Below are 72,089 nucleotides of genomic sequence, written 5' to 3'. Positions count from 1 at the left end.
TCTTAATCCATAGAAATAAATAGAGCTCCTAACCTTAACCGGGGAAGTTTAGTGGCTCATGCTTCAAAGAGAAAACAAGGGTTTTAGAAATTGTGAAAGTGCGGAAGTGAGAGGAGAGATCCTCTAAAGAGTGAATCTTCTCCCTTTTATCTCTACCCTAATTTGATTTGAAACTAAAAATAAAATATTAAATTCTAAACCTAAAAGATTTGGTTTGTAAATAAAAATTACAAAAATAAAATACGAGTAAATAAAAAAACTAAATCCACTAAAGATGCTCCAAGAGTGATTGAGATCTGGCTTGATTGGCGCTAAACGCCAAGATTAGCGTTTAGCGCCCTTGAGGGCAGAGAGCGTGCTGAGTTGCTGGCACTAAACGCCAACTTGGCATTTAGCGCCCAAAGGGGTAGTTTCATTTCTTCTCGTTTCTTTCTCAAAACTCTTCCAAATTGATCCAAATTTCACCTGAAATCATCTAACACCAAAACAACTCAAAGTAGCATCAAAGAGGATTTTGTTACTAAAATATAATAAAACTTAATAAATTCTAACTTAAAATAGGCAGAAAATAAGGGGAAATAGGGTAAAAGATGCTCATGCATCAGCCAACGCAAACCTCCATAGAACCCTTGTGGATCAAGGCAGTTCGGCAGATATATTATTTAAATCAGCCTTTAACAAACTCAGGCTGGAAGAGAAGAATCTAAAGACATACCCAGATAACCTCTTCGGACTGAGGGACACGCCGATCCATCCTATTGGGTTATCTCTCTATACACTCCTTTTGGAAAAGGAACGAAGTCAAGGATGTTAATTATTGACTATATTGTGGTTGATGTCACGTCAGCCTACAATGTCCTCATAGGTCGGACCATTCTAAACCGACTTATAGCGGTTGTCTCTACATCACACTTGTGCATGAAGTTTTCCACTACATAAGAAATTGCCACAATAAAAGAAGATCAAAATCTAGCACGTAAGTGCTACAATGAAAGCCATAATCTAAAAGGCATCCCAGACGGAAAAGAACTCAACACTATCGAGCTCGCTGGTGTTCGAACTCGGAAAGAACTACGCCCTCAACCTGGAGGAAAGACAGAAGAAGTAAAAATCGTAGATCATCCCAAAATGAAAACTAATATAGGGGCTAACCTAGAAAAGGGACTGAAAGCACAGCTTGTAGACCTCCTACAGAGAAACTCTGACCTCTTCGTTTGAAAAGCCTCCGACATGCCTGGCATAGATCCCGACTTGATGTCCCACAAGCTCACTGTATACCCGAGTCCTAGACTTATCTAGCAAAAGCGTCGGAAACTCAGGCTTGAGAGGACGCAGGTCGTGGAAGAATAGGTGCAAGCATTGCTGGAAGCCGGATTCATAAGAGAGGTAAAATATCCATTGTGGCTAGCTAACGTGGTTCTAGTAAAGAAGCACGCAGAACGAAAAGTGGAGGATGTGTGTAGACTATACAGACCTCAACAAAGCTTGTCCCAAGGATCCATACACTCTCAGGAGCATCGATTCTTTGGTTGACTCAGCCTCAGGTTATCGGTACCTGTCCTTTATGGACGCATATTCGGGATACAATCAAATCCTGATGTATAAGCTGGACCAAGAGAAAACCTCTTTCATAACTCCTAAAGCTAACTATTGTTACATAGTAATGCCTTTTGGATTAAAAAATGCTAGAGCCATATACCAGTGACTGATGAACAAGGTGTTTTCCTCTCACCTAGGAAAACTCATGAAAGTTTATGTGGATGACATGTTCGTCAAAACTAAAGATGACCTAGCCCTATTGTCCGACGTCTCCAAGGTATTTCCCACAATAAGGAAGCATGAGATGAAACTAAACCCCTCAAAATACACCTTTGCAGTAGAGGTAGAAAAATTCTTAGGCTTCATACTAACTCAAAGAGGCATAGAAGCAAACCCGAATAAGTGTAAAACCATATTAGACATGAATAGCCTAACCTATCTCAAAGAAGTACAACAACTAAATGGAAGACTAGCGGTGCTATCCAGATTCTTGGTAAGATCAGCATTAAAATCCCTACCATTATATTCAATCCTCAGAAAGGAAAAGCAATTTGAATGGACCCAGGAGTGCGAACATGTCTTTCAAGACTTTAAAGCATTCTTGGGACAACGCCCCATATTTATCTGATGTATTGCGGGAGAAGAGTTCGTCCTCTATCTAGTGGTGGCAACCCGAGCTATAGCCTCAGCCTTGATCCGAGAATATGTGAACAGGTAGCAACCTATCTACTTTGTCAGCAAAGCTTTACAAGGAGCTGAGTTGAACTATCAAAAGATAGAAAAATTCGCGTATGCTCTTATCTCCCAAAGGCTTTGACCTTACTTCAAATCTCACACTATAAATGTTCGTACTAATAAACCAATAAAACACATTCTACAAAAGACGGACCTAGCAAGAAGGATGATACAATGGGCTGTAGAACTGTCCGAGTTCGATTTGAAGTATGATGCCCGGACAAAAATCAAATCCCAGTATCTCGTTGACTTTGTAGCTAAATACACTAAAAATTGGGGAAGTCCGACAACTTGGAGCTTATACATAGATGGATCATCAAATAAAGCCAGCAGTGGAGTAGGTGTCATCTTGGAAAGTGAGCAAGGAACTCGGATAGAACTCTATCTAAGGTTCGAGTTTCCTGCTTCTAATAACCAAGCAGAGTATGAAGCCTTCCTTGCTGGCTTGAAGCTGGCTAAAGAAGTAAGGGCACAAAGGTTGATAGTGTTTAGTGATTTACAAGTAGTAACTTCATAAATTAATGACACTTATCAAGCCAAAGACCCTAACATGAAGAAATATCTAGACGAGGCCCGGGAACAACTATCAGAGTTTTTGGAAAGGGAGGTCCGACACATAACTCGAGAATCAAATGCCCGTGCAGATGCCTCTCCAAGCTAGCCAGTACCAAGCCAGGGGTCAACAATAGAAGCCTCATCTAGAAAACTCTCCACACACCATCAATATCAAAGGGAGATGACAACTCAGAATAATGGCCATATCTAATCAAAACCTAAGATGGGTGACCCCCATAGTTAACTATCTTAATTTTGATGTCCTTCCTGAAAATGAAAAGGAAGCTCGAAGACTCGTAAGGGAAGCACAAAATTACACATTGGTCCACAATGTTCTATACAAAAGAGGGGTATCAACATCTCTCCTAAAGTGCATCCTGACCTCCAATACAAAGGAGGTCCTGGAGGAAGTACACAATGGCATATGTGGGAACTATTTGGGATCCCAATCACTAGCCAAGAAAGTGATCCAGGACGACTTCTTTTGGCCGACCTTACAAAGAGAAGCATGACAACTTTCATTTTGCGCCTCCCGAAGAGCTTATTAGCGTCACCTCACCATGGCTATTTGCAAAATGGGGTCTCGATCTCCTCGGACCATTTCTTCAAGCTCTAGGACAAGTAAAACATCTCATAGTAGGATTGGCTATTTTACTAAGTGGATTAAGGCGAAACCACTAGCAACCATTACTGCCCAGAGAAGTTGAAAGTTTCTCTATAAAAACATTGTCATAAGGTTTAGAGTTTCCCAACTCCATCACCATGGACAATGGGACTCAATTCACCAACTCAACCTTCAGAAATTTGGTGGCCGATCTCAAGATAAAGCATCAATTCACATCGATGGAATATCCTCATGCTAATGGACAAGCTGAAGTTGTAAATAAAGTCATATTAGCCGGGTTGAAGCGCCGACTACAAGACGCAAAGGGAGCATGAGCAAACGAGCTCCCTCAAGTCTTATGGGCATATCAGACAACTCCTCACTCTACAACAGGGGAGTCACCTTTTCGACTTGCTTACATAATGGAAGCTATGATTCCTGTAGAAGTCAATGAAGAATCACCAAGAGTTATTTTCTACAATAAAGAAGCCAATACTCGAACACAAAAGGAAGAGCTCGACCTCCTCCCAGAAGTCTGGGAACAAGCTCGGGTCAAAGAAGAAGCACTAAAGCAGAGGATGGCCTTAAGGTATAATCAAAAGATGATTAAAAGAACCTTCACTGCAAACGACTTAATACTGATCCGAAATGACATCGAAATCCAGAAATCGGGTGAAGAAAAGCTATCTGTCAACTGGAAAGGACCCTACAAGATTGTTGAAGTCTTAGAAAAATGTTACTATAAAGTGTCTGACTTATAAGGAAGGGAATTCCTAAGGTCGTGGCATGCGTGTAACCTAAAGAAATACCACAGTTAGATAGCGCACCTTATTTCCTAGTGTATTCTTTTTCCCGACCTGAAAGAACTTTTCCCAACAAGGGTTTTTTCTTAAGGGAATTTTAACGAAACACCATAACAAGGTCTAAGGGTAGTCAAAATCCTTAGTAGCAAATTTATGTGAAGGAATTTTTTATTTATCAATGATAACTCCATTTTTCCTTTAAAGTTTCCTATAAAAACGCATTAATTTAAGCTTGACAAACCGCAAAAATCATTGCCCGACCTAAAATGGTCGGCAAGATGAAGGGACAAGGTACAAATTAATGTAGAAATTTATATAAATAACTCGTGAAAACCGACCTCAAAATCAAGGTGGAACAAAAATGAAGTGTAAAAGTAACTTAACAAAGTCCGACTACACGAAGTTGGAACTTAACAAAGGAAATTAATATAACAACAAACTCACCGATGTCACCTCTTAAGCTTAGCAACAAAGAAACATTAAAAGTTGCTAAGACACGATCTTCAACTAAATGGTTGCACGGGCTAAGATCTAACTCGAAGCAATTACTTAAAACCTATAATCATTAAAATGAGAAAAGATTTTTTGATAGAAAAAGCTGTCCAAAAAAGCACAACCAATCATATGGAAGTGTTAAAAAAAGCTACCAACTATTACAAATAAAAATTTTTTCATAAAGACCCACACATCGGGCCATCAAAATATTAAAGACAAAGAAAAAACTACAAAGAAGTGCCCAGTAAAGGATTAAGATCGTCCCTAGTAACAACGTCCTTAGCACGGACAGAAGAGGTCGGGTCATATTTCGGAGACTGGCACAGCTGGGATAGCACCAGGTGGCAAAGGAGGAAGCTCGATGCTAACAACCTTGGGATTCTGAGAAGCTTGACCGATCTCTGCACCCAAGACTTTGGGTCAGACAAGGGAACTTCCTCATCATCCTTAGGAGTCAGAATGATCTTCCCATCTACTACAATGTTATCTTGACTGAACAAGGAAAGATTCGCCTTGGGAGCAATAATTTGAATCTGAGCTTTCAGGTTATCAAACATTTCATCCATTCCCTCAGCTACAGACTCCTCAAGTGTAGCATACCTCTCCCGCGCCTTGTCCAACTCCTCCTCAAGGTCGATCTTCTCCCCAAAAACTCGGGTGTAGCTCTCCTTGGCCCTTTTTTTAGTCCCTCCACCATGCCCAAGGTTTCCTCTACCTTCTTCACTTTAGCCCGAGCTTTCTCCAAGTTAGATGTCAGCCTATCTCTATCCTCCTTCAGTTCCTTCTTGATTACCTTCATCTAAAAAGAAAGGTCAGGCACCTTCTACAACTCAGATTTTGAAAAAATAATTTTTAAAGTAATGGAAGGACTCGTCAAAAATGGGGAAAACCTTCCTACCCTGGACGACATAAAAGAAAAGCCAAGCTAGCTTTTTTGAACCAAAGAGTTTGGTTAGAACAAAAAGGTAAAAGGAAACTTTGAGGGAAGGTCAGACATCAAACTTCCGACATAGAAGTTGATAAATTTTCAAAAAGGCCCAAGAGTTATGGTGAAGTTGGAAAGGAGCGACATTGCAAGTCCAAAGGATATTTATCTCAAAATCGGAAAAAGGAAGTTTAATGTCTAACTTTATAAAAATGCAATTGTAAGCGTAAAAGAAGGGGCATTCCGAATTGTCTAAAGGGAGAATCCTCAGGATCAGCCACTAATTTTGCTCATCTTCCTGATTCTCACACAGCCTCTGATGCCTACGAAAAGTCTCAGCATATTCTTTATCAACTATTGGATCAAGAGTAAGGACAGAAGTATCTACCCAAGCTAAAAGAGAATAAGGGACTTTTGTTGAGATGTCAAGAATAACAGAATGAGACATAAAACTATACCTACAAATGCAACAAAAGAAATTGTCACTAAAAAACTCGGGCATCAAGCAAAACAAGTTGGGTTCTCAACAAACAAATTGACAAATACGATTTGAAAAAGGTTTCTTTCTCCATTCAAATCCAAGAATTGGAAATGGCGCCACTTCAAAAAAAAAGGAAAACGACGCCATTTGGGGGCAACACAATCATAATCCGTAATAACAAAACAGCAACAGTCAACAGTTTTTTCAAAGAAGTTTCAAGACACAAATATCGACGATGTAAGAATCTCCACTAACATTTCCATAACTACTACTCAAAGTATCATTCAGAGCAAGCAAATATAACTATTCAAAATAATTGAAAGACAAGAAACAAAAAAGGTACCAACCTTAAAGAGATGCGAAACGGAAGGGCATGTCAAGCAGCAAGAAAGCTCGCATGTTTCTCTTCAAAGTGCCAAGAAATCTTCAAAGGAATCAAGATAGAAAAATCTCGAAGCCAAGAAATGGTTACAAAGCAAGAACAAAGAAATAATGGAAAGAAAGGAAAAGTGTTTAAGAAACGGAAAAGAGAGAAGAAGGAAGAGAAGAAGCTTTTATAAGAGAAAAGGGGCAAAGGGGACATTTTGCACCCCTCTTTAAAGCCACTTGCAAATTCCTAGGAAACTATCGCGTAACGTTTGCCCCTTCATTAAAAGCAGAAATGTTTCAAAATTTTAAAAAACACGTCGAGTACCGGACCTCTTGAAGGCGGTGTACCCAACAAGGAAGACAGAAGCCACAAATGCTTGAGCCCGGCCTTATGAAAGCTCGAACTCAAGCAAGGGCACTATTCATACCATGGCCCAGAAATAAAGGCAAACCCAATAAGGATAAAAGGGCCAGCCAAAAAGGATGACCTCTACCACTTACCCGACCTCTTTAAAAGGTCAGACACGACAAGAGAGACTAGCTTTACTTGTCCAAAATAAGTAACTGTCTCCCCAAATCTCTCCTACTATTTCTATCTCTAGTAAAAGATAGATTTCAACAAACTCCCAAGATAAAGGGAATGGTCATTTACCAACAAAGGTGGAACTACTCCAAAAAAGGTGGTTATCAGCTCTACTATAAATACACTAACACCCCTTAGGTATATTCACGTTCTAAGTGCTCCAATCTTGTGGTTGAGATGACTGGAACTGGCGGTTATTGAAATTATTCTGCTGAAAACCACCCTGAGGATTATTAAAATTCTGTGGCCTCTGAGGTTGCTCTTTCCACCCAAAATTTGGGTAATTTCTGCATCCCTGATTAAAGGTCTTAGCATATGGATCATTGTTGGGGTTTCTAGGAGCATTCTGATGCGGCGAAAATTGGTCGATTAAGAAATTAATAATAAAAATGCGTTGCAAGTACAGTTCTTAACCAGCAAAAATTCGTTTGTCAATTTAGAATAATTATCACAGATTTAAGAATAAGATTACTGGGAGTATCAATCTCAGGTCGTCTCCCAACGAGTTGCCAAAAGAGTGCAGCTTATTGGTTAGAGGTTTTTCCAGCAATTTTGAGTTTGAGAAACAGGAAAATAAATAATTGTAAAATTAAACAATGGAAATTAACGAGAGAATTTATATAATTAAATTAAAAACCTTGATCGGGAGAAGATTAATTAGAATTTCTATCCTTGTTGAAATTTTCCAAGTTTAATAATAAAAGGTTGTTGCTCTACCTGGTCATCCCTTAATTAATAAGAAAAAGTCAAGTAACTAACTAACCAACTATGTCACAGGTCCTAATCCTTTCCTAAGAAGGGATTAGAGTAAGAGTTGTTAGTCATCAACTACCCATTAGAATTAACACGTGAGTATCCCAACTCAAGGTTCTCCTTTCAATCAACTCCCAATCAAGTTAGGGAACTACTCCATTATCATGAATATAAACTTCACAGAATTAAAAGGGGGATAAAAGGAAAACATGATAGACAATTAAAAATCAATTAAAAGTAAAAAGGTTATTGTATTAATAAATCCCAAAATGCAACATACTTATCCAAACAGGGTCAACGGGCAGTAAAAAGAAAGGGAATTAAGAAAACAAACTAGAATAATAAAACTTTCACGGAGGTAATGATCCTTCTCAGTATCCAAAAGCAAAAGTATGAAACTCTAAAACTATGAATGTGAAGAACCCTAGAGGAAGGAGTAGAATTTTTCTCTAAGATTCGAAAACTCAACTAAAAACTATGCGTAATGTGAATGTCTAAATGTGTCTTGAGTCTCTGCATGTTCCCTGGCTCTATTCTGTATTTCTGGGCCAAAAATTGGGTCAAAACTCGGCCCGAAATTGCCCCCAGCATTTTCTGTTATTTCTGCAGATCGCGCATGTCACGCGTACGCGTCAGTCACGCGTGCGCGTCATTTGGCGAATTTCCTTGTCACGCGTACGCGTCAGGCACGCGCACGCGTGATAAACCCCCTTTGTAGGGTTTATCTTGTGTTGCATTTAGAGCATTTTGATAACTTTTCCTCACATTTATCCAATGAAATAGCATGGTTTTGTGATTGTCTCCATACTTGTGCTTAGATGTGAAAATATGCTTTTTAGACCTTTAATTTGATAATTTTGATTTGCCTTTGATTCCACTAGATGCCTTAATGTGTTTGCTAGTGATTTCAGGTTGAAAAGGGCTAGGAAGAGATCAAAGGAGTGAAAGGAAAGCATACAAAATGGAAAAATCATGAAAAGCCAAAAGTTTGGAAAATCCCATGGGCGCGCACGCGCACTATGCGCTCACGCGCAGATCGCGAAATTCTCCAGGGGCGCGTACGCGCCGATGACCACACATGATTTTTAAAGAGGAAAACGTGCCTGGTGATTTTGGAGGGTTTCCAGCCCCATTTGGAGCTGGGCTTTTGGCGGGAAAGAGACTAAAAAGACCAAGGAATGAAGGGGGAGGGGTATTATCTATCACAAGAGACATTAGGCTAGTTTAGTTTTAGTTTTAGAGAGAGAAACTCTCACTTCTCTCTAGGATTAGAATTAGGATTAGGTTTAGTTCAATAATTTAGATCTAGGTTTCAATCCATGCTTTCTTCTTCTTCTACCTTTCAATTCTATGTTGTTACATTCATCATTCTTCTCTTGTTGTTATTTCTTTCTTCTATTTTGTTTGTAGAGCTACTCTTGTTCATTCTATTTTATTTTAATACAATTTGAGGTAATTCATGTAGATCTTGTTTTCTTTGATTGTTGTTATTAATTCCTTGCAATAAGTAGTTGTTAGATTTCATTGTTGTTATCAATTTACTATGCTTTACTTTTATGCCTTCCAAGTGTTTGATAAAATGCTTGGTTGGATTTTAGAGTAGATTTTGTTCCTCTTAGCTTTGATAGAGTAATTAGTGACGCTTGAGTTATCTAATTCCTTTGTTAATTGATAATTAGAAGTTGCTAATTGATTTGGATACCATTAAAGCTAGTCTTTCCCTTGGGAGTTGGCTAGGACTTGTGGAATCAAGTTAATTCATCCACTTGACTTTCCTCCATGGTTAGAGGTTAACTAAGTGGTAGAAATGGACAATTTGTGGTCACAATTGAGGAGGATAACTAGGATAGGACTTCTAGTTCTCATACCTTGCCAAGAGTTTTGTTAGTTGCTAGTTTATTTTCATTGCATTTTACATTTCTTGTCTAAAATCTCAATACCCTAAACATACTCTACAACCAATAACAAGAACACTTTATTGCCATTCCTAGGGAGAACGACCCGAGGTTCAATACTTCGGTTTATAGATTTTAGGGGTTTGTTTTAGTGACAAACCAATTTTTGCATGAAAGGACTATTGTTGGTTTAGGAACTATATTGTAACGAGAATTTATTGTGAATTCTAGACCACACAAAAGTCCAATCATCAACACGTCATCTTGCAGAACTCCAATCCACGCGTACGCGTCAGGCACGTGCACGCGTCGCTACAAATTTCTTCATATCGCGCGCTCGCGTGAGCCATGCATGTGCGTCGATGCTCGCTGGTTATCTCCTTAGTTTCTTGTGTTCCTTCCATTTTTTCAAGCTTCCTCTCCATTCTCTAAGCCATTCCTGCCCTATAAAGCCCGAAACACTTAACACACGAATCACGGCATTGAATGGTATAAAGAAGAATTAAAATATACTAATAAAAGATCTCTAGGAAGTAAGTTTTCAACCATAAAACAAAACTAGGAAGGAATTGCAAAATCATGCAAATCATATGAATAAGTGGGTAAAAGCTTGATAAAACCATTCAATTGAACACAAGATAAACCATAAAATAGTGGTTTATCATATTCCCCATAAAGTTGACCTGTTCAAGATAAAATTGAGCATATTCATAATTTTCACCTTGAGTGAAGCCACCATTCATGTCATATGGAGCCTCTTGAGGGGCATTCTGAGCACTAATAGCTGAAACCTTGATAAACCACTATTTTATGGTTTATATTGTGTTTAATTATGTGGTTTTATCATGATCCTTACCCACTTATTCATTAAATTAGCATACATATTAGATTTCTTTCCGGAATTTATTACATGTTTGAAAACTGCTTCCTAGAGACTTTAATTATTTAATTTTAATTCTCCTTTATTCCATTCGATGCCGTGATCTGTGTGTTAAGTGTTTCAGATTTTATAGGGCATGAATGAGTTGGAGATTGGAAAGGAAGCTAGTAAAAATGGAAGAAACACAAGAATTTGAGGAGATAACCAGCGAGAAGTGACGCGGTCGCATGGCTCACGCGACCGCACGAAGAAGAGCAAATCGCAGCGACGCGGCCGCATGGCTCACGCAGCCGCGCGGATTGGAAAGCCCAAGCGATGCGGTAGCGTGGACGACGCGAACGCGTGGCGAGGAAAAGCGCAAGTGACGCGTCCGCATGGATGACGCGATCGCGTCACATATGCGATATGCATAATCTACAGAATTCGCTGGGGGCGATTTTGGACCCTATTTCGACCCAGTTCTCGGTCCGGAACAGCAGACTAGAGTTAGAGAATATGCAGAAACAAATAACACATTCATTGAGAGACAGTTTTAGATCTAGTTTTACTCTCTTAGGTTTTTCTCTCTAGGTTTTAGAATTTTTAATTTTCAATTGATCTTTGCATTGGAACATTGAGAAGAGTTATTTCCTCATCAAGACTTCGTTATTCTAGTTCGTTTTCTTAACTTGGTTTCATTCTTCCATGTTCTCTGTTTTGTTCAATTTTGTTATTTGAATACTTTTATGATTAATTAATGCAAGGATTATTTCTTTTTAATTCAATTTCAATTCCAATAATCATGTCTTCTTTTAATTCCCTTTCATGTGCTATGGATTTATTATTTACAATGCGTGAGTAGTTTTTTTACTTGATGGGGAGTTGATTAAAAGGAACTCTTGAGTTGGAAGGATTGAAGGAAAAATTTGTAATTGGGTTAAATGTTGGATTGCTATCCTGTCACCAATGCCAATCCCTTTAAACTAAGTGGGTTGCAACTTGTGCACAGATCTGGCATTCCAACTTGTTTGACTTTCCCTTACCTAGTAAAGGATAACCAAACAGAACAACCGGTAATTATAAATTAATCTTACAATCACTCCATCAATAGTAGCAATTCCAACCAATCAACTCCCAGTCAAGGCTTTTATTCATATTAATTAAATTTCCTCAATTTAAATTCCAATTTACTTAACTCAACTTCTTTGAACATCTGATTAATAAGATAGCACACTTTTCTGCAACTCGTTGGGAGACGACCTGGGACTTAAAACTCCCAGTAATTTTTAATTTAATTCTCTGTGACATATTTCTAAATTGATAGGCAGATTTTCGGTGAATTAAGAACTATACTTGCAACGTAACCATTTTAATAATTTTTAATTCACCAGCTTCTGCATCTCATCAAACCTGCATCCCACTCAAGTGTTGAGTAAGCATATTGATCTGTTGAGATATAACCTTGTTCTAAGCAAGAATAGCATCCAAGGTATCCACTTCCAAGACTCCTTTCTTCCGAGGAGCCCCAGAGTTCATAGGATTCCTATCAAATGAGTAAAGATATTGGTTGTTAGCAACTAACTCAATAAGCTCAGCAGTCTCTTCAGGCGTCTTCTTCATGTGCAATGAACCACCTGCAGAGTTGTCTAAACACATTTTGGCCATTTCAAAGAGGCCATCATAAAAGAACTCCATCTTGGTCCATTCGAAAAACATGTCAAGAGGGCATTTCCTGGTCATTAGCTTGTACCTCTCCCAGACTTCATAGAGGGTCTCACCATCTCTCTGTCTGAAGGTTTGAACATGACAAAAATTCATTGACTACCTTATCCCAAGTGTCCAGGCTCTCCTTAGGATGAGAATCAAGCCACTGCTTTGCTCTATCCCTCACAGCAAATGGAAAGAGTATGAGCTTGTAAACCTCAGGATTCACTCCATTTGATTTCACAGTGTCACAAATCTACAAGAAGTTAGAGATGAATTGGTTTGGATCTTCCTGTGGGAGTCCATGATACTGACAGTTTTGCTGCACCAGAGTGACTAACTGAGGCTTCAACTCAAAGTTGTTTGCAGCTATAGGAGGCACCACAATACTGTTCCCATAGAAATTAGGACTGGGAGCAGTGTATGAGTCAAGCATCCTTCTAGGTTGTTCATTCTCATTCTGATTTACCATATTAGGGTTGACAACATGATTAGGATCCATAGTAGACTCTGCAGCTTCCTTTTTAAAGGTCTCACTGAGATTTTCACTAGCTTTGTAGAGTCTAGATTGTTGCAAACGCCGTCTGAAGGTCCTCTTAGGTTCAGAATCAAAATAAAAAAGGCGCTCTTTATCCCTATTCCTGCTCATAAACAAACAGAAAACAAAGAAAAGTGAGAACCTCTACGTCAGAGTGCAGAAAATTCCCAGTGAGGTAACCTGTGTAAAAGAAATAAAATAAAACAACTAAATAATTAAAGCAGTAGAATTTCGAAAATTATAAGCGAAATGGGAATGAAAATTTTGAAATTTATATAAAAAATAAAAAGAAAAATTAAAATAAAAATAACTAGGTGACACCGAACTTAAATTCATAAATTGAGAAAAAAAATAATTGAGCAAAAATTCAAGAATTAAAGCTAAAATTTAAATAAAACTAATAAAATAGAAAAATAAAAATAAATAAAAATAAAGAAGGAAAACGAAAATGAAATAAAAACAAAAGAACGAAAGACAGTTTAAACAAATTCAAAGTTGAAGTTAAAGGAATAAAATGAAAAGAAGACGGGGGAGCAAGGAACGAAACGAAATAAAAAAAATAGAAAAAGAAAGAAAAAAGATGAAATTAAAATTTATTAATAAAAGAAAATTAATTGAAAAAGAAAAATTATCTTATCTAGGCAATCAAACAACTAGTAGTTGTCAATCACAGTCAATTCCCCGCAACAGCGCCAAAAATTTGGTGCAGAATTTATAACTCACAAACTAATCGGCAAGTACACCGGGTCGTATCAAGTAATACCTCAGGTGAGTGAGGGTCAATTCCATGAGGATTGATGGACTAAGCAACAATGATTAAGTGATTTACTTAGTTAGACAAGCAGGAAAGAGTGTTTAGGTCTCAATTGCATTAAACAGTAGCTTTAGAAAATCAGAAAGCAATGAGTAAACGGGATGTGAAATATATGAGTAAAACAGTTAAGGTTTCAAAGATGTTTATTTTTCAGATTTCTATTTCTTACCAACTATTTTAATCATGCAAGATTCAAGATTCAATTCATGGCAAACTATATATAACTAAATCCTAATTCCTTAGACTTTTTTAGTCTCCTCTAACCTTCATCAACTGCCAATTCCTTGGTCACTTGATTCCGATTAGAGGATTAAGTTCAAAAACTAGTTTATGTGCCACAGAAACCCTAATTATCCAAGTATAAGAGGATTATATGTCACGTATCCCGTTAAGTCTAGATAGTTAGTGATTTAGGAGAATTTGTTTTCAAGCTGTTGTTCATGTAAATTACTTTTCCAAGGTTTACAGGAACTCAATTAGAATAAGGGTCATACTTCCATTCTACCCACATTCATAAGATGAAGAACGAAAACAAATTCTTGAAATTGAAAACAATACATGAATTAAAATAGAATAGTAATAGTATCAATCCATACAATAGACAAAGCTCCTAACCTTAACAGTGGAGGTTTAGTTGCTCATGGTTCAGAGAAAAAATAAGGATTTTGAAAACTTGTAAATTGCGGAATGAGGTCCGTCAAAGAGAAGAGTGAGCCCAAAGGGCTGAATCTTTTCCTTTTATATCTAATCCTAATTAATATAAAATATATTTTCTAAAACTAAATAATATCTTTTCCTATTTGTAATTAAAATAAAAGTTTTAATCAAAATCTAAAATAATCTTCAAATACTTCTTATCTTGCGTGGGGACCATGGTTTCTATTTGAACTGGCACCTAACTTCAGGAAAATGAAGTTAGGCGCTGCCTTGGCCTAATGGGACTCCCAACTTCTTCTTTCATATGGCGCCTAACTTGGAAAATTCTAAGTTAGGTGCCACCTTGGCAGCATGCATTGTGGAAGGCTTTGTGATCCTGGCGCCTAACTTGGAAAATTCCAAGTTAGGCACCATCTTGACCGTATATAATGGAGAGAAAGGGTATACTATTATATATTATTGGAAAGATATGAAAGTTAGCTTTCTAATGCCACTAGAACCGCATCAATTGAACCTCTAAGTTCAAGTTATGTCCGTTAGAGTGAAAGGAGGTCATGGTTGACAGCATCATCCACTTTCTTCCTCTTCTTCTATAAAACTCCGTCAAATCCATCTGAATGCTACCTGAAATAAACAGAATTGCACACAACTCAAAAGTAGCATTCATAGTGGCTAAAAAGTATTTAAATCTTGATTAAACTTAACAATTCAAATGCAAATTCACTAGGTAAAGATAGGAAAGATGCTCATGCATCACCTGCTTAAAACTCTTGCTGACTTAAGTATCGGAGTCTCCTGCAGGTACTTCGCCCCACCTCCTCATGAGAAACTTGAACGGCAGCACCTCGGCACAAGAACAAGTCAGACGCTGCCTCGTCAGGAGTCCAGAGCAAGTGGGACAATCTCACCCCTTGCCTCTTACCTACGCGGTGTTACAATTCTCAATCCGGAGCAAGAGTGACAAAACTCAACCCTTACATCTTACCCAGCGTCTCGAACCTTTACCTAGAGTAAGTGGACAACGCCACTACCTCTTACCTAGTGTCTCAACTTTTATCCAGAGCAAGTGGACAACGGCACTGCATCTTACCCGGTCACATATATCTTAATCAGATTCAATTTTATTTTCAAGTCCATCCTCCACCTTACTCCACTTCCTTCATAGTCAATAACATCATTAATCATCATCACCTCTTAATATCATAGTCATCCTCAATGCACCTCAATCATAATTAATCATCATCATCTTAATTTATCATCACTCGTCATTATTCCTCTTATTACATTTAATACATCTCACCTCAATATCAAACTAACTTCTTTAATGGGTTTGCTCTTCTTCTACAACCTAACACTAGCTATCGGACCTTAAATAGGAGTGACGGATGTTCACAAACTTGCCAGAAAGGTCAAACAGTTAAAATCAGGATTTTAGTGCAAAAACAGGACATCGTGCATACGCATCATACTGTGCGTACGCACGCACCAAACAACTTTCCCAGCGTGTGCGTACTCATCATAGTGTGTGTACGCACAACTTGTAAAACTTTCAGGGTGTGCGTGTGCACACCCATCGTGCGTAAGCATGAGTCTCAAGACATGCTCTGATTTGTGTGTGCGCACAATAGTGTGCGTGGACACACATACCAGAATTTCTGGTTTTTCAACAACTTCTGTGAAATTCTATTTTTAAACCTAAATTTCAAACGCGCATAGCTTTTTTCATTAAAAATTATTTTTCGTATGTTCTTCGAGCGTTGTAAACTTTTCTGACCCAACTTTCATTCAAAATAAGTTTCACAAGATTTAGGAGTCTGGAAGCCAAGTTATGACCCGTCGAAGTTAGTCAAAAATTCAATTTTTGCCAAGGATTCAAAACCTCAAGTTTTCCAAAATTCCAAATACAATACCAACCAAAACATAATCAATTCGACACCAAATATTCTTGCACACTATCACATACCCATTTATCCAATTCACAATTATTATAAAACATAATTCCACCAATTCCTTCAAACCATTTTTACACACAATTCCGCCAACTTCACCAATCAATATCAATATCACATTTCTACATATTTAATTCAATATATCACAATTCAGAGCATTTAAGCCTATCTTATGGCAACTAGCCTAAGTTTTCACATATCATTATAGATTAGCTACAGAAAATCAAAACCATACATTGACCGATTTTCTCCCAAACCACAAAGCATCACAAAAACTTATTTTCAAAAATTTTCAAGCCTCCAAAGTCCACTTGACCAGCTTCCAAGGGTTCCAAATCAATTCAACAAACTCCAATCACCACAACTTTATTCCAATTCACCAATTTGACATCAATTTCACATATATTCAACCTAATTTCACTATAATCAATACAAGGGTTCACTAATTCACTAATTAACAAAGGTTTAGTGGTTTCTTATCTTATCCACTCGAAAATTGGGGTGAAACTCGTTTATAATCCATGCTAGAGTATCCCTACACAATTAAAATCACAATAATTCAATATCCCAAAAATAAAAAATGCAAATTTATAGGAAAGGGAGATTTGGGCATGAATTTCGAGATTCCTTACCAAATTAATCAGATAGAATTGAAGAGGACTCTGAGATGAATGCATGGCCATAAACGGGTCGTCAATCGGAACTTCGAATTGAAAGTCATGGAAGATTGAAATTTGGATTGAAATTTGGGGTTAGGGTTGATGCTTCTTCCCTCTCTTCAACGTGAATTTCAAAAATGAATGGGGAAGATGATGAATTTCAGCTTATATACGTTGGGTCTTGGGCCCAGTATGAGTCCAGTTCAACCGGTTTGATTTATTGGTCTAATTTTAGGTCAAAATTTTTAAAATTAGTATTTTAATTCGTATTTTAAATGTTTTTACTTCTTCAAACTATAAAATTTAATTTTCATCATTTTTTTGACTCATAACTAATTGTCTCAGTTGTAGTGCTGGACAAACTTAAGTCGGTACTGCCGATTAAATTATCAGTACACGTCTTTACGCATTTTCTGAAATAAATTACATTCTCTCGGTCAGAAAAATCTGCTGAGTCCAAATATCACCATTAATTTTTCAAATTATAAAACCTAAATTTTTCAATCCTTTTAGTCTATATTTAATTAATTACTTATTTAATTACCGTTTAACCGGTTTACACTATTCACCGCAAAAGTTAGACCAGGTCGAGTTAGTGTTAAATATTGTAGATCACCAACAATAGATCTATAGAGTTTGGGATCTATAAATAGTTCTCAGTCATCTACAAACAATTTAGTGCTAGACATTATTAGTGTAGGCATAGGTTTTGATGTGTCCATAACTGATCTTTTTAATAATTCAATAGTATACTTGGATTGTGTAATGAACAAATTGCCCTGAGGCATATATATTGCCTCAAGTCCAAGAAAATAGCTAAACTGTCCCATATCCTTCAAAAGAAAAACTTTTAATTGAGTTGTTGAATAAGAATTTCAATATCCATCGAATTACTATCTGTGACAATTGTCATCAACATACACTATTAAATAGATCACATTAGCATCATAGAACTTGACAAAGGGAGATATATCATATTTGGTTTCTTGAAAACTAAATTTTGTTAAAGCTTCTGTCAAAGTTTGATACCATGCTCTAGGTGCTTGTTTAAGGCCATAAATGGCTTTATTAACCTTACACACTAGAGTTTCATCACCTTGAACATAGCCTTGGAACTAGGACATGTATATAGTCTCATTGAGTTGGCCATTTAAAAGGCATTATCAAAATCAAAGTGTCTTAATGTCCAACCTAATGAGAATGCAATGTTTAAGATTACCCTCATAGTAGTTGGCCTTACCACAGGGCTATAGATTTGATCATAATCTACACCTTCAATTTGATGAAATCCTTGTCCAACCAACCTTATTTTATATATCAAAATTTCACCTCTTTGATTTCTTTTTATTTCAAAAATCCACTACCTTCTTATATATGACAATTGCATTTAATGTAGGTTCTGCTAAGGTTTAAGTGTTACACTTCTCTAAAGCTTGTTATTCCTTATCCATAACCTCTCTCCAGTGATTAGATTGCAAGGCTTCTTTCACATTTCTTGGTACACTATGAACCAGATCATAAGTCAGTGCAATTAAAATATTTGGTTTAGCAGCACCAGACTTTGATCTGGTGGTCGTTGGGTGATCATTGGTTTTAGGTAGTGGTGGTAAACAAATCTCAATACCACTGATAGGTATTGGTTCATTCTGTGTCATTTATGGAGAAGGGTGATTGCTTTCTAGTTAAGTGTCTAAAATAGAGGAGGAAGCAATGATAGGATATTGTTAAGTGTCTCTAGATGAAGCTAAGTTTGGTACAGGACTATAAGTATTTATTGGTAATGGAGGTGTTGTGTTGGTGAGCTATTTATGTCTAATTGAGTAGTGGGGTTAGGAATGTGAATCTGGAACATTTTGTAGCAGCATCTTCCAAAGATGGATTTCTACTAATAGCTTCTAATTCAAATAGTTTCTGATATAGAAAAGTATTTTCATAAAAAATCACATGTCTAGCTAAATATATTTTGTTATTTTTTACCATATATTTGTACCTTTTATAGTTGGAGTCATATTCTAAAAACAAACATGGTTTTGACTTATAATTGAACTTAGTTTTACTATAAGGTCTCAGAAAAAGAAAGCACACGCATCCAAAGATTTTAAAAACTGATAATCTAATAAATGATAAAATAGAACCTGAAAAGGACATTTATTGTCCAGAATTGGTGTTGGCAAATGTTTTATAATATAGACTTCACTTGTGAAGGCATCCTCCCAAAAACTCATTGGTAAAGATGTTGTGGCCAACAACGAGAGGCTCATTTCAGTAATTTTCTTGTGTATTCTTTCTATACTACCTTGTTGGTGATGAGTATAGATACAAAACCTTCTATATTGTATTCCTTCAGAGGCAAGAAAGTTAGTAAGAGCCCTGGACATAAATTCCATTTCTTGGTCTGGCCGTAAAGTCTTAATGTAGTGACCAGTTTATTTTTCAATGAAAGATTTATAATTTTGAAAGGCAATTAAAGGTTGAGATTTGTTAGCAAGTAAGTATAAACACATGAACTTAGAATATGCATCAACAAAGAAAATGTAATATTTAAATTCATTTTTGGAAACCATAGGGGCAAGACCCCATATATCAACAAAAACAAGTTGTAACAGTTGAGTATATTCAGTTTTACTTTATTGAAAGTGTAATCTATGCATCTTGACTAAGGAACAAATTTCACATACATTCTTTAATGTAGAAACAGAACCAATATTTATTGAACATTTCTTTAGAATTTCAGTTACAGCTTTCGTAGAACTATAACCTAATCTTTTATGCCATAGTTTCACTGTAGGATTAGGATTACATCTAGAATCATCATGATTAACTAAACTACTGGCAACATTGAGAGATTTATAAGAGCTAACTTTAGAACTAGGTACATCATTTAGATTATTGAAAGAATCTGTAAAATTGAAAAATAATCTAGGGACTCTTAAGATTATCAAAAGAATATGTCCACTTCCTAGGTACACCTTGGGGAAGAAGCAATATGAAATTGAAATTTTCTTCTCTCTTTTTATTTTTTACCCTTTTACTGCTTAGGAGGCTTCTTATGAATATTTTCTGTTTTCGAGCTGCAAGAGCGAAGAAGGTGAAGGAGGGTATGATGCTGAGAGTGGCGGTGCGATGGAGCTGCTGGAAGCCAATGGCTTCTCTTCCTCTCCCAACAATTCGATTCCCTCGCCGCCCACGTCTCCTCCGCTTCCCCACCTCAAACCTCCTCTCTCCTCTGTCCGCCTCCGCGGCACTTGCTCCCAGTGACTCTTTCTCCTCCTCCTCTTCCTCCTCCTTCCATGTTGATCTCCAACCTTATCTCCGTTGCTCCATGCCTCACAAGCGCCTCCGAGTCGCAGTACTTCTCAGCGGCGGTGTCGACAGCAGCGTCGCCCTCCGGCTCCTCCACGCCGCCGGCCATTCCTGCACCGCCTTCTACCTCAAGATTTGGTTCCAAGTACTGCTCCCTTCGAACTCTAATCCCTCATTAAATTCTCACAACTGAGTGTTTATAACATGATTTGACCTAGTATATGCTTGCATGTAGTTAGTTAACAAAACTGCACCTTAATCGAACCATTCCCAACACACTTGTTTAGATTGGTTCTGACGCGTGGCTTTTATCTTTAGGAAGATTTTGAGAACTTTTGGTCAGAGTGCCCCTGGGAAGAGGATTTGAAGTATGCCAAAGCTGTTTGTAATCAGGTTAATTTCTTTCCTTGTTCACTACTCAAAAGAAAGAGCTCATTGTTGCTTATGTATAATGCAAACTGAGTTTTATTACAGGTTGATGTGCCATTAGAAGTTGTGCATTTGACCGATGAATACTGGAACAATGTGGTATGATGAAATGAACTCCTCTCTTGAACTTGTTTTTGTCTATTCTTTACTCAGTTTCACCCAAGCTGTCAAACATCAAATTATAGCACATTCGTGTAATTAGACTATTAAAATAATTGAGTACTTCTAATTAAGATGCACACATGCTACATATCAGGTTTCTTACATCATTGAAGAGTATCGTTGTGGCCGAACTCCTAATCCGGATGTTCTCTGTAACACAAGAATAAAATTTGGTGCGCATTGAATTACATGTGATGAACGAATCCACTGCCATGGTTTATTCTGTGTACTCTTTCGTTAATCAAACATTAGTTTTTCAGGTGCATTTTTAGATGCAATAAGTGGTATGGGATTTGACTATGTTGCCTCCGGACATTATGCAAATGTTATCCACCCATGTGCAGATCAAATGGAGGAACCTTCTGTTCTAGAGCTGTCACAAGACATGGTACCCATATGAGATGTATATACTATTATCATTAACTGATCGGTTATATACATAGTCAACTTTCTGTGAAGAATTTAGACAGATTAACTTAAATTTTTTTAGAAGTCCTATTAAGTGTTTGCTTTCTCGTTTATTACTCAGATAAATATTTTTGTTAGCAGTTGGTTTCTTATGTGGTTTTAAAATTTTAGGTGAAAGATCAAACGTATTTCCTTTCACACCTCTCACAGTCCCAACTGAAGCAGCTTCTTTTTCCTCTTGGGCGTATTTCCAAGGTTTGTTGTGACTGACTTGTACCAGTTACAATGCTTTATTTTTGTGCGTTATGTTGTCACTTTTATGATGGTCTAGCATGACTAATCGGCTGTATGCATTCAGAAAATACTTGTTATTTTTGTAGTGCCCTGAATTGTAATTTGAGTTTGAAAATTATATGCTGTTTTGCACTAACCACTTATGAAAGGCCCAAGAAGTTATTTTGTCCTGTTTAGTTAACATTTTTTATCATTTCGGGCATGCTAATATTTTTTTGTAAATGAAAAGATTAAAAACAATTATAGCACTGCATTGTGAAAAATAAATTTTGAAGTCTAACTTTTGTCTCCTGCCACAAATTTTGTAGGACGAAGTCCGCAGACTGGCAACAGAATTTGATCTTCCAAATAAGGATAGAAAGGATTCACAAGGTATATGCTTTTTGGGCAAGGTATGCAAAGTAAACAGCTCCATTACACTATATCTATGTCAAAGTTTTGAGAAATAGATTCTTCTACATATCACCAATGATTCTTTTGAATTGATTTGAATGTGGACGATGTTGATTCTGAAATTTTATTCATGTTAATTTACATTTTGAATAATTTACTTTTATGTTGTCAGTTAGTTCACATTTTAGTATTTTGAAACAAATCTCAAAATAGTTTTCTTATTCAAAATCATGTCCTTATCTTCTGGGTAACAGATAAGGTTCAGTGAATTTGTTGCAAGACATATTGGGGAGAGGGAAGGTATCATACTAGAAGCTGAGACAGGAGATTTCCTTGGCAAACATCGGGGATTCTGGTTTTATACTATTGGCCAGCGCCAGGGTTTACGTCTACCTGGGGGCCCATGGTTTGTTCCCTCTATGTTTCTTTTTGGCATCAACTGTATTATCTATCTAATGAAGTTTAAACCATATAATTATAGATTCCATTTTATCCTGAAGATAGATCCCACATATTGTAGGTGAAGAAGTATGAAAGTCTGAACTATATAGTTCACACTGAGAGGTTTTTAAACTTTTGATAATTTTCTTGAAAGGGATCAAGCTTTTACTCTTCAACAAGTTTCTCCACCTAGATTCATTTTAAAATTTGCTTTCATTGTATATTTATCCTAGTCTAAAGTATTAATTTTGGCCTCCTTCTAAAGTTTCTTATCCCATATTTCTTCTCGCACAGGTATGTTGTTGAAAAGGATATTAAAAACAATGTAGTCTTTGTGTCAAGAAATTACTTTTCCTTTGACAAAAGAAGGCGCCTATTTCGTGTAAGCTCTTTAAAATGGTTGAGTGGGCTGCCTGCAACCCAGATAAGTAAGCTTCAATGCAAGGTGAGAAGTTCTCGAATTTCAGTTTTTCTTCCCTGTTGGGATAAACTGGAAACATTTTCGTTCTATGTATAGTACTGTAAGTTCTGTTATCTTGAACCATTTCAGGTGAGACACGGTCCGGGATTTTATGATTGTAGTTTCGAAATGGAAGTAGGAAAGGATGGTCAAGAAAGCGTTGCTGTTGTCCGGTTATCTGAAGATGATCAAGGCCTAGCAGCTGGGCAATTTGCGGCCTTCTATGAGGGAAGGAAATGCATAGGTTCCGGTGTGATTTTGGAGTCATGGGATGATCAAAGTTTTCCTGTATGTGCAAAAGCTTTAGAAATTGCAAGAATGGAAGATAAATCAAAGCTAGGCAATCCAGTCAAGATAAAAGTTAAATCAGAAGAGGTGTTTGTTTCCACAGAGGTAGCAAGCAAAGCATGATAAGAGAATAAGAAATTCTTGAGTTGCTGCCACTAAAACAATAAGCAGAGGGCTTTATATATTCCCTTCCAATTGGCAATCAAAATAATCCATAGAAATGGACATAATGTAAGGAAGAGGGATGACTATTTTATGTTGCAATGCAAAGATAGTAGAAAAGTAAGAGCACCCATTGTTTGGTAGTTTGTAGTTTTTTTTTTTTTTTTTTTTTTTTTGGGTGGAGGGAGGGGGTTGGTGGTAGCACCAATGTTCTGTAGTCTGTACATAAGTACATTATTGACAATATATAACTTAAAGATGCTTCACATGTAACAGAGAAATTTAATTATTATATCATGGGGAAAAAGATCAATGAAATATGAGTAGAAAGACATTTATGATGCGGACAATGCAAGCTTATTTATCATCAAATGAAATATGTTAGTCTAGTCTAGCCGACCAATCCCAATGTTTTTTTGCAGCGTTGTGAGCACAAATGTTTATAATCAGTCGTTAACTAAATCAGTTGTAATCAATGTTCTAAAAATCGGACTGGATCGGTCAGTTTAATCGAATTGACCGGATATCAATCATCTATCTGGTCCAGTTGATGCCAAAAACCGAACCGCAAAAAATTGGGAAAAAAACTGGACGAACTAATGATTAATCGGTAAACTGTATGAACCGGTCGGATTTTTTAGCCTTCCAGTTCGCTACTTTATATATATAAAAAAACTTGTAATACTAAAAAATGGTGGGAACAATTGGTATAACTATATGAGAAGCAAAATAAAAAATGCAAACTGCTTTACAAAAATGATGTTACTAACTACATATTATTACATTAAATGGGAAAATGATAATGTCAACTTTCTTTTTCATAATATTTTACACAAACACTTTGTATTATATATTTGCATAAATTTGTAGAGAAAATAAGTGACATTATTAAAATCAACTATGTTAGGTATACATTAAAATTAATTATTAAAATCAGGTATTAATATAAAATATATATTAAAATATAAAATATATTAAAAATAAATTAAATAATATATTTATACGCAAATATATAATAACTGATTTTAGTATATAATTACCATTTTTTTTATTAAAATATGTATATCTATTTTTCATTAAATTAAATATTGTTAATGATTGTTCTCAGATATATATACATTAACAAATAAAAAGAAATTTTACATAAAAAAAAAGAGAAAGGGGGATAAACCCCGCCAAATGTCGAGTGTTCTAGCACTTAACTCCATTGTTATCAAACCTGACTCGACTTAATCGATTCGATTAAAAATCTGGTCATCTGATCGAACCGAGTCATTCTTGAGATGTTCAAACATTATACTCGCTAAAATCTAGGTTGGCCAGCTTGGATATTTGGGGGGAAAAATTGACCCACGGTTTATATAACTGCACTTTTTTCTTTTGTAACGCGAAAACGGCGTCCTAATCTGATCTCAAGCTCTCAACGTCTCTCTTCTCTCAAGGCTCTTTCTCCTCACTGTCTTATCCAAGCTCAAGCTCTCTCACCTCTCTCGTGGTTGGTGTTGTCATTGCACTTACTCACGTCTCCGGTCTCGCTCGCTTACTCACTGTCTCGCACTCAAGGTTGCCGTCACGCGCTGTGTCGTCACCGCCGTCTCACTCTCAGTCGCCGTCTTACTTGCGCTTGTCTTCGCCGCCGGCAAAAGAAGACGGAACTAGCATCTGGTCCCTCGGCTGGTAGTGGTCATTGTCTTCCCCCTAATTTGCTTGCTTTGTTACCTTCCGTGGGGTCGTTGTCTTCTTGTTTGAGGTCCTCACCGTCGCCAATCGCCATGGACTATTGGTGAGTTCTTGCATCATTGCTTTCCCTGTCTTTTCCATATTCCCCTTCTCCCTGTATTTTGAGATGTTGAGTTGCTGTCAATCATGACTGAATTAGGATTTGTTGAATTTGTTGCTGTAAGTTGAATTTGCTGTTGAAAATACTACTAAGCTAATTTTTTGGTTAATGAAAATTATCACAATTGCATTTGTTGCTGATTATCATTATTGAATCTTTTTTTTTTGCTGTCTTGCTCAAATAATCAGTTAGATAAATTTTTTGTTGTTGTAAATTATCTTTGGAATTAAATTTTTTGTTGCTAAAAATTATCATAGTTAAATTTGTTGTTAAAAATTATCAATGAGTTGAATTTATTACCGTAAGAACAGATTTAATTTTTAGTATTGATTGATTTGATTCTTACATAAATAATATTGGTCAAGTCCCAAATTTGTTCGATGAAAATATAGATGCCAACTTTAAGATTACTCTTTGGACTTAATTTACTTATTATTTATTATTAATTCTAAACCCCTACTCCTAAATCTCATACTCTAAAACTTCAAAAAATATTCCATAAACCACGTATCCTAATCTAAATAATTGTAAACCTAAAATACTAAATTCAAAATTCTAATTTATACATTAATAGTAAATTTAAAACCCCAATACCTAAACTCTAAAACTTAAATACAAAATCCTAATAAAAAATACTAAATCCTAATTCCTATACACAAACTCTAGTTCCTAATTCAACAACCATAAATTCTAAACCCCTAATTCATAAATTTTGAATCCTAAATTCTAATTTATAAGCCTCATACCTTAATTTAAAAAACTCTATATTCTAAATCCTAAACATTGACCATAAACCCTAAACTCTAATGTCAAAACTTTAAATTCTAAATTCTAAATCCTAATTTAAAAACATTAAATCTTAATTCCTAATCCTTAACACTAATTCTAATCCTTAAATCTTTGACCCTAATCTAAAAAGACTAAAGTTTAAACACTAAATCCTAACTGGCTAATTCTTAAATCCTAATCCATAAACCACATATCCTAATTCAAAAATTCTTAACCTAAAATTTAATAATAAACCCAAACCACTAACTTTTAAATATAAACCATAAATTGGAATCCAAAAAACACTAAATCCCAATCTCTATTCTCTATGCACCAATCATATTTTTCAACCATAAATCGTAATTCAAAAATCTTAAATCCTAAACTTATAATTACTAAACTCTAAATTATAAATCCTAATTCATAAACCACATATCCTAAACTAAAAAATTTCTAAGACGTAACTCTTAAACCCTAAACCCTATATCAAATCCTAATGCATAAACACTAAATCATGAACAATAAATCACTGAATTTAAGATCGTAATCCAAAAAATCTTAAATTCTTACCCTTAATTCTTATATCCTAAATCCTAAACTATAATACTAAATTCTAATCCAAAAACCTTAAACTCTCAATCTTCTGCGTGTTGCACGATAATAATCATAATAAATAACTGCAGACAACACCTCAATTAGAGATACTAAAAAAAATCACTTAATTCCTTTTTATTAAATTCTTTTTCAATTGAGAAATAAAAATTTAATGTACCTTTTTTATTAATATATTATCATGCAAATTCTTTTTAAAATAAACTTAATTTTGGCAAAATCTAAATTGATTAAGACCTTTATTAAGTTCAAATGCGGTTAGTGTTATTAAGTGTTAATATTTATATCTAAAATAATCCATATAAGTAGGCAAACTATTAAATAGCTTTTTTAACTTCGCTTTTGACCTAATTCCCTTCTTTTCAATAACTTTATCTATAAGTATGTGAATTTTTTCTAAAAAAATATATATACGTATGTAATTTATATCATTATAATTATTTCTAAACACTAACTTTTTCATTATAAATAACAATCTCTATAAATTGACTCTCGTTCTTATTACTTCTTCAGAAAATGTTTACGGTCACAACTTAAATCTTTATACTCAAAAAAAAAAAAAATCGCACATCTCTGATCTACTGTGAATAAAAAATTTGATTATTTTGCTAAAAAGAACTCTAAACCTATTGTGTGTGTATATATATATAATTTTTTACCCAAAAAATACTAGATCATTTGAAATTTAAGGACAAATTTAAAATTTAATATTACTATAATAAATACTTATAAATATTTTTTGTTTCCTAATTTGCTTACACGATTTTCTTGGTTTTTCTACATCAATATTAGGTAAGAGCTTTATGCAATGATAATTTAGTTGATAATTTATACATAAAATTAATTAAATATCTCAACAACATAGTTTGTTATAACTATACATAACATTAGCAATGATTTAGCATATGATATTTTGACATTTGGATAACTTATATTTTTAGATGGTTTCTAAACATTTAATATTATTTAAAAATATTAATTAATGACTGAATACATAATATAGATTTATAATTATTAAATAAGTCAATTACATGAATTATAGATAGCGTAAATTAAAGTAAATAAATAATAAAGTACATATAAACTTAAGAATACTACAATTTAAAAATTTTAAATCTTAAATTTTAAACTCTAAACTTTAAAAATATTATAATCCAGAAATTCTGAACCCAAACCCTAAAACTTAAATTCTAAATCCTAAAACTTAATCTGACAAACTGTATCTTTAAATTCCATACCCTAATTTAAATAACCCTAAATCCTAAACTTATACATTAATAATAAATCCAAAATCCTAATACCTATACCCTAAAGTTTAAATACAAAATCCTAATCCAAAATTACTAAACTCTAAATCTTAATTCCTAAACACTAACCCTTAAAATCATAAATTCTAAATTCTAAATTTTAATAATAAATTTTAAATTTCAAACTATGTACTGATTTAGAGTAATAATTATAAGTCTTAATTTATTTTCTTTATTATACACCAAAAGAAATTATTATAAGTGTTAATTTATCTTTTTAATTTAAAAGTTTGCTCATTTTTAATGTTACTTATATGTATATGGAAAACAAACATAATTTATCAATTTATTTTATCTATTTTTCACTAATTGTGATCTTGTTCTAATATCATGTGTTTATAATTTTTTAAAAGTTATATTTAAATTAATTAATAAAAAATATTTTTTAGGATAAAATAAAAAATAAAATAAATAATAATATAATTCTAGATTTAATAAAAAAATAGCAAAAATTAACAACGTAAAAATGACACAAGTATCAGATTAAACCCAAAATTCTAAAATTACCATTAAATTAAATCTAACACTAAGTTAGGGTGGCAATAGGGCGGGTAGGGGTGGATTTTTGCTCTATCTGATCCCGTTTCGCCCTGATCTTAATAACTGTATAGAATCCGTCCCGTTCCTACCTGCAGGTAGTAAAAAGTTAAACCTTAATCCACTTCCGCGAGTACCCATCCTGCCCATACCCGCCCTATAATTATTAAATTCAACAAATAAAATTAAATTTTAAAATTTATATAACCATCATCATATACATAACATATATTATATATTAGAAAAAGTATTAGGTATCAAGAGATTATCTGTCAACTTTTGACAACAATAATTAATTATTATTTTTTAAATACAATTAGGAATGTATTGAATTGCCTTAATTATAATTTTGAAATATTAAGATTTGTAACCGCCCCAGAAATGTTGTTACGTGAAGCTTGTGAAGGTGTCACGCAACCTTAAGCCTCTCACCCTTCTCCGGTAATCTCTCTGTCCAGGAACTTTTTTCGTCATCGGGATGCTGCAATTGTCGTTCGACGCTGACCGCCCCCTCTCCCCCGATCCCATTTTGTGACACCACTATTCCCGTGAAAGAGAAACTCATCCTACGCGCATAGCCACCTGTATCGTCGCGTCATCGTCTCGCCACCATACCAGCCGCCTGTATCACCAAAGACACCTTCATTAGCAGATACATCCAATACAAAAAAAAACATATCCATAACCACAAAAGACACCTCCGTTAGAAGACACATTCATAGATAAACACATCCAAAAAAACACCTCCAAAAAAGACACGGTCGTTAGAATTCACGACAATGGAGGAGGAAGAACCTGCACAACGCGTCTTGGAGGCAGTGCTGGGTGCGGCTGTGCTGACGTGTTGGTGTGCTGCGCAGTGACAGACCACTGGGGATGGTTCGCGGTGTGGGTAACGTTGTCTTCAATGGAGCGGAGTCGCAGCTGATGGCTTCGTCGTCTTCCTTGCGTGGTGACTCGGGTTGTCGTTGCCAGTGTCTCGTACTAGATGGATGCTGGGTCGAGGCTGCCAGTGTTGTTATGCGGAGGTTGACACGTGCGGGGCTCTCTTCAGTGATGGTTCTGGTTGTCGACTCCGGCGTCTTGTCGCGGGTTCCGCTCGTCGGCACCAGTAGGGGGCAGTGCCGCAGCTATCTAGGGTTGTGGGCACTATGGGTGAGATGGGAGAGGAGAGGGAGAAGGGGGCTTGCGGCGCAGCTGCTTAGGTTAGGGTTAAATTGGCATGATTTTGTTTATGTTAGTGGGTTTTGGGTCCAGTCCAATAAGAGTTGGCAAAAGTTGGCAAATCCCGTGTTGGTTACATAGTGGGATTCTATATATTAAAATTATATATATTATCGACTCCGTTAGATAGATAATAGAGAATCTAAACAACGTGAACAATGGACTGAAAATTTGGTTCAAAAAAGTTAAAAAAAATACTCTACCCAAATTACCCAACCAAAAAACCCCATTTAGAGATTCAAAAATTTAATTATCCACATACCTAGTAAATTGAACATCCAACATATTTTACTTGTATCTAACTAACCCATTCCAATCAAATAACCATCCACGTAAGAATTAAAATAACCATATGCATCCCTACTAAAATAACCCAAGGAGGCAGCATACTAGATAATAAACAAGTTCATGCTGGACGGAAACATAGGCTGAATTTGGCGACGTTCGTGACGACGTGGATGAAACCCGAGTGCGACAAGCTCATAATGGCCGCCATTAATAAGAATCATGTTGACATGGATAAGGGGTGAGGGGGGTGCAAAAATGGTGACACTAACAGAGTTGGAAGAGAACCTGATGTGACGGTGAGGGGGAGACAACATTAAGAGCTTTGCAGCGACGACGATGACCGTTGCGGGAGAGATCGACGCCAGTAAGGGGTTGCAAAACGGCGTCACTAACAGCGTTGGAGGAGAACCTGATGCGGCGGTGAGAGGGGTAGCAGTGTCAAGAGCTTTGCTGCGACGATGATGACGGTTGCGGGAAAGATCGACGCCGTTGAGGGGGATGGTGGGGTGCAAAACGTGCAATATGTGAACATGTAACCGTAAGTAGTGGTTTAGGTGCTAATTCTAATTTTTTTCAAATTTTAAAATCTGATAATAATTATTTAATTAATTAAGAATCTGAATTTTAATTTCAAATTTACCTTCCCTTTTTAAAACGTCATTCACGTTCTTCACTATATACATAGTTTCCCTATACTTTTCCATATATATATATATATATATATATCGGAGCGGATATTACCTAAATCCTACCTCGCCGTGCTCTGCCCCAGACTCTACCCTACAGAAAATTCGCCCCCGCACAAAACGGGTAGGGGCGGAATGGATACCCGCAGGTTCGAGTAATGTTATCATCTCTAGACCCTAAGTCCTCTCCACTCCAGTTCAGAGTCTAGTCTCTCTGTCAACCCTCACACAAACTCAGCCCCTCTACACTCTCCTCCTCACCTTCGGTCAACCACTCCACCATCGCAATCCCTATCTCATCCTTTTCCTCCCTTGTAGTCACAGCTGCCGTTGTTCATCGCCCGTCGCCCGTAGTCGCACTTTGAAGCCGTTGTCCATCGTCCTTCGCACAATTCACACCCGCTGTCGTCCTCTGCGGTGCAATCAGCGCAATAAACAGTCGCATTCCTCAACATCTTTCACCCCGCTCTTTGAATATCTACATCTAGAATGTAGATATCTCGGGTAAACTATTTGGTTATACTTTTTTTATTTGCAATTAGCTGTTGAATTTATGTTTTCTGTTTTTTTAACTTCTAATTATTTGTTCTATTTTTTTATCTGATTATTTGTTCTTGGTTCTGTTATGATCTTTTATTCTGATTTTTTGTTATAATTATTAGTTCTTAGTTCTAATTTTTTATTTTGGATTTTGGTTCTGTTTTGATTTTTGTTCTGAACCCATTCCTTATTCTGATTTTTGGTTATGAGGATTTTTTTTTTTGTTCTGATTCTAAAAATGTTCTTGGCATCTGACACAAATGTTCAGAACATTATTATTAGCATGTTAGACTACCTATATTATACTCTAAGTACGGCCTTTTTCCGATCCTGCAATAATGCGAAATACCTGTGATAAATTACCCTTTTATCAGGGCATTAAACTTATAATGCTAAACTTCCAATAACTACACAAAAGCTTGGAACAAGTTCAGACCAAACAATGCAGAATGCTGAAACAATACTTATTTACTTTTTAGTTACGTGACAAAACATTTAAAAAAGCTCAACCATCTTCATTCATTCAAATAACTATATTATAGGGTCCCCAAAATTTGACAAAACATACAACTATGAATAGTGCAAGCTGTGCAACAGACACAGTGAAAATTCTAAAATAAAATTGAAGCAGAGGTATATAATAAAATTTTGGCAACATTACCATACTTAAATCTAACACAGTATCACTAATATAGAGAAACAAAACTTTTGGCAGCCTCAAGCAATGCCGAGAAACTTCTCCAACAACAGCATAAAACAATTTCCCCTGCTAAGAAAAAATGAAGAACCAACTTATAGGATCAGAATAAATGTATGTACAAGGGAAAAAAAACTAGTGATGAAATTTTGGCATGTCAGCATTCAACAGCTACAAGAGCATGCATGTAATGAAATCTAATGTATGCATAAAATAAACTTAACTACAGAAGTAACTTTGGCATGACAGCAGTCAACAGCTACAGAAGCATGCAATCAAATCTAAGGTTTGTGGAGACTTAGTAGACTTAGTAAAGCAAGATGCATAGAGAATACGACGTAGAGGCCAAAAACATTACCTTTTTCAGCGCCTATCAGTTTTTCCAGTGGAGCGCTTTCCAGAAAACAAGTGCTTCGGCTTAAGAGTTGGTATGACTCTATCAGCTTCTCCGCGGCGAGCTTGCTTGTTTCTCTTCATGACAGATTTCTTTGCAAGTTTAATCGCCTTGATCTTTTGTGCAGAGTTCTTTAAGCCCTCTCCAGGCACAACTTCATGTGGTGGGCGAGATACAGACCTGGATCGTGAACGTGACCTACTCAGGCGCTGCTTTTTGCCAGGTGTATCACCATCAACATCCATACTGTCTCCACCATCGGCACCTTCAGGTGACCTGTCCCTCTTCCGACCTCTCCTAGAGACAGACCTACTTCGCATTCTCTGGATTGCCAGACTGGGATCAAGCCCCAGAGAAGACAACTGCCTTCCCATTCTCTCAGATGTGAATTTCTTGTCTTTGTCAAATTTCCTAGGAACAGTTGGCCGGCTCTCCGCATTGCTCTTCTTAATCCTATGCTGTTGGATGAGCAAGCTTTTCTTTTTTCTAATCTCAGCTAAAGCTGCTTGCTGTTCTGGAGTCAACTCAGCTCCATCAATCTCAAACTCGCCGTTTTCCTCTTCTGCCTGTCTTATGCCCTCTTCTCTTTCCAACTCTTCAACCCTTTGGAGAATATCAGGATCAATGAAGTCATATACATTGTGACCATCCAAAATTTCTGGCAGTATATCTTCTTTCCATTCATCATTAGCCAAAATGTAATGCTTCCTCAAGTTCATTGAGTATACACCTGCTCCACCATTCGCATTCTCCAGATCCTTCTCGGTTTTTCTCTTTTCCTTTTCGGCTGCTTCTTTTGCTTTAGCTTCCAAAACAGCCTGAGGAATGCATGGTGGCCTTTCCTTCTGGTCACGTTGTTTTGGTATCGCAACATGAAACCTATTCAAGCAGTCATTAATTTTCTTTGACTTCATCTTCACCTCCACCCTCTGATTCAGTAGCCTCTCACATGCTGCATTTTTCACAGAAATCACCCCTTCTTCAGTCAAAGTGCTCATGGTCAACAACACACTGTCATCACTTGTTGCCTCACCTCCTTGGCCAATTACAGTCTTCAAGGCTTCGGATTTCATCTCGATGACCAGCTTCATGTCTTCCTCAGATATCCCCTCCAGTGGTTGCAAGTCGGTCTTGTTGCACACGATGATCAGCGGCTTGTTCATAAACAAAGACTTAATGCTGTGAAATAGAGCTGCCTGCTGAGCAATACTATAACCGCAAGACCCAGATACATCCAAGAAAAACAGTATTGCAGCTCTCAGATGAGCTAAAGCAGTAATACTGCACATCTCAATAATATTTCGATCCTCAAAAGGCCTGTCCAAAATACCCGGTGTATCAATTACTTGGTACCTCAGGTATTTGTAGTCTGTGTGGCCAACGAACAGCGACTTTGTGGTGAAAGCATAAGGCTGCACATCCACATCAGCTCTTGTAATTTTGTTAATGAATGAACTCTTGCCAACATTAGGGTAGCCACAAATCAAAATAGTCCTGGTGTTTGGATCTATCGACGGAAGCCTAGCCATATGTTGCCTAACCTGTTCGAGGTAAGCCAAACTCGGGCCAATCCTCTTGATGACAGTGCACATGCGACCAAGAGCAGCAACCTTCAGACACTTGCACCGGTACAGCGAGTCACCATACTTCAACAGCTTCACATAGTCTTTTGCAATCTTACCAATAAGATTCCTGGCAGTGTTGATCTGTCCAAGTGCAAGCTTGTAATGGTCTTTGTTGTAGAGCACGTGGAGGAGATCTCCGTAGAATGGGTGAATATCATCGAGGCGAGGAAACTCATCAATGATGGTAGAGAGCTTGTCATGGAAATTTTGTTGAGTGTACTTCACTTTTCGCATATAAAACTGACGGAGACGGGAAATTGCATATCCTTTGTGCACGACGGTTGGTGTCTGGCGCTGGGTACGGGAGAGGATGATGTCAACAAAGTCCTTCCCGTTTGGTACTACCGTAATCTTCTTGAAGTTATACTGCACCATTGTGTCGAACCAACCTATCCCAGACACAGATTAAAATGAAATGCACAAAAAAAGTGGAGGCACTGCAAGAATCGAAGTTTAAAACATATTCCCACACTAATTGATCAATAATACTAGTTTTAAGCAGAGAATGAGGAGATTTAGGTTTTCTTAGCTAAGGAAACTAGCGAATTGAATTGCATGAAGCAAGGTTCTGAAAACCGAACCGGTCATCAAACCGCTCGAGCTACTGGTTCATCAGTTTAGAGGTTCAACAGATTCAATCGTGATTCAACCGAAATAACCAAATTATAATAAAATAACTTATCAAATTATAAATAAATATACAAAAATATAAATATACTCTTATATGAATCTTAAATATATACAAATTAAAAGTATAATTCCAATTAAATCTCATAATCACATTTAAATACAACATGACTACACGAGTCAAATATAAAAAACACAAATATCAAAGGTCAAAATTTATATACGTATAAAATTTATAATATTATATGAAATTTAAGATAGTCACAAGAAACAGAAAAAATTATTAAATTAACCAAACCAATAATAAATATTCGAACATCTACTTATCTAGTTAATTGAGTTAATTCAGTTCATCTATTTCTTCGTTAAAAACAAAGATGACAAATTTATTTCTTCTCTAACAAAAGACTGATCATAATGAACAAATAGAAACTCTGAACAACTTTTAACAAAATTTCAGCACAATTTTAATAAAGATTAACAAGATTTTCAGCTGATCACAACTTTAGCAAAATTTCAGCACAATTTTGACAAAGATTAATCATCTTTTTCCAAAAATTAACCAAAAAAAACCCAGCAGTGCACTAACTCACTAAGTATTCAATGATTCAATCAACACCAAGAATACAGAATATAGAGTACAGAATAGCATAGCTAATCATTCAATGATTCAAGTTATGAAAGGGAAAGCTCTAAGATGGTTCAATCGTCGCTAACAACCAGATATGCGTTCAATCTTGCCAGAATCAAGCAACAATTCAGCAATCATCAACCACAATTTCAGATCTAAAATCAGTAACAACAGAAATTATATATGATTGCAAAATAGTAATTACAATGAAGCAGCAACACAAATTCGGCAACAACAGAACCAACTGCAATAACTGAAAAACTTCATGCCAACAATAACTTCAGAATCCAATTTCAGAACATAAACTGAGCTCAGAATCTTAAAAATTAACTAGAAAATAAAGATGAAGCTGAAGAAGAAGTGGCCTACTGATGAGACGCCGATGGAGGAACGGCGGTGACAGAGTGAGCTCGCAGAGGGTGTGAGCTCGGAGGAACACGGCGCTGACAGTGACCCTCTGTCAGTCACAATTTCGGCGGCGACGGTGAGCTCTGGCCGAGGAGAGGAGTTCGGCGATGGTGGGAGCTGCTGCCTGCTGCAGCTAGTGGTGGGTGGCTGATGAGTGTTGATGATGAGTTAATGAATCGCGGGACTGGGGCTGAGTGAGTGAGTGAGTGAGTGGAGGCTAGGGTTGGGTTGCCGTTTGAGCCTTTGGAGTTTGAAGGCTAGGGTTGCTTTCTGATTTAGGAAGGGGGCTGGAAGGAGGAGTGAGAGAGCGACGGTGCTGCACTTTTGTTAGGGTTTCTTTGGAGTTTGAAACAAAACAGCGCTGTTTAAATTTTTGAAAATCGGCCGGATTCCGGTTCGATTCGACTAACTAGTTCTCAGTCAGTTCAACGGTTTAATAATGATTTTTAAAATTGACTATTATAGTTTTTAACCAAATTGCGAATCTCATTAGTTCATGGTTCAATTGATTTGACCAAACGGTTCGAACCAATTTTCAAAAACTTGGCAAGAAGTGAAATTGAGTGAAACGTGAATGAATAGAGGCAAGAAAATCAAAAGTAGGACTCACCTTGAATCGCGTTGGTTCAAAACGTATGCTGAGAAATGAAAAAGGGTTCTAGAGAGGGTTTGGTTGGAGGCGGCAGCTCGCTTCTAACACCAACACCTCCTTGCTGAGGAAGCATAGTTGTCAAAAACCGAACTGGTAATCGAACCGATCAAGCTACTAGGTCATTAGGTTATTGGTTTAACCGATAGATTCCAGGTTAAATCGATTAAACCGGTTTCACCTAAATAAAAATATAAAATAGTCAATATAAAACAACATATATACAACAATATTTATACAACAGCAACAACATAGAATAACTGGGAAGAGAGAGAGAGAGAGAGAGAGAGAGAGAGAGAGAGAGAGAGAGAGAGAGAGAGAGAGAGAGAGAGAGAGAGGCTGGGCGGGAAACACTGGGAGGGTTAGATCTAGGGAACAGGGAAAAGATCCTAGGGTTTAGAACTGAGAAGAGTATCGACGACTGGAGAATGAATCCTTTACCGTTTTTGTGAGTAATCTTCCTGAAAACATATCAAAACGAGAATTGTTCCATTTGTTAAACTGGACGGGGCGCATCAATGACATTTATCTATCCCAAAAACGAAAAGGCGAAACTATCTACATGTTTGCTTTCATTCGGTACACAACGAAAGGAGGGGCTTTGAAAGCTATAACAGAAATTAATCGATTGCGGCTGAGAAAAAAGGTTGTTTTGTAGGGAAAGCAAAGTATAGAAGAGCGTAGGGAGTAACGAACACCGGTAGTGGAGAGACAGGCACGGAAATACAAAACCTACTGGTTAGGAAGCCATATAGCGAAGTAGTGATGAATGGTGCCGAATCATCTGGACGAGAGAAACGGATGAAGGAAGTCGAAAAAGACATGCGTGGTAATGGCGGAACGAAGAAGTTAGAGGTAGCAGTGGTGAAAGACAATTTGGCATGGCTGAAGCGTAGCCTTGTAGGGGGTACGACAAAGCCTATCTACCTTGATTCTCTGAAGGAAACGATCGCGAAGAACATACCTAATATCGTCCAGGTCAGGGAAATGGGAGCATACAAAGCTCTACTGACTTTCGATAGCCCGATCCATGCTGAAGAAACCTACACGTTGCACATGAATAGCCTACTCCACTTGTTTCACAGGGTATGGAGGTGGGAGGAGTCGGAACACAGTGAAACTCGCAGAGTGTGGCTTGAATGCTTTGGAGTCCCGTTACAAGCATGGTTTGTCGACACTTTTAATATGATAGGAAGCTAATGGGGAGAAGTGGTAAGATGTGATAAAGAGACTGAATTATGCAGTTCCTTCACGGTAGGTCGTGTACAGATTGATACGTGCATTATGAACGGAATCCAAGAATGGATTCATATCACTGTGGGTACCAGAGGATATGACGTGTTCGTGAAGGAGGTAGGACATGAGGCGTGTGAACTACACTGTGCTGAAAGACCTGGTCATCAAATGACAACAAACAGAGAGAGACCAATTCAAGATAGCAGGGGCAAGGGGACAGGAGTAGAATTGTTGCAGCGCCATCAAAATCATTCATTGTACGGGGCCGGCCAAGAGAAGGAGATGCTGTTGATGCTAAAGCGAGGCGAGAAAGAAGACAAGGGCAGATTAGGAATTTCACACATAATTTTGAATGAATGGACTGATAACAATAATTGCCAATATCGCTGGAGATCCGTAACTGATCAAGAAATTATTGGAGATAATCAAGGCATAATTGATGCTGGAAGAGATACCGGTACAAGGGATGAGGCAGAATTAGAGAGAACGATCACATGTGTTTTAAGTGGAAAAGGAAGGGGGCCCACCAATGCTAAACAGAAATCTATCACCTTGAAGGAGATTTGGGCCTGCCACAAAAAACAGCAGGACAAGGGGCCAAACAACCAAATTGGGCCAGCTACACTTGATGGGAGCGGATCCACGTCTAGGCATATGAGGGGAGAACCGGGGCGGGCACTAGACCTGAAACCAATCGAAGAAGGAGGCGGTTCAATGGATGGGCCTGAGAGGGGAGGTTCGGGTTGGGCAAGGGGAGCGCTACCCGTTGAAGACGGCGAAGGGCATGGGTGCAACACCAACAGCGGCCGATTCTTCGAGGCGGTCGATGGCATGATTGCTGGGGCTGGGCACGAGGGAAGTCAGCAGCCACCCCGCCTTGATCTCATGGCGCGCCGCGGTGGATCTACTCATGCCCATTATGCTGAGCACGGGCCAGGAGGATCGGTGCAAGGAGGCCCAGGCTCGGAGGAAGGATGCCCCGTAACAGGTCAGAAGGTTGGAGCTATTTATTGGACACATGGCGATGAGGAGCAACACCCGAGAGACGCCAGTGATAGGGCCGGCTTGCATGTGGCTGTTACAGCAAGAGGATTGAAGGAAGCTGGCAGCGGCACTCAGAGGAGGCATGGGAGACCTGAGGGGTATGCGGTAACCGAGGAACAGATTGAATCGGACATAGACGGAGGTCAGATTGTTGTCCGGAGTGACAACAGATTAGAGATCGGGCATGAGGAGGACGAAAGGGAAGGGAATGCTTATGGGAATGAACTAGTAGAGCTAGCGGCAGAAGATGGTGATACCCAGTGTTCGGATTTGGAAGAACAGATGCTGGAGAACCGAAGAACTTGGGAATTGGCAAAGGAGTCAGGCGCCATGTTATACAATGAGAACGATGACATTATGGCCATACTCCAAGCGCAAAATGAAGAAATAGATCACAAAAGAAAAATAGCAAAGCAGAAGGAGAAACTCAGACGATGCAGACCAAAGCATAAAAAATAGGTGTGTTAGAAACTTTTTAAATGATCTTTAGTTCTTGGAATGTTAGGGGGCTAAGGGGTGATGGAAAGTTTAGTATGGTGAAGAACCTTAAGAATAAACATAGATTGAATTTGTTGGGTTTGATTGAGACTAAAAGGGGGATAGTGACGAGATATGATGTGGCCAGACTATGGGGAGAGGATGGAGCGGGATGGGAATATGTAGGCTCTGAAGGTGCATCAGTTGGACTTTTATTAATATGGGATGAATCAGTATTTAAATTGAATACCTGCCATAAGGGAGATAGATGGTTGTGTGTGGAAGGGATCCTGATAAAAAGTAACTTCAACTGTGCTTTTTTTCTGGTCTATGGTGCACATGTGATGAGCGGATATTTTATACGCTTTTTGGGGTTAATTTCATGTAGTTTTTAGGATGTTTTAGTTAAGTTTTTAGTATATTTTCATTAGTTTCTAGGAAAAATTCATATTTCTGGACTTTACTATGAGTTTGTGTGTTTTTCTGTAATTCAGGTATTTTCTGGCTGAAATTGAGGGAGCTGAGCAAAAATCTGATTCGGGCTGAAAAAGGACTGCTGATGCTGTTGGATTCTGACCTCTCTGCACTCGGAATAGATTTTCTGGAGCTACAGGAGTCCAATTAGTGCGCTTTCAATTGCGTTAGAAAATAGACATCCAGGGCTTTCCAGCAATATATAATAGTCCATACTTTGCTCAAGGATAAATGACGTAAACTGGTGTTCAACGCCAGTTCCATGTTGCAGTCTGGCGTCCAGCGCCAGAAACAGGTTACAAGTTGGAGTTCAACGCCAGAAATAGGTTACAACCTGGCGTTGAACGCCCAAACCAGCCCAGACACGTGAGAAGCTTAAGTCTCAACCCCAGCACACACCAAGTGGGCCCCAGAAGTGGATTTCTACACTATCTATCATAGTTTACTCATTTTCTGTAAACCTAGGTTACTAGTTTAGTATTTAAACAAATTTTAGAGATTTATTTTGTATCTCATGACATTTTAGATCTGAACTTTGTAATCTTTGACGGCATGAGTCTCTAAACTCCATTGTTGGGGGTGAGAAGCTCTGCTGTGTCTCGATGAATTAATGCAAGTATTTCTGTTTTCTATTCAAATACGCTTGTTCCTATCTAAGATGTTCATTCGCGCTTCATTATGACGAAGGTGATGATCTGTGACACTCATCACCATTCTCAACCCATGAACGTGTGCCTGACAACCACCTCCATTCTACATTAGATTGAATGAGTATCTCTTAGATTCCTTAATCAGAGTCTTCGTGGTATAAGCTAGAATCCATTGGCAGCATTCATGAGAATCCGGAAAGTCTAAACCTTGTCTGTGGTATTCCGAGTAGGATTCAAGGATTGGATGACTGTGACGAGCTTCAAACTCGCGAGTGCTGGGCATAGTGACAGACACAAAAGGATAGTAAATCCTATTCCGGTATGATCGAGAACCTACAGATGATTAGCCGTGCGGTGACAGCGTACCTGGACCATTTTCACTGAGAGGACGGATGGTAGCCATTGACAACGGTGATCCACCAACACACAACTTACCATAGGAGGAACGTGCGTGCGTGAACAAGAAGACATGAGGAAAGCAGAGATTCAGAAGACAAAGCATCTCCAAAACTCCAGCATATTCTCCATTACTGCATAACAAGTAACCTTTAATTCATGCTCTCTTGTTCATTTGCAAGTCAACTGATAACCACAAATTAATATCCTAACTAAGAGTAGCAAGATAACCATAGCTTGCTTCAAACCAACAATCTCCGTGGGATCGACCCTTACTCACGTAAGGTATTACTTGGACGACCCAGTGCACTTGCTGGTTAGTTGTGCGGAATTACATAGTGTGAAGTAATTTTCGTGCACCAAGTTTTTGGCGCCGTTGCTGGGTATTGTTTGAGTTTGGACAACTGACGGTTTATTTTTTTGCTTAGATTAGGAAAAAAATTTTCTTTTAAAAATTTTCGAAATTTGTGTTCTTTGTTCTTTCTTCATCTTCAAGTTGCTCTTGCTTATTTTTCTTGTTTGACCTTTAGTTTTTCTTGTTCTGTTTCTTTTCTTGTTTTTCTTGTGCCTTTTCAAAACTTTAGTTTTCAAAAAAAATTTCATTCTTAGTTATTTAAAAATACTTCTTCAAAACAAGTGTTACATTTACAGCCCAATTGGCTAGAGCGTTAGTCTATGTTCTTGGTAATTGGGTATATTCTTTTCAAAATCTTCTTTTTCAAAAATAATTTTTCTATTAAATCTTGTGCCAAACTTTAAGTTTGGTGTTTTCTTGTTGATTTTTCTTTGGTTTTCGAAAATTTTATTTTGGTCTTCTAAAAATTTTAAGTTTGGTGTTCTACCTTCATGTTCTTGTTGTTCTTGTGATTCTTCGAAGTGTTCTTGAGTCTTCCTTGTGTTTTGATCTTAAAATTTTTCAGTTTGGTGTTCCTTGGTGTTTTCCCTCCAAAATTTTCGAAAACAAGGAGCATTAGATCTAAAAATTTTAAGTTGTGTGTCTTTTATGTATTTTTCTCTTTCATCATAAAATTCAAAAATAAAAAAAATATCTTTTCTAACTATTTTTAAGCTAATATTTCGAAATTCTTCATAAAAATTCATATTTCAATTTCAAAAATTTTATCTTATCATATCTTAGTTGTCAAGTTTTTAAAAATCATATCTTTTTCAAAACCTCCTAACCACTTATTCTCTCTCTTCATTTTTTCGAAAATCCTCATAAAATATTTTCAATTTTTTTTGTAGTTTTTATTTTATTTTATTTTATTATTTCGAAATTTTTTTTATAATAAATAAATAAAATAAAGCCACATCATCTCCCATTCTCCATCATGGATCTAAGTGGAAATGCACAGTCCAGAAGGACTCTGGGGTCATATGCTAACCCCACTACTGCCTCATATGGGAGTAGTATCTGTATACCCTCCATTGGAGTCAGTAGCTTTGAGTTGAATCCTCAGCTCATTATCATGGTGCAACAAAGTTGCCAGTATTCCGGTCTCCCACAGGAAGAACCTACAGAGTTTCTGGCACAGTTTTTACAAATTACTGACACAGTACATGATAAGAAAGTAGATCAGGATGTCTACAGATTATTACTGTTTCCATTTTCTGTAAAAGACCAAGCTAAGAGGTGGTTAAATAACCAACCTAAGGCTAGCATAAGGACATGGAAACAACTGTCAGAAAAATTCCTAAATCAATATTTCCCTCCAAAAAGGATGACACAGCTAAGGCTGGACATCCAAGGCTTTAAACAAGGAGATGATGAATCTCTTTATGATGCCTGGGAGAGATACAGAGAGATGCTAAGAAAATGCCCCTCTGAAATATTTTCAGAGTGGGTTCAGCTAGACATCTTCTATTATGGGCTTACAGAAAAAGCTCAGATCTCTCTAGATTACTCAGCTGGTGGATCTATGACGATTGAATTTTTGATGGTTTAGAATTTCACAAATGAATTCTCGTTGCAAGTATAGTTCCTAAACCAAACAATAATCCTTTCATACAAAAAAGTTGTTTGTCACTAGTACAAACCCCTAAAATTTATAAACCGAAGTATTGGACCTCGGGTCATTCTCCCTAGGAATTACAATAAAGTGTCTTGTTATTGGTTATGAGTTATTTTGGGGTTTTGGATAAGAAGCATGAAAAGTAAATGGCGATGAAAATAAACTAACAACTATAAAAGGGCTCTTGGTAAGGTGTGAGAACTAGAAGTCCTATCCTAGTTATCCTTCTCAATTGTGATGAGAATTGTTCATTGCTACCACTTAGTTAACCCTTACTAATTAAAGGAAAGTCAAGTGGATGAATTGACTTGAGCCACAAGTCCTAGCCAACTCCCAAGGAAAGACTAGCTTTAGTGCACTCCAAACCAATTAGCAATCTCTCCAATTATCAATCAACAAAGGAATTAGATAACTCAAGCGTCACTAATTACTCTACCATAGCCAAGAGGAACAAAATCTATACTAAAATCCAACCAAGCATTTCATCAAACACTTGGAAGGCATAAAAGAAAAGCAAAGTAAATTGATAACAAAAATAGAATCTAACAACAATTATGGCAATGAATTAACAACAACAATCAAAAGGAACACAATTATTATGAATTACCTCTAATTGAATTGAAAGAAAATAGAAGGAGCAAAAGTAGATCTACAACAAAACATAAGAACAACATAAAGGAAATTGCAATGTAACAACAAAGAATTGAAAGGTAGAAGTAGAAGAAAGCAAAGATTAAAACCTAGATCTAAGATTATTGAACTAAACCTAATCCTAATTCTAGAGAGAAGTGAGAGCTTCTCTCTCTAGAAACTAACTACAAAGCTAAACTAAACTAATGGTAACTAACCTATGTTTCCCTCTTCACTCCTTGGGTTAAATAGCATTAGAAATGAGTTGGATTGGGCCCACAAGGCTTTAGAATTCGTTGGCCACATTTTGCTTTAAGTGAACTAGGTGGCAGCAACGGCGCGTGCGCGTACTTTGCACGTGCGCGCCACCATACGTGTAGCAACTATGGCAAATCTTATATTGTTTCGAAGCCCCGGATATTAGCTTTCCAACCCAACTGGAACCGCATCATTTGGACCTCTGTAGCTCAAGTTATGGTCGATTAAGTGCAAAGAGGTCGGCTTGACAGCTTTCCGGTTCTTCCCTTTCTTCATGAGTTCTCCAACTTTTCATGCTTTCTTTCTTCATTCCCTTGATCCAATCTTTGCCTCCTAAACCTTAAATCACTTAACAAACATATCAAGGCATCTAATAGAATCAAGGTGAATTAAATTTAGCTATTTTGAGTCCTAAAAAGCATGTTTTCACATTCAAGCACAATTAAAGGAGAATATACAAAACCATGCTATTTCTTGAATAAATATGGGTAAAAGGTGATAAAATCCCCAAAAATCAATACAAGATAAACCCTACAAATGGGGTTTGTCAACCTCCCCACACTTAAACCAAGCATGTCCTCATGCTTAAACCAAGAATGAAGTAAGGGTATGGCATTTATTCAATGGAAACTAACTAAATGCAATCTACCTATATGCAACTATCTAAATGAATGCAAGTGCTTGGTCAAAATAAATCAATTCCCAAGAAACATATATGCACAAGGGCTAAGGACTAGCAAGTCTAATCCACAATTGAATTGAGTTATTAAATATTTTTACAAACTTGCATGAAGAATGATGATCATAGGTGAAACATGTAATTGAGCATCAAACCCTCACCGGATGTGTTTGCACTCTATTCGCTCAAGTGTTTAGGGTTGATTCACTCAATTCTCCTCTATTTCATGCTTTCCAAGATTTGTTTTTCATCTAACAATCAACAATTATTCAGTGCATGCATACAATTATCATGAGGTCTTTTCATTGGTTGTAATGGGGCTAGGGTCAAGGTAGGATGCATATTTGGTCAAGTGAGCTTAAAATTTGAATCTTTGATAAGCTTAAACTTCCCACCTAACCTATGACATCCTATACAATTAAGTTCTAACCTAACTACCCATTTTCTCACTTTTTCACATACTCATGCATTTTCTTTTCATTTCACAACTCATATGCATTGATCTTATTGAGCTTCACCTTGGGGCATTTTGTCCCCTTTTTATTTCTTTCTTTTTCGTTTTCTTTCTTTTTCCATTTTTTTTCTATACTTTTCATATATTTTTTTTTGTTTTTCTCATTTTTTCTTTCTTTCAAACTATATACAAGAGTACCAATGCATAAGGTCTATACATTTAATCAATACATGAGCATGTACCCAATTCCCAATATTTACAATAATAATACAAAACTACCCTTTTATTCACCCAATGTCCCAAGGTTCCCACACTTGAATGATACACACACTCTAGCCTAAGCTAATCAAAGATCCAAATAAAGGACATTCATTGTTTTTTCGCTTTAAGGCTTGTAATGTGCTAAATTAAGAACAAGTGGGTTAATCGTAGGCTCAAATTTGGCTAACAATGGAAGATAAAAGGTAGGGCCATTTGGGTGAGTGAGCTAATGAATTGATGGCCTCAATCATATAAATACATGAATACACAAAATAATGGACATAAAGAATCAAACAAATCAAAGATTACAATCATAGAAAGAGAATAATGCACACAAGAAGGAAAAATAAGTGGTTATAAGATGTAACCACACCGTTAGGCTCAAATCTCACAAGCTTGTGTTCTTAGCTCATAAATCATGTTCCACAAAATATATAATTCAAGCAAGTTCTATGAAAAGTTTTCCACTCAAATCAATTGGTTCCCTATAGATAGAAATCCTTGGAAAATTTCATTATTTTGACTAAACTTATTGTGTATATATATGCAAAAATAAGAAAATGCAACAAAAATCCAAAAAAAACCTAAAATGAAATGCAAAAGTGTTGGGATTAGAAATTTGTCACCCAAAATCGCCGACCGGTCGGACGACCTCCCCACACTTAAAAGTTTGCACCGTCCTCGGTGCACTCAAAGATGAGCAAGGGGGTACGGCGACTCTCCGGATTGCTATGTGTTCTTTCTTCCGCTTCCATGGTTGCTTGTGGTGCATTCATTATGAAAAACAAAAATATAACACCATAAGATGAGAAGATATAAAAGCAAGGAAGCATACATTGTTGGAATGAGGTAAATCACTAGAATGAGGTGAGTGAATTAGTGTGACATTAAGAAATATTAGGTGTGTGAATTCTAAATTGCGCGGTTTAGAATACACATTAGCATAAAAGCTATGTCACAAAAGAAGCATGCACTTCACTTATCCTAGTGTGCTTGAGATGCTTTAAGTAAGCTTGTAAGGTAAGACAAGCATTAGAGAAGCATGAAAGCATTCAAGTCAAACATATGGATGGATATAATCATGAACACAATGCATTAAGGTAAATGCACAACATCATCCATCAAGAGGTTGCCTAATCGAGGGAAAAGGATCCAAATCACATAGTGGCTAGCTACAACATGCAATTCAAAAGAGTTATAAGCTCGAAGACAATTCTCATCACTTGGTATTTTTTTTCAAAAGGTAAGCATGAAGAACTCAAAACCAAGTAACAAAATATAACCTCAATCATAGAATCCAACAAAGATTATCTAAAAACATTTATGCTAAAATAGCATTTAGGCAATAAGGGCAGCAACGTATAATAAACAAAGTCAATAATCCAACACGTATAATGAAAAGAGAGAAAATAAAATGAGAGCTAAACTAAAACTAACTAATTAACTAACCAACTAACTAATTAACTAACTAAAATAAATGGTTATCCAAGGTGTTTGGAAGTGTTGGATGAGGGGTAGGAGAAGGGAAGAAGAAAGGAGAAGGAGAGAATTGGAAAGAGGAGAAGAAAAGAAAAGTGGATGGGAGAAAGAAATCCGCGCGTACGCACGCATGGCGCGCGCGCGTCGTTGGCTTATTTCGAGAGTGGCGCGTACGCGTCATGTGCGCGTGTGCGCAAGTGGGGTTCGTGCCAGAGGCACAACGTTGACGCGGCGCAGGCACAACTCTCTGGAAAATATATGGAGGTTGGAACTTCTCAATCCACGCGTACGCACGCATGGCGCGCGTGCGTGGATGGTCGAAAATGCTGGAAGTGCGCGTACGCGCCATGTACGCGTACGCGTGGATGGTGCTCTGTTTTTCAAAAATTTTTTTTTTCTATGTTTTTGCACCAATCCAAGCATTCCAAACCTCCAAACAGCTACCAAAACACCATAAAACCTTATTTAACATACTTAAACTACCAAACATACTCAACTAACTAAACAAAACATGAAATTAAACTAATTTTACCAATATATACAAAAAAGAAAATGAAAGGATTTTACCATGGTGGGTTGTCTCCCACCTAGCACTTTTGTTTATTGTCCTTAAGTTGGACTTATGGGGAGCTCCTCATCAAGGTGGCTTGTGCTTGTATTCATCTTGGAACTCCCACCAATGCTTGGTTCTCCATTGTGCCCCAAGATTCTTCATGGATTGAGCCAAGTCTTGATGGAGTTCTTCACAAGCTTGGGGCTCCCAAAGTTGATCCTCTTCTTGTAATCCGGGATCCCACACTTTGTTTTCATACCCGTCTTGAGGTTGATCATCATTATTAGTCCAACCGGGTCGTGAGTGAGGTGAATTCTCTATATAGTGGCCAACAATCCTCCTAGACCCATCTATTTGAGCACTACTCCAACCTTTATATCTCATGTTTGATGCATCAACCATAATGAGCCTTGATTTGCAACGCCAACCACAAAACCTTTTTCGTTTACGCTTCATCCCACAAAGCTCCCTAAGTTGGCCATCCGTTTCAAGCAAACCATATTCAAGGGGAATAACAAAGCTTAAGTATAAGGAATTTACCCACTTGAATGAGAGAATGGATGGTAGTGGCTTGGGGAGAGGTATCTCCAATGTGCTTGCAAGCTCTACTCCCTTGTTTGCTTCCTTGTCAATCTCCACCTCTTCATAAACTTCTTCATTTTCAATCCTTTGTTCATCAACTTCCTCTAACTCTTCAACATCACTCAAGTCATAAATGGGAGGTTGAGAGAAATCTACCTCCACATCACTTTTAAATTCATTGGGAGAAGGTTCTTCAAATTCAAAGGATTCTTCACCAAGAAGATTGGGTGCATGATCTTCATCACCAAGGGAACTCAATTCTTGCTTCATTCTCTCCAAGTCTTCATATAGAATATGCCTCGGAGGTTGTGCACATTCCTCCTCAACATCAAATTTACTCTTCTTGGAGGGATTTTCTTTGATTTTAGCTTCCCATGGAGGTTCCGCATCTCCTAAGTCTTCAACCACTTCTTCCTTTTCTTTAATGATCATAGGCTCCTCCAATTGTTCTAACACAAAGTAGCATTCCTCCTTTTCCACCGGAGTTTCCAATCTTTCCTTCATGCTATGCTCTTTAATTGGTTCTCCACATGTGACCATGGGAGTGCTTTGAGTGCTCAAGCATTGGGAGGCTAAAATGCTTACTACCTTGGTCAAGGTAGCCATAAATTCTAGTATCTCCCTTTGCATTTCTCCTTGCCCTTGAAGTATAAGGCTAAGGGTTTCATCCATTGAGAATTGGGGTGGATAAGAGGGTTCATTGTCTTGGAGAAAGAGTTCATTATAGGAAGGTGGTTCTTCTTGGTAAGGTGGTGGTGTGTATTGAGGTGGTTCTTGGGAGTAGTAATCTTGGAATTGTGGTTCCATGTATGGCTCATATGGTTCAAAAGGAGGTTGGTATGGTAGGTAAGGATCATGGTCATATGGAGGTGTTTGTTGAAAATAGGCTTGTGAGTGTGGTTGAGGTTCATGTTGAGGATATGACTCATAGGCATATGGTGGTGGTTCTTGAAAGTCACAAGGAGATTCACCATAGCCATTTGATTGATATGCATCAAAGATTGGCTCTTCCTCATAGTGCATTGGTGGGGGTTGTTGCCATGATGATTGATCATAAGCATATGGCTCTTCCCACCTTTGATTGTCCCATCCTTGATACACATTACCATTATAGTCCTCATCACCTACAACATAGTTGTAATCACACTCATAGCCAAAATGAGAATTCATAATGGAAAGAGAAAACAAAAATCAAAAGATAATGGAAAATAAGAGAAATAAAATTCTACAACTAGCAAATAAAGCAAAAAGCAAGATATTCACACTATTCACATATGTACAATAACCAATAACATAACACCATTGCAATTCCCCGGCAACGGCGCCATTTGACGATTGGATTTTTGATGGTTTAGAATTTCACAAATGAATTCTCGTTGCAAGTATAGTTCCTAAACCAAACAATAATCCTTTCATACAAAAAAGTTGTTTGTCACTAGTACAAACCCCTAAAATTTATAAACCGAAGTATTGGACCTCGGGTCGTTCTCCCTAGGAATTACAATAAAGTGTCTTGTTATTGGTTATGAGTTATTTTGGGGTTTTGGATAAGAAGCATGAAAAGTAAATGGCGATGAAAATAAACTAACAACTATAAAAGGGCTCTTGGTAAGGTGTGAGAACTAGAAGTCCTATCCTAGTTATCCTTCTCAATTGTGATGAGAATTGTTCATTGCTACCACTTAGTTAACCCTTACTAATTAAAGAAAAGTCAAGTGGATAAATTGACTTGAGCCACAAGTCCTAGCCAACTCCCAAGGAAAGACTAGCTTTAGTGCACTCCAAACCAATTAGCAATCTCTCCAATTATCAATCAACAAAGGAATTAGATAACTCAAGCGTCACTAATTACTCTACCATAGCCAAGAGGAACAAAATCTATACTAAAATTCAACCAAGCATTTCATCAAACACTTGGAAGGCATAAAAGAAAAGCAAAGTAAATTGATAACAAAAATAGAATCTAACAACAATTATGGCAATGAATTAACAACAACAATCAAAAGGAACACAATTATTATGAATTACCTCTAATTGAATTGAAAGAAAATAGAAGGAGCAAAAGTAGATCTACAACAAAACATAAGAACAACATAAAGGAAATTGCAATGTAACAACAAAGAATTGAAAGGTAGAAGTAGAAGAAAGCAAAGATTAAAACCTAGATCTAAGATTATTGAACTAAACCTAATCCTAATTCTAGAGAGAAGTGAGAGCTTCTCTCTCTAGAAACTAACTACAAAGCTAAACTAAACTAATGGTAACTAACCTATGTTTCCCTCTTCACTCCTTGGGTTAAATAGCATCAGAAATGAGTTGGATTGGGCCCACAAGGCTTTAGAATTCGTTGGCCACGTTTTGCTTTAAGTGAACTAGGTGGCAGCAACGGCGCGTGCGCGTACTTTGCACGTGCGCGCCACCATACGTATAGCAACTATGGCAAATCTTATATTGTTTCGAAGCCCCGGATGTTAGCTTTCCAACCCAACTGGAACCGCATCATTTGGACCTCTGTAGCTCAAGTTATGGTCGATTAAGTGCAAAGAGGTCGGCTTGACAGCTTTCCGGTTCTTCCCTTTCTTCATGAGTTCTCCAACTTTTCATGCTTTCTTTCTTCATTCCCTTGATACAATCTTTGCCTCCTAAACCTTAAATCACTTAACAAACATATCAAGGCATCTAATAGAATCAGGGTGAATTAAATTTATCTATTTTGAGTCCTAAAAAGCATGTTTTCACATTCAAGCACAATTAAAGGAGAATATACAAAACCATGCTATTTCTTGAATAAATATGGGTAAAAGGTGATAAAATCCCCAAAAATCAATACAAGATAAACCCTACAAATGGGGTTTGTCAATCTATCCACATGAGAAAGACAATTGAAGAAGCTCAAGAGCTCATTGATACAGTTGCCAGAAATCTGCATCTGTACCTAAGCAGTGAACCTTCCATGAAAGAAGAGGCTAAAACAGTGACTGCTGAACTCAGTCCTGCAGAACAAGCTACTGAATTCAATCAGCAATTGGATTTTCTAACAAAACAGTTAGCCAAATTCAAGGAGAGACTACAAGAGACAAGAATGGCTAATATAAATATGGAAGTACAATTAAAGCAAACAAAGTAGCAGCTGTCAAAACAAATAACAGAAGAGTGCCAAGCAGTTCAATTGAGAAGTGGGAAAACATTAGATGCCCCACCTCAAGGTAGCAGGAAGCCAAGAAATGAGCAAACTATCCAAAATCCATCTGAGGACAGTAAGAGCCCGGAGAGGAATAATTCTGGCAATCAAACGCCAGAAATTGGGTGGAAAGCTGGCGTTGAACGCCCAAACCATGCTCAGTCCTGGCGTTCAACGCCAAAAACAAGCAAGGAATTGGCGTTGAACGCCCAAAGGAAGCACAGTTCTGGTGTTCAGACGCCAGGAACAGGTGAGGAGTTGGCATCCAATGTCACTCCAGTTTCTAACCCTGGCATTCAAATGCTAGTGAGGGATCAGATATACACAAGTGCTGATAACAACCCCTCTAAAAAGGCATTTCCAACCACCTCTGTAGGAAATAAACCAGCAGCAACTAAGGTTGAGGAATATAAAGCCAAGATACCTTATCCTCAAAAACTCCGCCAAGAGGAGCAGGATAAGCAATTTGCTCGCTTCGCAGATTATCTCAGGACTCTTGAAATAAAGATTCCGTTTGCAGAGGCACTTGAGCAAATACCTTCTTATGCCAAGTTCATGAAAAAGATCTTGAGTCATAAAAAGGATTGGAGAGAAATTGAAAGAGTTCTCCTCACTGAAGAATGCAGTGCAGTCATTCTGAAGAGCTTTCCTGAAAAGCTTAAAGACCTTGGAAGCTTTCTGATACCATGCATATTAGAGGGTAATTGCACCAAGACAGCCTTATGTGATCTTGGGGCAAGCATCAACCTAATACCTGCATCCACTATCAGAAAGCTTGGTTTAACTGAAGAAGTTAAACCAACCCGGATATGTCTCCAACTTGCTGATGGCTCCATTAAATACCCATCAGGCGTGATTGAGGACATGATTGTCAGGATTGGGCCATTCGCCTTTCTCACTGACTTTGTAGTACTAGAAATGGAGGAGCACAAGAGTGCTACTCTCATTCTAGGAAGACCTTTCCTAGCAACTGGACGAACTCTCATTGATGTCCAAAAGGGGGAAGTCACCCTGAGAGTCAATGAGGATGAGTTTAAGTTGAATGCTGTCAATGCCATGCAGCATCCAGACACACCAAAAGACTGCATGAAAGTTGATCTTATTGACTCTTTGGTAGAGGAGATCAACATGGCTGAGAGTCTCGAATCAGAGTTGGAAGATATCTTTAAAGATGTTCAGCCTGATCTTGAGGATTCAGAGGAATTGAAAGAGCCTCTGAAATTTCCTCAGGAAGAGGAAAAACCTCCTAAACCCGAGCTCAAACCATTACCACCATCCCTGAAATATGCATTTCTGGGAGAATGTGACACTTTTCCAATGATCATAAGCTCTGCTTTAAATCCACAGGAAGAGGAAGCACTAATTCAAGTGCTAAGGACACACAAGACAGCTCTTGGGTGGTCTATAGGTGACCTTAAGGGCATAAGCCCAGCTAGATGCATGCACAAGATCTTATTGGAGGACAATGCTAAGCCAGTGGTTCAACCACAGAGGCGGCTAAATCCAGCCATGAAGGAAGTGGTGCAGAAAGAGGTCACCAAATTACTAGAGGTTGGGATTATTTATCCTATTTCTGATAGCCCCTGGGTGAGCCCTGTCCAAGTTGTCCCCAAAAAGGGAGGCATGACAGTGGTTCATAATGAAAAAAATGAACTGGTTCCTACAAGAACAGTTACAGGGTGGCGCATGTGTATTGACTACAGAAGGCTCAATACAGCCACCAGAAAGGATCATTTTCCTTTACCATTCGTAGACCAGATGCTAGAAAGACTAGCAGGTCATGATTATTACTGTTTTTTGGATGGCTATTCAGGCTACAACCAAATTGCAGTAGATCCTCAGGATCAAGAGAAAACAACATTCACATGTCCATCTGGAGTGTTTGCTTACAGAAGGATGCCATTTGGGCTGTGTAATGCGCCTGCAACCTTTCAGAGATGCATGCTCTCTATTTTCTCTGATATGGTGGAAAATTTCTGGAAGTCTTCATGGATGACTTCTCAGTATATGGAGACTCATTCAGCTCCTGCCTTAACCATTTAGCACTTGTTCTGAAAAGATGCCAAGAGACCAACCTAGTTTTAAACTGGGAAAAATGTCACTTTATGGTAACTGAAGGAATTGTCTTTGGGCATAAAATTTCAAACAAGGGAATAGAGGTGGATCAAGCTAAAGTGGAGATAATTGAAAAACTACCACCACCTGCTAATGTTAAGGCAATCAGAAGCTTTCTGGGGCATGCAGGATTCTACAGGAGGTTTATAAAGGATTTTTCAAAAATTGCAAAACCCCTGAGTAATCTGCTAGCTGCTGACACGCCATTTGTGTTTGACACAGAGTGTCTGCAAGCTTTTGAGACTCTGAAAGCTAAGCTGGTCACAGCACCAGTTATTTCTGCACCAGACTGGACATTACCATTTGAACTATGTGTGATGCCAGTGATCACACCATTGGTGCAGTACTGGGGCAGAGGCATGACAAGCTTCTGCATGTCATTTATTATGCTAGCCGTATTTTAAATGATGCCCAGAAAAATTACACAACCACAGAAAAAGAATTGCTTGCAGTAGTTTATGCCATTGACAAGTTTAGATCATACTTGGTAGGATCAAAAGTGATTGTGTACACTGACCATGCTGCTCTTAAATATCTACTCACAAAGCAGGATTTGAAACCCAGGCTCATAAGATGGGTGTTGCTTCTGCAAGAGTTTGATATATAAATAAGAGACAGAAAAGGGACAGAGAACCAAGTGGCTGATCACCTGTCCCAGATAGAGCTAATAGAAGGGGCGTTCCCCCTTCTTTTAAGATTTCTGAAACCTTTCCGGATGAGCATTTGTTTGCCATTCAGAAAACACCATGGTTTGCAGACATTGCAAACTATAAAGCTGCAAGGTTCATACCCAAGGAGTACAGCAGGCAACAAAAGAAAAAATTAATTACTGATGCAAAGTACTACTTGTGGGATGAACCCTATCTCTTTAAGAGATGTGCAGACGGAATAATCCGTAGGTGTGTGCCAAGAGAAGAAGCACAGAGGATCCTGTGGCATTGCCATGGATCACAATATGGAGGTCATTTCGGAGGTGAGCGAACAGCCACCAAGGTCCTCCAATGTGGCTTCTACTGGCCTACCCTCTATAGAGATTCCCGAGAGTTTGTACGTAACTGTGACAGTTGCTAGAGAGTTGGTAATCTGCCTCATGGTTACGCCATGCCTCAACAAAGGATCTTGGAGATTAAGTTGTTTGATGTATGGGGAATTGACTTCATGGGGCCTTTCCCACCATCATACTCAAACATTTATATTCTGGTGGCAGTCGATTATGTATCAAAATGGGTAGAGGCCATTGCCACACCCACCAATGATACTAAAACAGTGCTGAAGTTCCTCCAGAAACATATCTTCAGCAGGTTTGGTGTCCCTAGGGTACTAATCAGTGATGGGGGCACTCACTTCTGCAACAAACAGCTTTACTCTGCCATGGTCCGGTATGGGATTCGCCACAAGGTGGCTACTCCATATCATCCACAGACAAATGGACAAGCTAAAGTTTCTAACAGAGAACTAAAAAGGATCCTGGAACGGACTGTAAGTACCCGTAGAAAGGATTGGGCACAGAGCTTGGATGATGCTCTGTGGGCTTACAGAACAGCATTCAAGACTCCTATAGGGACCTCTCCGTACCAACTAGTATATGGTAAGGCTTGTCACCTGCCCGTGGAACTGGAGCATAAGGCCTACTGGGCAACCAGATTCCTAAACTTTGATGCCAAATTAGCTGGAGAAAAAAGATTGCTCCAGCTGAATGAGCTAGAGGAATTCAGATTCACTGCTTTCAAAAATGCCAAGCTTTATAAAGAGAAATAAAAAAGGTGGCATGACAGAAAGCTGTCATATAGAATCTTTGAACCAGGACAAAAGGTTCTACTGTTTAACTCTAGGCTCAGACTATTCCCCGAAAAACTGAAATCCCGGTGGAGGGGACCATATATGATTACAAGTGTATCACCATATGGTTATGTGGAGCTTCAAGACATTGATTCTGATAAGAAGTTCATTGTTAATGGACAGAGAATCAAGCACTATCTTGAAGGTAATGTTGAGCAAGAGTGCTCAAGGCTGAAGCTAGATTAAAAGCTCAGCAATGTCCAGCTAAAGACAATAAAGAAGCGCTTGCTGGGAGGCAACCCAGCCATTGGCAACACTTTTTCTGTTATTTTACCCTATTCTTGATTTTATTTGTTTATATAAAGTTCATTGTTAATAAGGTAAAGAGTCAATTGCATAAGTTCACAGGGTTACAGAAGGATTCAGAGCACAAACCAAAAAAAAAAAGATCACTGGAAAGAAAACGCCAGTAACAGACTGTTTTGGGCGTCCAACGCCCAAAAGAAGCATCCACTGGGCGTTGAACTCCAGTAAGGATAGCCATCTGGGCATTAAACACCAGAAAGAAGCATCTTCTGGGCGTTGAATGCCAGAAAGAAGCACCTTCTGGGCGTTTAACGCCAGATTTACAGCATCCTGGGCGTTCAGAAAAACGCCCAGTGACAAAGGAGTTCCTGGCGTTCAACGCCAGAAAGAAGCTACAACTGGGCGTTGAACGCACAGGGGAAGCAGTATTTGGGCGTTAAACGCCCAAAACATGCAGCATTTGGGCGTTTAACGCCAGGATGATGGGGAGGAGGTAAATTCGTTTTTACTTCACATTTTTCATTTTAATTTTAATTTTCATGTTTCAATTCATGATTTCTTGCATAAACATGTTACAAACCCTAATTTCTAAAAACCCTAATTTCTAAAAACCCTACTTTAACAAATGTATCTTAATCCATAAACACAAATTCTTCTTTTCAATCCAATTCAACTCTTTTTTCAAATTTTACAAAACAACTATATCTCTTTTCATTCTAAAATCCTTTCAACTAATCATTATCTTTTTCAAAATCCAAATTTATCTTTTTCAAATATCTTTCATATATTTTCAATTTTAAATCACATCTTTTCATATCATACTTATTTTTTTATAAATCATATCTTCTATATGATCTTTTTAAAAATTTCGAAAACCCACCCCCTCCCTTTTAAAGCCACATTCGGCCTCCCTCCTCTCATCCACCATTCGACACTAGCTCTCCTTCTATCCCTCTCCTTTCTTTTCTTTTGCTTGAGGACAAGCAAACCTCTAAATTTGGTGTGCTTATCCGTGATCACTAAACCATACCCACTAAGATCATGGCTCCTAAAGGAAAATAACCCACTCCAAGAGGCAAGAAAGAGAGTATTCCAAAACCACTTTGGAATCAAGGGAAGTTCTTAACCAAATAACATTCAGACCATTACTACAAAATAATGGGTCTAAGATCAGTGATCCCGGAAGTCAAGTTCGATCTGAAAGAAGATGAATATCCGGAGATCCAAGAGCAGATTCGAAACAGGAACTGGGAAATCCTAGCTAATCCTGAAACAAAAGTGGGAAGGAATATGGTTCAGGAGTTCTACGCTAATCTGTGGCAAACAGACAGGCAGAGAATATCTGGAACTGCCCTCTATGACTATCAGACTTTGGTCAGAGGAAAGATTGTTCACATCCACCCTGACAAAATCAGGGAGATCTTTAAGCTACCTCAGCTAAAAGATGACCCAGACTCCTTCAATAGGAGAATGATGAGAATAAACAAGGGCTTGGATAAGATTCTAGAGGATATATGCATCCCTGGAGCCAGGTGGACCACCAGCAGCAAGGGTGTCCCAAATCAACTCAAGAGAGAAGATCTCAAACCAGTCGCCAGAGGATGGTTGGACTTCATTGGGCGTTCTATATTGCCCACTAGCAACCGTTCTGAAGTCACCGTTAAAAGAGCAGTGATGATCCATTGCATTATGTTGGGAAAAGAAGTGGAAGTTCATCAACTAATCCCATCTGAATTTTACATACTTGCAAACAAGAACTCCAAAGATGCCAGGTTGGCTTATCCAAGCTTAATCTCTATGCTCTACAAAGATGCTAGAGTAAGGATGGGAATAACGGAGTACATCTCAGTAGAGCAACCAATCACTAAAACCACAATGGAAAAACAACAAGTGCAGGATGACCCCATCAAGAGGAGAGCACAGGAATTTCTCCCAGAAATCCCTCAATTTGAATATTGGGAACATCTTGAAGCATCTGTTACTAAATTGCAAGAAGCTATGGACCAAATAAAAGAAGAACAGCAAAACCAAAACAGCATGCTCTACAAACTGCTCAGGGAACAAGAAGAGCAAGGGCGTGACTTAAAGGAACTAAAGCGTCAGAAGTTATCTCTTGAAGGACCAAGCACCCCACAGACTAGAGGAACATCCACATCCCAAATTCAAGGTTGTTGAGTTCTAATCTTAGCCTTAACTCTGTGATAATTGTTCTTATTTGAGTTTTACCTTAGAAGTTATAGTAGTAGTTAGTAGTTATTTTATCTCCAATTAAGCTATAATTTATTTTTCTCATCATCATTAAACATGAATAAAATAGAAGATTTTCTTTAGAATAAGGAGGCAATATTTTTTGAGTTTTAATAAAAGAAATTCTAATTATTTACATGTGGTGGCAATGCTTTATGCCTTCTGAATGAATGCCTGAACAGAGCATATGTCTTTGGAATTTGATGTTCTTGAATGTTAAATATGTTGGCTCTTGAAAAAATGATGAACATGAGACATGTTATTGACAATCTGAAAAATCATAAAAGTGATTCTTGAAGCAAGAAACAGCAGTGAATACAAAGCTTGCAAAAAAGAAAGTATATGCGAAAAAAAACAAAAGAGAGAGAGAAAAAGCAAGTAGAAAAAGCCAATAGCCCTTAAAACAAAAAGGCAAGGGTAATAAAAAGGATCCAAGGCTTTGAGCATCAGTGGATAGGAGGGCTTAAGGGAATCAAATCCTGGTCTAAGTGGCTAAACCAAGCTGTCCCTAACCATGTGCTTGTGGCGTGAAGGTGTCAAGTGAAAACTTGAGACTGAGCGGTTAAAGTCAAGATCCAAAGCAAAAAGAAGAGTGTGCTTAATAACCCTGGACACCTCTAATTGGGGACTTTAGCAAAGCTGAGTCACAATCTGAAAAGGTTCACCCAATTATGTGTCTGTGGCATTTATGTATCCGGTGGTAATACTGGAAAACAAAGTGCTTAGGGCCACGGCCAAGACTCATAAAAGTAGCTGTGTTCAAGAATTAACATACTGAACTAGGAGAATCAATAACACTATCTAAATTCTAAGTTCCTATAGATGCCAATCATTATGAGCTTCAATGGATAAAGTGAGATGCCAAAACTGTTCGGAAGCAAAAAGCTATTAGTCCCGCTCATTTAATTAGAATCTGAGCTTCACTCAAAAACTCTGAGATATTATTGCTTCGTGACTTATTTGTATTCTATTTTATTTGTCTAGTTGCTTGGGGACAAGCAACAGTTTAAGTTTGGTGTTGTGATGAGCGGATATTTTATACGCTTTTTGGGGTTAATTTCATGTAGTTTTTAGGATGTTTTAGTTAAGTTTTTAGTATATTTTCATTAGTTTCTAGGAAAAATTCATATTTCTGGACTTTACTATGAGTTTGTGTGTTTTTCTATAATTTCAGGTATTTTCTGGCTGAAATTGAGGGAGCTGAGCAAAAATCTGATTCGGGCTGAAAAATGACTGCTGATGCTGTTGGATTCTGACCTCTCTACACTCGGAATAGATTTTTTGGAGCTACAGAAGTCCAATTGGCGCGCTTCTAATTGCGTTGGAAAGTAGACAGCCAGGGCTTTCCAGCAATATATAATAGTCCATACTTTGCTCAAGGATAAATGATGTAAACTGGCGTTCAACGCCAGTTCCATGTTGCAGTCTGGCGTCCAACGCCAGAAACAGGTTACAAGTTGGAGTTCAACGCCAGAAACAAGTTACAACCTGGCGTTGAACGCCCAAAACAGCCCAGGCACGTGAGAAGCTTAAGTCTCAGCCCCAGTACACACCAAGTGGGTCCTAGAAGTGGATTTCTGCACTATCTATCATAGTTTACTCATTTTCTGTAAACCTAGGTTACTAGTTTAGTATTTAAACAACTTTTAGAGATTTATTTTGTATCTCATGACATTTTAGATCTGAACTTTGTACTCTTTGATGGCATGAGTCTCTAAACTCCATTGTTGGGGGTGAGGAGCTCTGCTGTGTCTCGATGAATTAATGCAAGTATTTTTGTTTTCTATTCAAATACGCTTGTTCCTATCTAAGATGTTCATTCGCGCTTCATTATGACGAAGGTGATGATCTGTGACACTCATCACCATTCTCAACCCATGAACGTGTGCCTGACAACCACCTCCGTTCTACATTAGATTGAATGAGTATCTCTTAGATTCCTTAATCAGAGTCTTCGTGGTATAAGTTAGAATCCATTGGCAGCATTCATGAGAATCCAGAAAGTCTAAACCTTGTCTGTGGTATTCCGAGTAGGATTCAAGGATTGGATGACTGTGATGAGCTTCAAACTCGCGAGTGCTAGGCGTAGTGACAGACGCAAAAGGACAGTAAATCCTATTCCGGTTTGATCGAGAACCTACAGATGATTAGCCGTGCGGTGACAGCGTACCTGGACCATTTTCACTGAGAGGACGGATGGTAGCCATTGACAACGGTGATCCACCAACACACAACTTACCATAGAAGAAACGTGCGTGCGTGAACAAGAAGACAGGAGGAAAGCAGAGATTCAGAAGACAAAGCATCTCCAAAACTCCAGCATATTCTCCATTACTGCATAACAAGTAACCTTTTATTCATTCTCTCTTGTTCATTTGCAAGTCAACTGATAACCACAAATTAATATCCTGACTAAGAGTAGCAAGATAACCATTGCTTGCTTCAAACCAACAATCTCTGTGGGATCGACCCTTACTCACGTAAGATATTACTTGGACGACCCAGTGCACTTCCTGGTTAGTTGTGCGGAATTACATAGTGTGAAGTAATTTTCGTGCACCAACATGAAAGGGGTGCAAAGTTGCAAGTGTGGGAAGAGTTGAGTTAAATAGTGGGGTTATGCCAAGTGCCTTGTTGTTATATTGGAGAATTCAATGAAATAGTACAGGTGGAGGAACGACAAGGTGATGGGGCCTTACCTCGGTCTGCAGAAGATTTTAAGGCTTGGATCCAAGATATGGAGTTAGTGGACTTTCCGCTCACTGATCGTATGTTCACATGGTTTAGGGGACGCTCTTGTAGTCGCATTGATAGAGCTATGTTTAGCCTAGAGTGGCTGGAGGAGTTTCTGGAGACTCGGGTACGAGGTGGACCAAGGGGGCTGTCAGATCATTGCCCTATTATCGTAGAAGACAACAAAATGCGGGGAGGACCTAGGCCGTTCAGAAGTTTAGATTCCTGGTTTACGCATGAAGGCTTCATTAGAATGGTGAAGGAGGAGTGGAGAGGCTTGGGGGAGATTCAGTTCACAGATAAATTGAAAGCATTGTCGATTCCTTTAAGAAGGTGGCATAAGGCCAATTTTAGTGATATGGATAAGAAGATTACGACCTTTGAGGAAGAAATTAAAAAGATTGATGACTTGGTAAGCAATGGAGTGTATGATGGAACTATGGAGGCTAGGCGAAAGGCGCTAGTAAGTTGCTGTGACAAGTGGTATGTGAGAAAAGAGATTCATTAGAAGCAGATGTCCCGATCAAGACAAGCCAAGGAGATGGACAAAAATACAAGATACTTTCATCACATAGCCTCAGCAAGAAGGAGGAATAACAGGATAGATACTTTGCTAGTCAACGGCAGACAGGTCAGGAATCAGGCAATGATTAAAATTGCTATTATCGACTTCTATAAGGAATTATATCAATAGAAACACTCTCCTATGGTGGGCTTCAGGGATGGTCTAGTGGGAAGGATATGCCAGGATGAGGCTGTAAAGTTGGAAATGTTGCCGTCAGCTGAGGAGATAAGAGAGGCTGTTTGGGATTGTGAGTCCTCTAAGGCGCCAGGCTGTGACGGGTACAACATGAATTTCATTAAGAGGTGTTGGGAGGAGATAGGGCTGGAATTCACGACAGCTGTGATCGGGTTCTTTCAGACATCAAGATTACCGGCGGAGTCCAATATCAGTTGGGTGGCGCTGGCACCGAAGTTTGTGGGGGCAAGGGAGATTAAAGACCTGCGACCTATTAGTATGGTTAGGTGTGTGTACAAGGTCATTTCCAAAGTACTGGTGAGGAGGATGAGATAAGTAATGCCAGAGCTAGTAGGGGAGACTCATAACGCATTTGTGAAAGGCAGGAAAATACACGATGGGACACTCATTGCATGTGAAACTGTGGACTGGCTCAAGCGAAGGAAGGAGGAGGCAGCAATAATAAAGTTAGACTTCCAAAAAGCATATGATAGAGTCAAGTGGAGTTTTGTGGACTTAGTGCTGCAGAAGATAGGATTTGGGATTAGATGGAGATCGTGGGTTATGGAGTGTGTGACGACAGCTTCTATGTTAGTCCTGATAAATGGTTCACCGTCCAAACCCTTCAAAATGGAAAGAGGCTTGAGACAAGGTGACCCACTCTCTCCGTTCCTGTTCGTACTGGTTGTAGATGTGCTACATCGGATGATTAGAGAGGCGGTCAGGAATGGCCGTATATCACCATTGTTGGTTGGGCAAGATAGTATAGAGCTATCGCATCTTCAGTTTGTGGATGATACAATTCTATTTAGCCCACCGGAGGAGGAGACTATCAAGAACTACAAGCGACTCTTGAGGTGCTTTGAGCTGATGTCAGGGTTGAGTATTAATTTTGATAAGTCGAGCTTGATTCTAGTAAACTGTGACCAGCAATGGGTCCAGAGTATGTGCCGTTTGTTGGGCTACAAGGGAGGCTCCCTTCCAGTCAAATACTTGGGAATTCATTTAGGAGCAAATTTGAGGCTGGTGAAAACTTGGAAGCCCATCATAGATAAAGTGGAGGAGAAGCTAAGCCTATGGAAAGCGAAAGTGCTGAGTAAAGCTGGGAAGTTGGTGCTGATCAAGTCAGTGTTAAATAGCCTAACAGTATATTATCTGAGTTTGTTCAAGATGCCAAAAGCGGTTGCTAAAAAATTGATCTCCCTACAGAGAAGGTTCCTTTGGAGGAAGGAGGATGGAAATAATGGGATGGCACTCGTTAAATGGGAAGTGGTGTAGGCTCCCAAGAGATTGGGAGGATTGGGAGTTGGAAATGCTATGATCCGCAACACGGCTATGTTATTTAAGTGGTGTGCTCTTATAACAACCTAAATCCTAATGAGCTACTGTCAACTCAAGTACTACCTACTAGAGGAGGCCCCTGGAAGGATATATGTCAATTACAAATAACAAATCAACACTTAAGGGAGAAGATGATCATAGGTTTGTCCATGGAGGTTGGTGATGGACGGCATACTCATTTTTGGAAGGATGTATGGTTATACTGTGGATCTTTGAAGGATCGATTCCCCAGACTATTCTCTGTTTCAAACCAATGTGGATATGTTATAGGAGATTGTGGGTTTTGGGATGGGCTAGAGTGGATTTGGAATTTCCATTGGAAAAGAGAGCTCTTTCAATGGGAGTTAGAACTTCTGAGTGAATTACACGAAGTGTTGAGACCTGTGAATCTAATACAAAACAGAGAGGATAGTGTTGTGTGGAAACTAGACAGAAAAGAAGTTTTTTCAACTAACTCATTTGTGTAGGTTTGGCAGGAAGAATTGATCCCAGAGGAGGTTACCAGTTACAGCTTCACGAAGACTATCTGGAAAGGTTTAGTACCACCCAGAGTGGAACTATTTACTTGGTTTGTCCTAATAGGTAGAGTGAGTACAAAAGACAAGCTTAGCAGGTTTGGAATTATCAGACAAGAAGATAATATCTGTGTTTTCTGTCATACTGAGGTGGAGCAAGCCCACCACCTGTTTCTAGGTTGTGGATTTGCCTAGCAAGTTTGGAGTGCTTGGATATCGACGTTATGCCGACAGTGGGCTTTTCCAGGTTTGATGCGAGAACATTTCTTAAGCTGGATAGAGGAACCAAGGAGGAAGGAGGATCGAGAGCAACGACTGAGATGCTTCTATGCAATCGTCTGGAACATCTGGTTGGAAAGAAATAGAAGAGTATTCCAGAATGTAAGCAAAGGTGTGGAAGAGATCTTCAACATGACGGTGATGAGCGCCAACGAATGGAAAGGTGTTGTGTCACTTTTTACTAGGCTTTTTGGTACTGATGTGTCTGTTAGTTTGTTGCTCCACTGTGTTGTGTTGAGCTCTAGTGTTAAAAAAAAATAACATAGAACAACAATGAACAATATCTTACACTATAAAACAATATATTACATTATAAAACAAAAAATTGAATAGTCTACCAGCAATTAACACATTATAATCAACCAAATATAATCAATAATAAGTTTAGAATTCAACTCAACTATAACACAAATTCAACTTTAAATTTCACTATATTCCCATCACATGAAATTACTCTATCTTTCTCCCATATGCAATGAATTCAACTACTCAAGATGTATTATATGACATGAGTGGAGACTTCAGCCAAGGGAAAATTATGGTTATGCTCAACCCACTCCTGAGCAAGTTAATTATATGGAAAATTCTTCAAGAAATCCAGTAATAATCCCTATTCAAATACATTCAATCAGGGATGGAGGAATCACCCAAAAATTGGATGGAGAGAGCAACCCCAGAAGCCTTAACAGAACTTTAACAATAACTCTCAGGGCGGTTTGAATCAAAACAAGTTCAACAATTTCAATAGCCACCAATTTCAAGCTTCTCAACAACAGCAGGCGTCCACCCAGCCTCAGAATACTCCTGACTTGGCCACTCTAGTTGCAGAGCTTTTCAAGAGCACCCATAGCTTTATGCAGGAGACTATCTAGAGCTTTCATTCGGAACTTGGAAGTACAAGTGGGTCAGCTGAGCAAAAGAATACCTGAGAGACCCCCCAACACTCTTCCTGGTGACATATAGATAAACTGAAGAAGGAGGCACAAGTTGCTAAGGGGTCAGAGGAGAAAGAAACTCCAAAAAAGGCTGAAGCTGCATTATTACATGCCCCACCTAAAGCGCATATTCAAGAGCCTGAAACACCACAACCTCAGAAGCCCCAAGAGGAGACTAAGGACGGGAAGTTCTCTCAGTTCTTGGAAATCTTTAAAAAGCTACAAATAAATATTCTTTTTGCTGAGGTTTTGGAGAAAATGCCTCCCTATATGGCACTCATGAAATTCCTACTCTCTGAGAAGAAAGCCTTAAAGGGAGATGAAACAGTGGTACTGACCAAGGAGTGTAGTGCACTCATTTAGAGCAAGCTGCCTAAGAAGATGCCAGATCTAGGGAACTTTCAGATTCCATGCACTATTAGGACTATCACCTTTGACAAAGCTCTTTGTGATCTTGGCTCAAGTATTAACCTGATGCCTTTGTTCGTAATGAAGAAGCTGTAAATTCAAGAGGCACGGCCTACAAGGATAGCATTAGAGATGGCTGACAAATCTCTGAGGCAAGCGCATGGGCTAGTGAAAAATGTCTTGGTCTAGATTGGAGAGCTATTCCTCCCTGCAGATTTTGTGATATTAGATATGGGAGAGGATGCAAAGGACTCCATCATCCTAAGAAGACCATTCCTGACTACTGGGAGAGCTCTGATAGATGTTGAGAGAGGTGAATTGGTTTTAAGGCTTTATGAACTACTTGGTATTCAAGGTTTATAAACCTTCACCACTTTCTGGAGAAGGAGGTGCATGCATGCAGAGCTCATTACTCAAGCCTCCCCCTTTGTTGGAAACCCATACAGTTTTTTCCGACATCAAACCTAAGTTTGGTGTTGGGCATTCACCACCTTCTAAGGAGGGAGGAGGTCCAAGAAGAAAGTACCCAGAGACTGAAGGAAGAAGAGGATTCCTACTGAAAATTTTTCACCTGGCATAAAAATGGTGTTCACTAGAAACCCAGTCATACCTCACACAATAAATAGAATCCTGTCCCTTTAGCATGTTCTTTCATACAATAACATTTATATTTTTTAGATATTTAAGACTTCTCTACATTCCTATATATATTATAACACATGTGAAAAATAGCGGCAAAAACTTAGCGTACATTTCTAAAATTGTCGCAAATTAATAAAAAAGGAATGGTTTAGATCAACACTTATGAATGTGCATCAAAATTTGATAGGTTAATGGCAATTTTATGGAGAACTGTTGCTAAGTCAAACACTTTATAACACATATATAATATAATTAACATCATGTTCTTTTCTCAATATCAGAAACTCGCACGAAAGATGAGTGGAAGGAAAAAAGAATTCCTATACAAAAATGGTCAATAAACAAATAGAACACAAAATTTTACATTGGTTGTAAACAACACAAAATATAATCAAAACTATGTACTCATGTATATGAAGAATCATATCTATGCACAGTCTCGTATCTCTCCTCCCTAGAAGAGAAGTAAATTAAATTGAGGATGAAGTTACTTGGATGAAGCTTCACCCTTCTTCTCAGAGAGGTACCTAATAATTATATCAAAATGTCTATTAATGTAAGCTCAAATATATAAGATAGAATTATTAGTAGAGGTACTCCATACTAATAAAACTTGCAAAACTATAATAAGCACGCAGAGATTATATAAGAGTCAGCAATACTATAAAAAGAGACGACAATACACAATGACGTATCTAAAAAATTTTGTCAGTGGAGATAAAAATTATATGATATAATAATTATTTCTATAATTATATTTTATTATTATAAACTATAATTAATTTTTAAATTAACTAACTAATAAATTAAAAATAATAATTTAAATAATAACAGATAAAAAAAATACACAAGAATATAATTACAAAATAAATGCATAACAATTGAATAAATTAAAAAGTATAACAAAATAAAGATCAACCTTTAATAAATTAAAAAGAAAATTGAAAAATTCTAAACTCTGACAATGTTGCAACTTGCAAAATACCAAACACTAAACTCTAAAGATGCTGCAACATGCAAAACACCAAATACTAAAGTACCAACAATAGTCTATTAAAAATCTAACGTCACAAAATCAAAATCAAATTCATTAATCAAATACAATTTCAAAATCAATATATAAAACAAAATAAGAAGTTGTTGATAAAAGTAACAGTGAAATCATAGTCCATATACACACTACTAAAGAACTACTACTTTGGCTATAATTTCTTCTTATTTCAAGTAAAGTTAACCACACGAATAAAAAAAAATGCAATAAGACATAAGAGTTTAATTTCCTCTACCTACATAAACTAACTTTCACTTTATAAGAGTTTAATTATTTTTTATTAAATAATTAATATAATATTTTATAATATGGTGGGATCTTTTAATTTTCTTTTCATTTATGTAGGGACACTGTGACCAAGAGAATAAATTGTGAGTAGAGTCAAATTCATGTATACTATGGGGGCAAATAAATTTTTTTACTATGCACTAAATGAAAGTTTTTGAAAAGTCAGTGCCCCCACAATGCACTACTTAAATCCGGCCCTGGCAATATATGATATGGTTCATTAAAATGGGTATGAAATTAAGATGAATAATAAAAAGTTTAAAATAACAAAAAGATGAAATGAAGTTATTTTAATACTACTAGGACAATAATATTGTAGACATATATTTGATACCGAGATATAAATCCTAAATCTTCTAAACCAAATATATATATATATATATATATTATAATGGGATGGTAAGTAATTAGGTTAATACCCATTGCCTTTTGCCCAGCGGGAGAGCTGGCATAGTTGTACAGCCTCATTGGAAGCATGGCAAGCAAGAAGCAGATAGTTTCTTGGTTTTACCATCCATGCAAATCTCATGAATAATGCTGAGTACACACACATCACTGCACTATCAAACATTATAATTAAAATCAAGAAATTAAAGACGCAAACTAATGTTAGTTTCAACATGTCATATAAGAACATTATATTATTTCAAGTTAACAAAAATAATAACCAGATTATAATTTTCAACCTGCTGTCATGTTGCCAGAGATCATTTCTGGAGGTTTTTTCATGTCCGCCAATCCCTTTAAACCAAACATATAGATGAAAATATTTAGTCTTAATGTTGATCATTTTAGATGAGACCTTTTGATAGTGGTTATTAGAATAATAGGGTATCATATGAAAATGAGATGCTTGAAGATAAGGGCAAATTATATACTGATTTTTCCGTCCTTAAGGCTTTGTAAAATTCATATGACATGATGATCTACTCCCCTAATTATTAGCCTTCTTTGGGGTAAGTTAACGTAAAGTTTGAATGGATATTCAAATATGGAAGATATTATTTGTATATTAGAATGAGAAAAGTTTAAAGATTAATTAACAATTTTAATTTATATTGGTCAATATTTTAATTAATAATTTCATATTTTTAGTCTAATATTATATTTTTAACTAATATTTTTAAATATTATTAGTTAATTGCTGACTACAAACAATAAATTATGATGATTCTATAGTATTGCTCTATTTAGAATTGGTGTACAAGTTTTTAGACACACACTTTATAACTATTGATTCAATTGTATAATTCACGCTTTTATTTTCATCTGTTCTATTCTTAAATTTAATAGCCGGTTCAAATAACATACACTGAAATAAGTATATAAATAGGAGTCTATGGTATCAATGAGTACAGTAACTAAATAACGTTAGCAATTATTAAAAAGTATTGCTAAAATTAAAAATATATTTTTTCTAACATTTTTTATTTTTATTTTCAAATTGAAATACTGTTAAATTAAAAAAAAAATATTACTTTAATTTTAACAATATTTTTTAAGTATTACTAAAATTATATAGTCATTATAACTACTATAATGATAAACATACATAATAGCAACGTATATATATGCACCATATAAATATCTTTTTCCAGTATTTAATATCATGTTTAAAAAAAATGCAAAAGTATCAAGTATATTGTTATTTGAATTTTAATCAAATTGTAAGGAAGATTAAATCAGTAGTGTAATTTGTTCTCTTGAAAAAAATTCACTATAAGTATAAATAGAGAGAATGAAAGTAGTGTGACATACAGCAGCCACAAATCCCCAATTAGCAACAGGTCCCCAGAAGTGTGTTGTTTTGGGACCAACTGGACTATTTAAAAATGCTCGAAAAGAGGAACCCATGATCTGATCGTTAATCCTGGTCGATGCTTGAACAATTCTGATATATATTGTCAATGAACATAAGTTAGGCAATTAAATAATATGGTAAACAAAAAATATTATGTGAACACAAAAATCAACTACTAAATTAGTTATAATGTATTTATGTATAAATATATGTGTTATTTAATTTATTTTTAATGTATATTTTATATGAGTGATTGATTTAATAGATAATTTTATATGTATGCATAATAATATGCTTGTAGTTGTATAATAAATAATGTATCATATCAATAATATAATATTATTATGAAAGAATTTTCTTTTCCTTTTTCTTTTCTTGTTTAATTGAGTTTAGGAGAAAGAAAAATGTCATTGCTCAGTTACTTGTTAGAATAAGGCCAGATTTGATCAATTATTATTGTAGTTCTTTACAAGAACATCAACTTATGAAACTTTTAAGACAAATGTAATAGCATAAATAACACCTAATAAACAATGGTTATGATTGGTTAGGCCAATGATGATCAAGCAATCAAGCATGGGCTGAGGTAACAAAGAAACAATACAAGTTCACCTTATATATATAAATATAACAAAAGATTTCCTCAAGTAGAAGACAATCACATCTACCATGTTGATTTAGAACAGTAACATGATGGCTAATAAGAAAGATAATGAGTTCACCTGATGGTTAATTAAGCCTCTTGGAGCAAGAAAGTTACGAAAAATTAAATGAGAAAGTACATAGACAAAAGGGAAGAAAAGCTAAGCCAAAGAGAGAGTAGTTGAATTGAATTTCTTAGACATTAATTAAGAACTCGTCAAATAAGTATTTTTATGTTGGATGGTAAGGAAAAGGAATAGGGGTAGTAAGGTGTGGAGGACCATAGGACCAAACTAGATTCGCCATCCACCATTAACCAACTTTAACGACAAGGTGGCTATATTAATTAACTTTTATTAATATGGGCTTCAAAGTTAGAAGGCCATGTTCATTAACTTGTTGGATCGGAGTTCAATGTGAATTTCGCATTAAGCCTAAAGAATAAAGATTATGACCTAAGAGGTGTTCAGTGTCCAGCGTCTAATGTTAAATTATAAAAAGTTAAAAATAGGAATATGAAGGATAGTGATAGCTTAGACTCAAAGAAATCGGAATAACAAGACTTGAATTATGTTATAACTACTCCACTTGTAACAGATTTCTATTATTAATTCTAGGTAGTTATTCTGTTTAGTCTAACTAATATAAATAGCATTAGTGTATCACAATTTCTAAGGATATCATTCATTCATGTACATTCACTAAATACAAGAGTTCTATTCAGTATCACTCTATTCTTTATAATTCTCTTACCTTCAAATCTTGGAACCATTGCTAGTTTTTCTTCAGTTTTTCAATTCTGCAGCAATCTTGACATGGTATCCAAAACCACATAGTTGCAACTATGGCAATGATCTTAGCTAGTCCTTCCAATTCAAAGTATCTTCTACCAATGATCTCAGACAAGCTCGACGAAAACGATTTTCTAACATGGAAACAAGCTGCAATCATCATAGTTGAAAGTCAGAATCTTAAAGGCTACTTTAAGAAAAACATCCTTGAACAAATGATTGATTCAGGAGATCCAGCAAAGTCATCAATGCAAAGACAAAATAAAAAACTTACAAGGAATGCTCCAAGATAAGTCACTGATGACATGACTACTTGCATCTTTATATACAAGCTTTAAGAACAAGGCAGTTCATTGCAAATACTTCTATGAAATGTGGGAAACGATTATTGAGTATTTCACATCATCATCAAGAGTAAGCACCAAAAAAAAAAAAACTTGAATGCTATCAGATTTATTGTCGGACGTTAGCGGCGGATTTACTGTCGAATTTGGTTTTATGACGATAAATTCGCCGGTAATAATTGGAGAAAAAACAAGAAAAATTGTCGTCGAGATTACCGTGAGATTTACTGTTGGATTTATCCGCCGGTAATTCCTAATTCGTGCAACGCTGCATTTTGGTCACTTTCAAAGCATTATTGTCGGATTTTTTCGCCGGTAAAGCTGACGGTAATCTTACCCTAAATTCGAACTGCAAATCCTCTCCCTTCATTTTCGAACATCTCTCTCTCTCTAACACATACAAATAACCTCCAGCAGGCCCTCCACCAGCGTTGGCCACCACCAACAACGTTCAAAGACTGCATGGACTCCTTGCGTCGCATTGGTCACTAATTTTTATCTCTACTGACAACATTTTTTTGAATCTATCACTGTATATTAATGTCTCTTATATAATTTTTGCATGTTTGTTATAGTTTTGCAAGTTTTATCAGTATGGAGTACTTCTACTAATAATTCCATCTTATATATTTGAGCTTAAATTGATAGATATTTTGATATGATTATTAGGTACCTCTTTGAGAAGAAGGGTGAAGCTTCATCCAAATAACTTCATCCTCAATTTAATTTGCTTCTCTTCTAGAGAGGAGAGATATGAGATAGTGTGTATATATATGATTCTTCATATACATGAATACATAGTTTTGATTATATTCTATGTTGTTTACAACCAATGTAAAATATTGTGTTCTATTTGTTTATTGACCATTTTTGTATAAAAATTTTTTCCTTCCACTCTTCTTTCATGCAGAGTTTTTGATATTGAAAAAAGAACACGATGTTAATTATACTAGCGTTTGACCCGTGCAAATGTACAGGACCACAAAATCTTTTTTACCACATAAATTTCTTTGGTCTCGAGAAATTTTTAATTTCCTATCATACGAAGGATTCTGTAAAAAAATATTCAAGAACAAGTTTTTATCATCTGTTCATACAAAAATTTGACAATAACATAAGTTCAAATATTTACTTTTTTAATAGTATCACCAAAAAAAATTTTAAGTCATCACACGGATAATATTCAGTTATATACTACAAAATATTAATCCACTGAAAAAAGTCAACAACAGAAACATATATATCCTCCACAACAAAATAAGTAGCTAGTTGGTATGGTAGAAGTTAAACCTAAACACAAAAAACAAAAAAAAAAACAAATTACAATGCATGCTAATAAACAAAGTGTAATTTGCCCCCTCCACAAACACTTCACCATAAGTGCTGGTTGAGAGATGCAATCTTCTCGAAATAAAGAGGAACATCATTTCCAATTTAGCTTTAAGAATACAAATACACTTATTATATATTGAACAACGATAAAGGAAGTTGCTTTAAGACTTGCAATGGCATGTAAGGCATAACTAGTTGAACTCTTAATAACATCATCAAAGTACTTCCTTTTGTTCTTTATGGTAACATTCAAATCTCACCATGCAACAGAAGCACCAACGATCTTATGAAGAAGAACTGCAGCTTCCAATATATATGAACCATATGGAGATACCAAAGAGCCACAATTGAGCTCCGAAAGCGAAAATGAAACTAAGGTTGTAACATTGATAGTGTCTCCTCCTTCATCAACTTTAACTTTAACACTAGTGTCTTCCCATTCAGATGAGTCCTGAAATGAGATTAGTTATGAAAGAGAATATGATTTTTTGAGGTAGAACTTGACGACACCTACTTGCTAGGCTACTTGCAGATGATGAAAAAGACCGATATAAATCGAATTGAAACTATATTTCTTCTATGAATCAAAATCTAAATACCATAGAAATGCAACACAACCCTGTTGTTACATACATTTTTTGTATATAATCAAAATCTCGTGGTCAATGAAAAATTTATTTCATCAACCACCTATCATGCAAGTCAGACATTTCAGTTAAAAGCTTAATATATAAAAAGTGATAAAATTTATGACCAAGTTGAAAATCTAAAAAAAATCAACAAGAAAAATCTTGTAGAATACATATTTGGAAAATAATACAAAATACAAATAACTAAAATGATTGATTGTCTTTACTCTTTACTTCAAGTAAAAAGAATATAGTTTAAAGTGAGCAAAGAAAGTAAAGCGGGGTCTTCAAACAAATACAAATATTAAAAAAAATTAACAGAAAAGAAGAATTAGTAGGGTGAGAGATAAATTATTCCTAAAAATGAAAAGTTGTTGAATAAATTATAAAATAATGCCAACATGGATATGCATGTATTTAGCAACAATAAAACAAGAGAAAATATCTCGATTCCAAATTTTACTTATAGGACATGGTACAAGAAATGAAGATAGAATTTATTTCATTTGAATGATATCACTACAAAAAAAGAGTTTAAAATGGCATTGATATTACGGCGGTTTTAAAGAACCGCCGTAATACCCGATTATTATGGCATTTTTGGTTGTTGCCATAATTAACTTTGTGTTTGGTGGCGGTTCTGGTGATTATGGCGGTTTTGAACCGCCGTTTTCACACGTATATAAAAGAAAAGAATTGCAACCCTAGCTAGCTCA

At 37.1% G+C, this 72,089-nt stretch overlaps 3 protein-coding genes and 1 pseudogene across 6 annotated transcripts; 2 read left to right on the top strand and 2 right to left on the bottom strand.

Moving 5' to 3' along the window:
* The first annotated feature begins 19,501 nt into the window (after nt 1–19,501).
* LOC107639665 (uncharacterized) lies at nt 19,502–23,549 on the top strand. Of its 2 annotated transcripts, XM_088485791.1 has the most exons (11): nt 19,502–19,522; nt 19,996–20,365; nt 20,539–20,613; nt 20,695–20,748; nt 20,906–20,984; nt 21,072–21,199; nt 21,391–21,474; nt 21,822–21,905; nt 22,161–22,312; nt 22,642–22,792; nt 22,898–23,549. In XM_088485791.1, the coding sequence occupies exons 2-11, from the start codon at nt 20,018–20,020 to the stop codon at nt 23,216–23,218; spliced, it is 1,476 nt and encodes a 491-aa protein (XP_088341917.1). In that variant the 5' UTR covers nt 19,502–19,522; nt 19,996–20,017; the 3' UTR covers nt 23,219–23,549. The 2 variants fall into 2 exon arrangements, with proteins under 2 accessions (XP_088341917.1, XP_020977117.1); XM_021121458.2 differs by lacking the exon at nt 19,502–19,522 and having other exon boundaries at nt 19,813–20,365.
* A 4,990-nt stretch (nt 23,550–28,539) lies between these two features.
* Nucleotides 28,540–35,793, bottom strand: LOC107639666 (nucleolar GTP-binding protein 1 pseudogene; annotated as a pseudogene). 2 transcript variants are annotated; one of them, XR_015880938.1, is made up of 3 exons: nt 35,403–35,793; nt 32,115–34,164; nt 28,540–28,943 (listed from the first exon to the last, which is right to left on the bottom strand). The product of XR_015880938.1 is annotated as a nucleolar GTP-binding protein 1 pseudogene, transcript variant X2 (transcript). The 2 variants fall into 2 exon arrangements; XR_015880937.1 differs by lacking the exon at nt 28,540–28,943 and adding an exon at nt 31,554–31,825.
* A 3,110-nt stretch (nt 35,794–38,903) lies between these two features.
* LOC107636900 (uncharacterized) lies at nt 38,904–60,711 on the top strand. Its single transcript, XM_016340372.1, has 3 exons — nt 38,904–39,080; nt 59,572–60,099; nt 60,331–60,711. Exons 1-3 carry the CDS (start codon nt 38,904–38,906, stop codon nt 60,709–60,711), a joined length of 1,086 nt encoding a protein of 361 aa, XP_016195858.1.
* Nucleotides 60,712–64,982: 4,271 nt separating this feature from the next.
* Nucleotides 64,983–67,688, bottom strand: LOC107636901 (mitochondrial pyruvate carrier 1-like). The gene is made up of 4 exons (XM_016340373.3): nt 67,593–67,688; nt 66,521–66,575; nt 66,254–66,389; nt 64,983–65,022 (listed from the first exon to the last, which is right to left on the bottom strand). Exons 1-4 carry the CDS (start codon nt 67,686–67,688, stop codon nt 64,983–64,985), a joined length of 327 nt encoding a protein of 108 aa, XP_016195859.2.
* Between the last annotated feature and the right edge of the window lie 4,401 nt (nt 67,689–72,089).

This window comes from Arachis ipaensis, chromosome B4 (assembly GCF_059453495.1).
Source record: "Arachis ipaensis isolate K30076 ecotype BB chromosome B4, ASM5945349v1, whole genome shotgun sequence".
Lineage (NCBI taxonomy): Eukaryota > Viridiplantae > Streptophyta > Magnoliopsida > Fabales > Fabaceae > Arachis > Arachis ipaensis.
This window is presented reverse-complemented; position numbering and strand designations above follow the sequence as displayed.

Excerpts from the sequence above, each read along its gene's own strand:
- LOC107639665 (XM_021121458.2), top strand. The coding sequence starts at position 19,904 with ATGAAATTGAAATTTTCTTCTCTCTTTTTATTTTTTACCCTTTTACTG. Across the intron at positions 22,313-22,641 it reads CGTCTACCTGGGGGCCCATG|GTATGTTGTTGAAAAGGATA; the intron begins GTTTGTTCCCTC and ends CTTCTCGCACAG. Across the intron at positions 22,793-22,897 it reads TAAGTAAGCTTCAATGCAAG|GTGAGACACGGTCCGGGATT; the intron begins GTGAGAAGTTCT and ends GAACCATTTCAG.
- LOC107636900 (XM_016340372.1), top strand. The coding sequence starts at position 38,904 with ATGGTGAAGAACCTTAAGAATAAACATAGATTGAATTTGTTGGGTTTG. Across the intron at positions 39,081-59,571 it reads TATTAATATGGGATGAATCA|GTGGAGGAACGACAAGGTGA; the intron begins GTATTTAAATTG and ends GAAATAGTACAG. Across the intron at positions 60,100-60,330 it reads AGGCTAGGCGAAAGGCGCTA|AAACACTCTCCTATGGTGGG; the intron begins GTAAGTTGCTGT and ends TTATATCAATAG.
- LOC107636901 (XM_016340373.3), bottom strand. The coding sequence starts at position 67,688 with ATGGGTTCCTCTTTTCGAGCATTTTTAAATAGTCCAGTTGGTCCCAAA. Across the intron at positions 66,576-67,592 it reads ATTGGGGATTTGTGGCTGCT|GGATTGGCGGACATGAAAAA; the intron begins GTATGTCACACT and ends TTTGGTTTAAAG. Across the intron at positions 65,023-66,253 it reads CGCTGGGCAAAAGGCAATGG|GTACCTCTCTGAGAAGAAGG; the intron begins GTATTAACCTAA and ends TATAATTATTAG.